The sequence below is a fragment of the Theobroma umbraticum genome, unplaced genomic scaffold (assembly GCF_002168275.2).
Source record: "Theobroma umbraticum cultivar Fairchild unplaced genomic scaffold, ASM216827v3 scaffold_95.0, whole genome shotgun sequence".
NCBI classification, from domain to species: Eukaryota; Viridiplantae; Streptophyta; class Magnoliopsida; order Malvales; family Malvaceae; genus Theobroma; species Theobroma umbraticum.
In genome coordinates this window covers 10,087,177-10,155,358 of record NW_018397257.1, presented here as the reverse complement: position 1 = coordinate 10,155,358, position 68,182 = coordinate 10,087,177, and the positions used below count along the sequence as shown (strand labels likewise).

Sequence of the window (68,182 nt, the reverse complement as noted above, 5' to 3'; positions counted from 1 at the left end):
TTGCCACAGAGGGTGGCGCCGGCTGCTGAGCCTGAGACTGCGGTGCTTGGGCCTCAGCTTGCGCCTGTGCCAGCTTTTGCTGCTCAAGAAACCTGCTCATCCGCTCAAGCAATTGAGCAGCCTTCCGCTTGCCCCTATCTGTACCGTTTTGTGCCAAGTCAACCAAAGGACCCATCACGCCTAGTTCTTGGGCCTCTGCTAAATGTTGTTGGTCTCCCGCACAAAGGTGCACCAAAACTGCAGCTGCATTCTCTCTGTTTCTTGGGGACCCATTTCCAATAACATCTACCAAAACTGGCACTGCCTCTTGCTGCTCCAATGGCTGCCTTCCCTTCAGGATGGCTAGCAAGTATTGCTAGTATGGCGAGAGCCTCATCAACCATTCCACCTCCAGGTTCTGTCAACAAACGCATTAGCGTGGGCACAACTCCAGCCCTCACTGCTTTTCCTTTGTTCCCTTGGTAAATGCACAAGTTAAAGAGTGCTGTCGCTGCATCCTTTTTGCCCCTTTGTGTACCTTCACTTAGCAGCGTCACTAGTGGAGGGATTGCTCCTGAGGCGCCAATTGTCACCTTATTTTCATCCACTACTGAAAGGCTAAATAGGGTGGCTGCTGCATTCTCTCTAGCTTCCATGCTCCCCTTCTTAAGCACCTGGACAATACCAGGAACAGCTCCAGAGGATATGATACTCCCTTTGTTTTCTTCACAAATGGAAAGGTTAAGAAGTGCTGTTACAGCATGTTCTTGGGTGCGTGAGTCAGGTGTTGAAAGGAGGCTCACAAGGAAAGGTATGGCCCCAGCTTCAGCAATGGCCACACGATTATCTGCATTGCGTTTGGCAAGAAGACGGATTTCACCTGCAGCCATTCTTTGGTCTTCAGGATTGCTGGATGTGAGCTTACGGAGGAGAATATCAATCTTGGTACGTTCAGCAGGTGAGCAGGTGGATGTTGTTTTACTGGGTCGAGAACTACTGGGTCTTTTGGGTGGTTCAATGCCATTTGCCTCACACCATTGAGCTATTAGACTACGTAACACATAATTGGGCGTAAGGGCAGGGCTACTGAGTGTCTGCTGTGTCTTCGGACATGTTCCATGCCCTTGCTGAAGCCATTTCTCAATGCAAGATCGTTCATATGTCTAGCAGAAGAGAATAATAAAACCTGTTAAAAATATAGCATCAAGGTAATTGTAAACAAGTCTTCAGCCTCTACAAACATGTGCAGTCCAAAATCAGTATCGTAAAACTTCATTAAGTTGGCATCCATTTTCTACAGCCACCCCAAGTTTAATTAGAATCATCATATGACTAGGCCCATTTTGAGAACTAACTTTTGGCCAGATAAACTAATGGCAGCCAATGACAATGTAATGTGATGCAACAGGCTAAGTCAATAATAAAACAAATTTACCAAGCACATTACTTACATTTAAGCAAGTAAAGGAGGCAGGAGGTTGTTTTCAAGACTGAAAATGATTTAAAAGAATTAAAAGAAAAGAAAAACTGGGTTCATAATGAGCAGAAAATACACGACAAATATACCTGCCCTGTTGAAACAATGACAGGATCCTTCATCAACTCCAGGGAAATTGGACAGCGGAAATCTTCTGGTATAACTGGACTCTTGTGATTTCCATCACTGGTTGTTTGTCCACAGCTACTAGGAAGAAGATTCTTTTCTCTTGTGGGAGCATCCAAGTTAGGATTTTCTGTTTGTACAAAATCCTTGATTTTCTTTAATAAGTTTGACATCTTCTCAAATGTTTCCCCAGGATCTCCACCACTGGCTGAAACCATCTCATGTAGCGCTAGTGATTCTTGTGTAAGTTCAGTTATTCCCACCAATTGTAACTTCTCAGTCAATCTCCTCAGTACATCTGGATCTGCTGCTGCATCATTGGTCGTGTTGTAGAGTGATAATAGATCCTCATACAGCTCAACATCAGGTGCATCAACCCTTCCTTTAGCTCTCCTGAACTGAGCTAGAACAAGCTCAACCTAGATATAGAAATATAACACATGTAAGCCTTTTTTTCTCAGCAAAAAGAATATGAAATGAGATAATGAATTAGCCTGAGGTTGCTCAGGGACTCTCAAACTCTGGTTGAATTGTGTTAAGAGAGGAATAGACGTAGTTTTGGTTGCTCTCTTTCAGTCTTACTGTGCTTATTTCTATCCACATCATCTTTAATTTCTCAAATCATATGCAACTCCAGAAGAACTAAAATAATCACAATTACTGTGATTGCTTGAGGGCATTTTGTTTCCATGTCTAAGATGACTGTGATTCAAGTAATCATCTTTAGGTCTACACAGCAAAAGACCTAATATGACATAGCACGATGAGAAAGAAATGTGAACAGCATAATTCTTCCAAACACATGTCTGGTGATAGATCTATACCTGTTCCTTAACTTCATCTGATATGTCAAGATTCTCATAGGAGATTGCATTCAAAGCTTGCTCCAATTGAGCTGTCAATTCATGAAATTTATGCATAATCTCCTCCCTCTGGAGAACCTGTAAACAGAACAAATATAGTTTATAAGTCAATGGTCAAATGCCACAAACCCGTTCATCAACATATTAGTGGTTTGGGCTAAATTTTGTCGCTTTAAGCAGAACTTTTTTTAAAAAAATTCTTTTAGCAATAAATAAATCTTGCAAAAATTAATAATATACCACAATATTGATTAAAAACTGGATCACGGAAACACATTCTCTGGTGGCTACATACTCGGGACTTCTCTCCCTAGTTATAGAGTAACCAAATATTAGAATATATAGAAAAAATAAATAAACATGTTACTGGTCATTTTAAAAGATTGAAATTCTGAGACCATAATTTTCTTGCTAGACATGAGCGTCAATCTTAGCCACAACTGAAAGTAGGGTAATAGCACTCCAGATTGGATGAGCAAAGAGAAACTATTGCATTCCGTATGCTTAAATAAAGATTGAAAGGGAGACGAAAGCAGTAGTTAGACATAAATTGAATTGCTCTAGCATGGTGGCATGGGACATGAGCAAAATATAAGAGTGAAATTTCATCCTCAGAACTTTATATCTAGTTATGCCAGTACTTTTCAACAGAAAATGGGTGCACGTAGATCACTTTCAGAGTCTGGCATAACAAAGTGCATGAAACTTTGGCTTCACAACCAATAAAAGAAAAGCATACCCACTCCCTGCCTCAGTAAAGTATTTATACCATGATTCAAGCACATTAATGGCCTGCAGCCACTTCCAATTCCCCTCTTTACTGCCAATCTCAAAGTAGTGGTGCTGAGGAGAAATGTTATGGTGAACTTGTTTGTCAACCTCGACAGTAAAACACCAAAATCTATGTCTATGACAAACCAACACGAAGGTTGACACAGAAATGCACAGGAAGCAAAACCAACCCCAAATGTAAAAGGCCATATATTGGGGATTCCAAGCAAAACAGATCTCTCTCTCCCTCCGGTTGTAAGAATGGATAACATATACTGAGCCATAAATTGATGATTCCAAGAAAAACCACAGCAAAATCAATGAATGTTACAACCCAATTGAGTACAGCTGCTGTTGCAGAAACGCTCAGAAAAATAGCATCAAGGCCAGAAACTTAGGACTTAGGAGCCATATATTGGGGATAAGTAAACCACCTCCTCCTCTCCCCCTTACCATCTCTCTCCTTCCTCTTACCAGTCCTCCATCTCTCCCTCTCATTATTCAGTTTCTTCCCCGAAACCAGTAAAACCTTCAAGAACCTCCTGGATCAAAGACCAGAAACAGACCAACCAGAACTATACAAAATCAGAATGGAAGAGTCAATTTCGTCCAGTGGTGACACATTCTCCTTAGTTGTCACAGGTTTTCAAATATACCATGTTGACAACAGATAGCCGCAAATTATAATTCCTATGATGACACAGGTTAGATTCTAAACCGTATATTACAAGCGCGCAGAGTTAAGCATATAAAATATAACAAGAGACAAGGTAATCCCTAGTTTGATATAGCATGGTATCAAGAGGGGATAGAGAAGGTTATATTAAATGAATGATTCAGATTTCACAACAATCCACACATAAAGGGACAATCGTAAATTCAATTAACAACGTTATATAATTTCTTAGGGGAAAAAATCTATCGCAGGAGTAGAGATTCTACTTCAGCCTTGCATATATCGATGACTATGACACTTGAAAATCTGACAAGAGTTTCTCGTAATAATTATTAGATGATACAAAAAAATTGTAAAAAGAACAAGAAAGAAGGATGAATTGTGGCTAATATATCTACTTATTAGGTGTCGTGTGGTTTTTTTTTCCTAGTAATAATTAAAAGGAAAAAGAAAGAACCAAATCAATTTTAATTTTAAATTTATAAGAAAATGCAGCAGCAAATATTCACATTAGAATTTTGTACTCCATTCTTAGACTAAGCTAAATTTTAGCGTAATATTTACCAATAGATTTTAGATAATGTTATTGCAAGCAATAATCTGACTGTTTCCACGCACTTCACAAGCTAATTTTTCTCCACTTTCTCAGCAGCCAAACAGATCCAAGAAAGAAAAGGAAAAAAATTTCAAATTACATTACTCACACACCAGGTAAATCTTGCTGCCTTCACTGCCAAATCTGAGCAACTCCTTAGCCGAAACCAAAGCTTCTTTCAACGAGACCAAAGCTTTAACAGTTTCTTCAGGGATTTGCTCTTTGCTTTCTCTAATCTCCTCGAACATTGGCGTCAACAGCTTCAATCTCCTAGCGAGATTGCAATACTGCTTCTTCACAGGGCATCTGTAATCGCCGATCGAAGCTATTTGGTTCACCTCATCGATCAAGCTCTGCACCAGCGCTCCTTTCTCTTCCTCCATTCTGAATCCAGATCTCGTTAAACGCAGAGTTTTTTCAAACTTGAAGGTTTTGATTGGGACGGAGATTAAGCTAAAGTTTTTGAAAGCTAGGAGGAAAAACTCGTCTCCATTAGAGAGAAGACTTTGACACAGAGCGAGAGACTGAGAAAGTTAATGAGCGAGAGGGAAAAGTTTATTAACATGCTGCTTTAGACCTTTTTCTTCCCCGGCTCGGCTTAGTTAGCTGAACCGGACCGGGTTAAAAGAGGAGACTGGAGATAGATTAGATAGACTCGGATGGTTGCTCCCTGGTCTACCGTCTACGAATCTCTCCTCGTCCCTAGTTCGGCTCGGCTCGGCTCGGCTAGGGTTCGTTGATTTTCAGTTAAACTAACCTCGTCTCGCATTCAGTGCAATGCAGTTTTTTTCAGACAAATTTGAAATTTTTCCACGTCTACATTTGAGCATAAAATTCGATTTATGGTAATCCTTTTTAATTTACTTGCACTAAAATTTAAGGCCGGGCCGCCGGGCCCATATCGGATGTTGTTCTTGTTCTCTAACATGCGCTTCTTTAATTGGAACGGTTCAAATTTGTACTTGTGTACGGTAATGTGCTAATTCATTTTCGAAAACGATTTAATTAATGTTTTTATACATCATGTCTTCCAAATTCTTAAATTAAAATAGGATTAATTATTTTAAGATAAATTAAAGCATTAAGATTTATTACCAAATTAGTAATTTTAAAAAAATTAATGTAACTATATTGACCGTGCCAAGTTTCCTCGTGTCCAAACTTTTGTGGGCGATAGTGGACAAAAAAGGTAGTTGACTTACTTTCAAACCAAAAACATTACAATAAAGAAATAAAAGAGATACAGTTAAATTAATGTAAGTAATCCTATTTGGACATGTTCAAAAGTTTGTTCTTTTTAACTTTTGCTTTTGCTTCTGTTTTTTTCTTCTCGTGAGAATAGGTAACAATTTTTTAAAAGTATGTAAACAATTCATTACAACAACTCTAAATATGTTGATATAAAATTTTAAAAAGATATTAAATTATTTTAAAAAATTTAATTAAAAATTTAATTCTTTTTACATTCAATCAATATTTTTATTTTTAAATAAATAAATTATTATAATTTATAATTAATTAATTATCATTAATCATATTCACATGATATTTATGTGATGAAAATGTTATATAACTATATTACATTAATATATTAGGTTACTGTCTATTATAATATCTAATATATCATATCAACATCACATAATATATTATAATAAATAAATATTTTAATTAATTATAAAAAATTATTTAATTAAAAAATAAATATTTAATTAAATATAATTAAAATATAAATTTTATGAAATAAATTTTTTTAAATATTACGTCTAAATATTCTAATCTCTTTATTCTTTTCAATAAATGGATTGCTGAGATTGAAATTTTGCACAAAAAAACTAAAAAACAGAAAGAGAGGAAATGACCGGCAACCTAATTACAATTCCGTCTTTTGGGAAGCAAGAACCAATTATGCAACATAATAGCGGCGGTCAAAGCGAAAAATAAAGAAACCATTATCAAAAACAAAATGTTAACAATGAGCTTGCAAAAAGGCAGAGCTGCTAATAAAAAAAATCCAATCATGGCAGAAAGGGGGTGCTTCAAGGATCGAGGAAAATGGGGAGAGCACCGCATTATCTGGGGTTTGGACAGTGCCAGACGATTACGCGTAGAAATAGACTGCCTGGATTCGACAGTTATGCTTTGTCTGGAAATGGGACTTTGGTCGCGATGGGTGTATGTATGTCCGTGTAACTTGCTCACCAATTTTGTCAAGTTGCCTTTATCCTTTCATATCCTATTAATCATGGCTTTTGTGAACACTTTAATGCGAAGGATTGGCTAATAGGATAAGAACAAAGCTAACTTTTATTTCAACATTTCATGAGAGGATATGCATTTCTGAATGTGTGAATTGCTATAAATTCATATAATTTTTAAATTCAATATCAAATTTGATTGACATGTTGCTTAACTTAGCTAGATATTTTAGTTAGAGGCTTTCCATATATTTGTCAAAAAAGGAATATTGCTTTGTTGGAGTATACAGGTATAAGAGATTGCTAATTGGCTATATATTTGTTGATTAAGCTTGTAAATGTTGCTATTATGAATATTGTATACATTATTTAAGTCACCGTAAATCAATTTATAAATTTATAATAATAAAATATTTAAATATTTAATTTAATGATAAATATACGTATTTATTTATTTAAAATTTTAATTCTCTCCATCATTTTATCATAACACACTTTAATATGTAACAAATTCAAAGATCCAAGTTTTAAAAGATAATAAATTCAACATGTTATTCTTGGTTGTACTAAAACTTAATAATCAAATTTTGATTTAATTAAGGAGCAAAATCATTTGGGAATCAGACGTTGAATGCACATGACCTCTTTACTTTCTACATAGACTGCTCAACAACTGGAGCTTTTACACATCCAGCCATGAAGCAGTACAACAACATAAAGAGCTCATTAGTGGCACAATTCCTCAATAATCAATCATTGAATCCCGATGAACGATTAATCTTTCTTCATTTAAGTTTTTCGGTCATTGATTTTCATTAATTAAAGCAGGTCCAAACTACTTCACCTTGGCATGGGCACGGGAAGTGGGGAAAACCTTTCGGCACAAAATCTTAACAGGTTGACAAAAAGAATGATTAAGGTGCAATATTCTTCATTAAGCAATGCTAATCTTCCACGTGTGCCGTTCCAATCGATCACAGCTAAGCAACCGGCCAAACCAGCCATTTAACAGGCCGGACGTGGGACCGAAGTCCCTTGATTAACGAACCTACTTAAAGGTTGATTAAGTGGCAAAATTGAAAATTAAGGCTTGACCTTAATGGTTTTTACACTGACGTGTCGGAGTTTGTTAAATATTAATTAATATTAAACTAAAAATTAGTATTGTTACTTTCGAATTATTGAAACAGTTAGCTAGTATTTTTTAACTCTTCTAGCACTCTCTTCACAATTTCCCCCCTATGATCAGGCCCTTACACGTGGCGATCCCCTGGCCGGTGGATAAGTATCAAGTCTGGCCTATCAGAGTAAGGGATGCACGTGGCCCACCTGTGGCGGGCGGGTGGTGGTGGGTTTTAGGAAGATAGACCGTCACTTCGTTCTTAGATGATAGCGATTCCTGTCTTCGTTCTACTGGACATCTATTCGGCTCAGCTCAGTCTGGCTCTAAAAATCTAGCCGCTCTGTCCAGTTACAGGTTACGGGCCATTAAAAATTTAGAAAAAAGTCCATGGGCCTTTTTAGTGGGGTCCTTCGTTTTGTGGGTCCCAACAGGGAAACGAAAACCACGGCACATGGTCTATGTGGAGGCAATGATGGTTGTGTCTAATCCAACGTGGCACGATCCGGTCTTCGAATTGGTTAACGAATCAGAGCCGTCCATTTGGGATCCCGTGATCCGGTGTATCCTACGAGAAATTTTACTGAAACCATTTTTTTTCTAACTCAATTATCCACCGTCGGTTCAAGCGAGGGTCACACCGGAATGTGGGGCCCTGGACAGTGACGGAGTTGCACGTGACCCGCCGCAAGGACAGCTCAGATACTTCTCCTCTCCCGAACGAGCTTTTTTGGTCCGCAACGGACTTTTCCTTAATCTGTGAGAAACCACTACGTCACCTGCGGGTGATTGGGCCAACACTGTAGTACACGTGAACTTGTGTCTATCCTCTTTGCCTGCTTTTTTCTTTTTATTTAACGTTGGGTTTTTTTTTTGGTTTTGTTGGTGGTTGAATTTCTTTGTCATATAATTTAAGGCCCATTCGGCCCGACATTGTTGAAATTTCGTCCAATTGTTTGCTACAGCCTTTTTATAATTCTGCATGACGTGAATAATTATAATATGAAATGAGAAACACAAAGTTTTGATGTTTTCTTTGTTTTTTAGCAGGAAGTCGTGCAACGCAACTGTGTTGAAAGGGATGATGGGCAGCCATCAAGCAAGAAAGCAAACTGGGGACATTAAGAAAAATGGACCCACAGTTGAAACAATAATAATTCAGGAATTCATTGTTTTTTATAGAATTTTTCAAGTACCAGAGATTTGTCTGTAAACGTTGAATTGAACCCGTGTCATGGAAGAATGAAAAATTTTATGGTCCGCTCAGACCTGCTAATAGATTTGAATAGATTTTAATATGAAGGGTAGCATAATAACTTTGCTATCAAATAATATCATTTTAAAAGCAAAGAATTTGAAGTTGAATCTTCTAAGTTTCCTCCAATTAGATGTAACTATCCTTAGGCAATCAATCACCCAATAATTCAAGTTGGAGTCAAGAGCTTCCTGTTTGTATTATTGAAATGCATCGTGTATAGTGTAGATGATAATAGGGTGATAGCGTCAACGATTTGAACGTTAGTTCTTAAAGCAACCAAAGGAAAATAGTAAACTGATTTGAGGGTTTGAGGGCAATGTTAGGCTCGTCAAATTACTTTGCGGTTCAAATTGCATGCCTTGTTGACTTACACCACTTTGTTAAGATATGGGACGATGTAGGGGGTACTGTTTTCAAAACACTTTTTCAATAGCCACCACTCAGCATGACAAAGAGGGCTTCATCTTTTGGGCTGGATAGTGCAGCTTGATTCCTAGTCTAGACCCACTTTTTGGATTGTGTTTATTGTTCACTTATTTGCAATAGTGGGCTGACAATTTCGTATTGAAGTGGGCTCCTAGTTTTGATTATAGGCAGGCGGCCATGGAAACTGTGGGTGAAGCCTGAAGAACCCACCCACCCCCCCGGCAAAACGGGAAGTATTGAAGTAATGAAAATGATGGTGTCAGTATTTGTTTTCTTTAAACTGAATTTTGGGACTTCGGACTTTGGTTCCTAAAAGCTTTTTGAATGACTGAATTTGGTTTCAAGAGATGGGGCTGCCGCAGTTACATGTCAGAGGAGGTGATAGGTTGGCCAACATTGATTGGTCGCTGTACAATTTCCTGTTTCTCCGTTTTGATCACTCAGTCCGCTCTCTTTCTGGTTCCTCTCTTCTTCGCAGCCGCCCCAATCCTCATTCAGCTCACAATCTCAGGTCATCTTATTTAACTTAACACATATTTGAAACTGTTCATGCTTTTGTTTTCTGTAGTTTTAACAAATCTCTCTCTTTATCTGCAGCTTTAGTTTTGCTGGCAGTCGTGGGATTTGGGGGTTGGTGTAGGCGTCTTCATGGATTCCATGCATCAGCTCCAGCTTTTGTTTTCTTCAATATATTTTTTTTCTGGGGTGTTTATATTGCTATTATTCGACAAGGTAACCTTCACTACCATTAATTTTTCTTATTTTAATCACTCCCATTTTGGGGAAATGACAATTTTATTAGCATAACTATAATCCGAATTGTTTGGCATCTGTGTTTCTTTGTTTGTTTGGATAAAGTTTAATCTCACTGAGATAATGGTGTGCTATTATTAGTTAACAAGATAGTAGCCAGTCCATTTTCAATAATTTGAATGTGAAAATGGGGAAATCGTTTTGTCATATGAAGACAAGCAATTAACTTCTTTGAGCTTCTTCAGCAATTAGCTTGTTTTACAACAGGCCATTCTTTGTCTTATTTGCAGCAATTTCACGTTTTGTGGACATTGTGTTCAATATAGAGATGATCATGCTCATCATTGGTCTATTTAGGTTGTTTTTCTTTGCTCTTTCTGTCTTTTGCAACACCTATAATTTGCTAGGTCACAGTGAAAGGTTGTTCTGCTATATTGTTGATCATTGATCAATCATGCTAATTATGTGGTCTTTAATGGCAGGATAATGGTAAAGGATCCTGGTTTTGTGGCACAGGAGTCTGTTTGTTTGGACGTACTTGATGAAAGTTCTGTTCTTGGTGTTCAAACTCACAATGAGGTTGTTTAGTTACATTTTTGGTTGTTCATGTAAGCCTTCAAATAGACAAAACATGGTAACACGTGCATTTCTGCAAAAAGCTAGAAGTAACTGGGTTAGGGGTCTCTATTTTTCACCTGTTTCAAGATGTATTTACCTATTAAAAAATTGAAGTTCAGTCTGTTTTGAAATATGCATATTCTTCCTCCTTTGATTCTATCTGTGACTTTCAAAATGCAAAATTTTCCATATCAACCTTTTTCAAGTCTCTAATGAGTTTCATCACATGTTTCCTCAATTTTATCAGTCTTACTGGTGTTTTCTTTCTCAGAGCTTTCTTTTGCAAATGAGAGTAAGATACTGTAAGAGCTGCAAGACATATGTACAGGCGTTTGACCACCACTGCCCTGCTTTTGGGAACTGTATCGGTAATGAAAATCAATTTACATTTGGGAATGTTTTTATTTGTCCTTTGATTTGTTGCTACCATCTTAATCATTCTTCCCTTTAAATTATTATCATCTGAAGTAAATATTATCATCCTAGGTGGTTGATGATGTTTTTATGTCATTATGCAGGTCAGAAGAATTATGTCCTCTTCATGGTTCTTCTTGTTGGATTTATTACTACTGAAACGTTTTACGCTGTTTGCTCATCCCAGTGTAAGTATAAGCTTGATGATACCGGAATTGTTAATCTATTAGATGTTAATTTACAAGAAAACCCTGTGGTACATTTGGATGTTTAACTTATGTTGCAATTATTTGATGATCTGATGCTTTACCTTGACCTTCGAGACTAAATCTTGCTGGGTCTTCCAATGCTTTGTGAACTATTGGAATTTTTTTGCCCTCTTTTTCTATAATTATTTAATTGCTTAAGCCCTTGTTTATTTGCAGTCACCACAAAATTTCCAGTTTTGGAAGGAAATAAATTGGGGGTAAGTCATTGCTGCAATGGTTTTATTTAATATTTTTATTTATGTTATCAGTGCTTATATATTAATTGTTTCTCCCTTTTTCTGGGTGTTCTTGGTATAGACTAATCCCATCTTGGTGATTGCAAGAAGCACATTGCTATTTTCTCTTCTCCAAGTGCCATGGCAGGTTTCTATTGGTTTTTGGCTTTGAAGAATGTGCTTGTTTCTTAATCTTTTAGGTACCCAGTGATGTTTATTTCCTTGATAAAACATCTTTCATCATATTTTTGTATCAATACAGGGGCTGTTTCTGATCTGGCATGTCTATTGCATATGTTTCAATATCAGAACTGAAGAGTGGGTAAGTTCCTATGTAGACCATGGATAAAAGAAAAAATTGGATATATTTTCAAATGCACGGTATCTGAAACCATTTGTTTATTCTGCAGTATGGATAATAAGAAGCAACATACTGTTGTTATTTTCATTTTAATTTTTGACTTATCCAGGTAAACTGGAAGAAGTATCCAGAGTTCCAACTTAATGCTTCATCCTTACCAGGTGACGCATTCTATAGCACAATTCTTTTTTCTGAAATTCCATAATTTGTAATGTTCTATTCCTTATTCTAATTTTTGTTCAATTGGTTGTACCCAGGAGAGAATTATCATGAGTTTACAAATCCGTATGATAAAGGAATCCTACAAAATGTCAAGGAGTTTTTAACATCTAAATGATAGAAGTGTTACTGCCCATCTTTCTCCAGGACCTTCCTAGCTGGTTGTCCCTTCCATGCTTAGTAGCTGCTTTGTCTTTGGGGACAGTCCTTGCATGCATGTAGAACATTTCGGTATTTAGTTTGACAGCAAGTGCCTTCAAGAGGTCGATTAGGGGTCATTGATGCTTGAATATGTGCTTGGATATCTATCCAACTGAAGGACCTAGCTTGGTCGATGTTAGAATACAAAACTGAAGCATTCTCCTTTAAATATCAAATTTTGGCTCATATAGATTTACCACCTATGTGCATATTTTTTTTTTTCATTGAACAGTTACCTGAAACAAATATATTGACAACTTTCTGTAACTAACCTTCACTCAAACTGGGAATGAAAGTAAACATCATTCCTTTAATTCTAGGTGAGCTATCGCCACAACTTGTAAGTGTGGTTTGTCTCTCAATCTCTTCCCTTTTTTCTTTTCTTGAGAGAGAAATACCACAACTTAATGATAAATAACAGATATTCTGTATGCACACTGCAGAACATAACCCAAGTTAAGTTTGAGTAAGCTGTAGTAATTATTGGTAACATTGATAGGCTGTCTTTTCTTTCCAGAAATGTAAAATGATGACCCAGTTGGGTGGAAACCTGACAGTTGGATGATAAAATGGAAAGCAAGTAACACTTAATCTTTATTGGATTTAATTACAAGGATCTTAAATCCAGCAGGCCATGACAACACAGAGACAAAACAGAACAAAACCACACGTTTTTCCCTTCATGGTACTTTTTTTTGGCTCAAAAACAATTTTTAGCCAGAAATCTCAATGGGCTTGACTTCAGGTTTCTTCTCCTCCTCCTTGGCAACAGTTACAGTAAGTACACCATTTTCCATGCTAGCCTTAACCTGATCCATCTTTGCATTTTCAGGCAACCTGAACCTCCTCAGGAACTTGCCACTGCTCCTCTCGACGCGGTGCCACTTGTCATTCTTCTCTTCTTTTTCTTTGCTCCTCTCCCCACTTATCTGGAGGATCCTACCTTCCTCAACCTGAACTTTCACCTCTTCTTTCTTCAGTCCCGGGAGGTCAGCTTGAAAGATATGCACTTCCGGGGTCTCTTTCCAGTCGACCCTTGCATTGGCAAAAGCTGAGGCTTCACGTCCTGAAAAGGGCACGTTGGCAAGCATTGAGCTGAAGAATCCATCGAAAGGATCCCATATGTCCAGTGAAAATGGATCAAAGACATCGGTTCGTATGCCTCCGAGTATACTGGGAATGAGTGACATGTTTGGAAACTTTGAAGCTGATGGAAATCTTCAGTACTAAATGGCTTTGCTTTGTTCTCTTCTTCGATGGGTGAGAAGTTGAATGAGCAAGCTATATATAGAAATGAGAAGAGGGTTCTGGTTTCCTTGTTTCCTTTGCAAAAGAGGTAAGGAGTAGAAGCTTCTGGTACTTTCTCTAATTATTAAATAGATAAATAGATAGAACGTGATTGGAAGCTGATCCTCTTTTCTACAAACTTCTACCATCTTCAGATATATCAGTATCTATCCTTTTCAATGCATTCAACTTTCAAAGCCCTCCACTTTCTCCTGGTCCCTACCCACGATTAGAAGGAAACTTTTGATTTATCTTTAATTGTTTGTATTGACGTGAGCAGAGAGGATATTACAATCATTACAGCTTTGGTTAACTTCTTTATCTATAAAATTTGGAAGTCAAGAAGATTATTAGTAGCAGCAAGTGTCCATTGGAGAAAAATGACAATTAAAGCAAAGATGTTTCTTGGTTTTTATATGTTAGTATAATCTGAGTGAACAGGTCAATCAAAGTCCATTGGAACTGCCAAAGCAAGCAAGCAACTTCCAAAGAGAAACCTAATATCTTTTACTGTTTGTTCAAAGTGATCAGATCAACCAAAGTCCACTTAAACATTCCTGTCTCGAAGTTTGTTCATTCATCATTAAACTGATCAGATATATCTCACTTCTCTGCAAAAATCTTGATCATGAGCACACCTTTAAGGCGGCAATTTTTTGGTACAGGACTGGTCATGAACACCAGCTATGAGTATATCAATCTTTTATCTCAAATTCTTGCTTGATTCACTTCATTTTCTTTAAAAAGGAAACATTCCCCGCTTTGACCATGTTCTCTAGCCATTCAGGTGGAAGTTATCATTTTTGTTTCTTATAACAGCATTGCTGTTCAATTAAGTAGATGTTTGGTTCTTTGCTAAAATGTTGAATGGAGAATATAATGTATTACAGTAAACTACTGAATAGGGAGATGATAGTTGTTCTTGCAATGGCGGTCCACTGCACTTGGCAATCCATGAGACAGAAATGACAGACAGAATTTTTAGATTGAACCAGCTCTCTGGCTATAGAAACACCAAGCCAAGAAAGTATTGATTAAAGAGTACTTCTCTGCTGTCTCTTCCCTGCAGTCAGGGAATCAAATAATCTTTGGATTTTGGTTGATAAAAACCATTACTCCTGCAAAATTAGGCTCTATAAACAAATAGAAATACTTACACAAAAGCTATAACATCATAAAAAAACTGGTTTGATCAGATTGAAGCAAGTACAAATTTATTCTAAACCTTGTCACACACTTTTACATCATTTTAATTAAAAAAAGCATAAGTAAGAAGTACAATGGAAAGACCTAACACTCAAACAAACACTAACAGCATTTGCTTATTGTTTTCATGATTGAGTTCTATGAAACTTTAAGATGTTTTCACCATATTTTTAGCCAGAAATCTCAATGGCCTTAACCTCAGGTTTCTTCTCCTCCTCCTTAGGGACGGTGACAGTAAGCACACCATCTTCCATGCTAGCCTTTATCAGATCCATCTTTGCATTCTCAGGCAACCTGAACTTCCTCAGGAACTTCCCGCTGCTCCTCTCGACGCGATGCCACTTGTCATTCTTCTCTTCTTGCTCTGTGCTCCTCTCCCCACTTATCTGAAGAACCCTCCCTTCTTCTACTTCAACTTTCACCTCCTCTTTCTTCAGCCCTGGAAGGTCAGCTTTGAAAACGTGAGCTTCCGGTGTCTCCTTCCAATCAATCCTTTCGTTAGCAAAGGCTGAAGTTTCACGTGCCAAAGAAGGCACGTTGTTAGCCAATGCAGAGTTGAAGAAGCCATCAAAAGGATCCCATACATCTAGAGAAAATGGATCGAAGACATTGGTTCTTCGGCCACCAAAAAGGCTAGGAACGAGTGACATCCCTGCAAATTAAACTATGAACAAAGGATACAAAGTTAGCTTAAAGAAAGACTTGAAGCTCCAAATATATTTTCCACGATGGGAATTTGGTTGTGATCAGAATGTTTTATATAGATGTGATTCAAGTAAAAGAGGCTTCTAGTTTTTGACATGTCCAAGTTAGTTTAGAAGTTGCAAGAGCTCTCTGGTAGCTTCGGGGCCTTTCTCCCGTTCTATTATTCATTCCTAACTTTACCAACATCCATAATAATTAAAATAAATGTTCTTTAATGAACATGGTTGGATATATATTCTTCTATGATAATCCACAAGCTTCTTTAGCAGTACTCAACCATATATATTTTCCAGCCCAGATTTTGATGAGGAAAATTGGGTACCACTGGGCCTATAGCTTCGACTTTGTGATCTTTACTATCTACATAGTTTCACTTTTATCAACTTTTCACCTACAAAAATGATCACATAATATTTTTTTTTATCTCATTTAATGTCTCATTCGGTATCTCTTTTATAATTTTATGTTATTTATTCAGGAAATTTTTTATATTAATGGTATTTTTATTATTAAATTATTTATTTTTAATTTTCAGGTTTAGAATAAGATATCGAACTAAGCAGCACGTAGGGTAGAATATTTTTACTATTCCTTAAAAATAAAAAAACTTTATGTACAAGATATAATTCTTCATTCTCCCTTCCTTTTTGGGTCCCTTCATGGTGGGTTCTCTGGTGGGCCAAAGTCCCAAAGACCTTGCAACGGCCCAATGGAACAAAATGGGCTGGGCCCAAATTGTTTCAGTTAGAATGCTAGATCAGGATACTGGGCCTTAGCCCATTACACAGTTGTGAAATAAAAAAAAAACAAAAAAAAAAACGAAACTTCTTTAGAATCCCTCTCCCCTCTTTCTTTCCTTCTTTTTTTTTTAATATACCTTGATAAAAAAAAAAAAGAAATTATTCTTTTGAACAAAAACAGTAAGCCAAAAAATCTGACTTTTTCGATTAAAATAGCTTCAATCCAGAGTTTAGGTCCACCACGACGACTCGTGAATTATTCAAAAAATGCCAAAGCAAAAGAACAAAATCACGTCTACCTAAACTCAGTTTTACTTGTCAAAAGTTTCCATGAAATCTAACAAGTTAGCCAAACCTTGCTTAATTTCTTCATTCTAACCTCTACTTTCCCTCTAACAGTTACATACAACTCTGTTGTTCTTTGCATCTTATAGGAACTAATCCTATTAAGTCTAGCTTTTAGCTTCATCCCTGTGATGATGGAAGAACAAACGCGTCCTTTGGGCTTTCTAAGACAAAACCAAAAGCAATGCCTTTTGTTGCTGTCTCTTCAATGTAAAGCTGTTCCTAAAAAAAAAAAAGCCCAACAGCAGCGTCTATTCTGAAGGACTTGGCCGACAAATATTATATTATTGCGTATAATTAACTGAAATTTTAAATATAGCTTTTAGGTAAGCTTTTATAAGATTTAAATAATCTAAAATTATTGAAATATTACATATTAAACTCAGCCAAAGACGCTTAATCTTTCACGAAACATACTTCTCATCTATACGTTTCGGCTGACAAAACAACAACCATTAAACTCTTTTTACCTCTCAAATTTGGTATCCTCTTTGATGGCTACGTATAAGATCCCGTTGGTGTTGGAATGCTGCTTTGGGCCCATCCACTCTCGTACAAGCTATACATTCCAGAAAGCTACTTGACAAATTTTCTCTTTCTTTCTCCCATTGTTGGACTTAGTTTTCGAGTTCCTGGTTCTCCGGTAAAAGCAGCAACTTGACAGCCCTGATCATCATCTTTCTCTTTCATTTAATTAGCTTAGTATATTCTCAACCAATGAGATTGTGAACAATAAAGCAGGGTACGTGGAATCTGGCCCAAAGATTCCCATCAATCTTTGCAACTTGCTATGTAAGCGTGCAAATTGCAGCAACATTGGATCTTCGACTGCTTGCAGATCACGTCCCATACTCTTTTTATTCAAAATTCTATTAATTATGCCTGTTAAATTTTCCTAAGCTGATAACAATCAAAGCATAATCAATCTCTTTCGTTTGCTTGAAAAAACCATACATTCAGTTAATGGATCCAAAACCCCTGAATTATTTCATTTTAAGTTGAAAATAATCAATTTATTTTAACTTAAACAACGATATCATAAATATTACTTTTTTCATCGTAATCTCATTCATGATAAGTTATCATTTAATAGGTTCATTGCCTTTGTACATTAAGGGATGTATTACAATAATGATAAAGAAATTTCAAATCGATTAAGTTGAGAGTACCTTATGCATATAAATATAACAAGAGTTTTCACTTATTTAAATTGATTTCAAGTTCGATATCCATCTTAAAAATTCAACCAAGTCGGAAAGAATCAAGAAATGGAAGTCAAAGTGGGAGGGAGTTAGTTGTTACAAACTCTACACAGGAAATGAAAAAGAGCTTGCTGAAGCAAAACCTCTGCTGATGGTAAGAATTGCTTTCCAATTGATTATCCCTCGTCATCAGAAAAACAACAGGAGGGTCGTAATAACACATGCCTGTAGCTTTCACGCATGATCTGGTAGGAAAAACAAGACAATCATGAAGCCTGGATAGCAAACAGATGTAGTCTTCCATTAAAATAACTAGTTTGACGCATCAACAAAATTTTGTTCTGATAATTAAGCAACCAATCATATTAATTAATTAGATATTACTTGTTTTATATATAGCAGACAGTCAATTTGCTGGTTGCAGAACCAAATTTCCTGCAATTGATGAGTTCAGACTTAGCTAATAACAAACTAACTACAGAATTTTAATTATGGGGTTCATAAGATCAGAAAAAGATGTTAATATGACGAGTTGTTAGCTAGGTTCAACCAGATATCTTATACTAATATGGAAAAACATTTTTAAATTAAACTATCTCAACTTATACTTGTTTGAATAGGTCAGAAATTCATTGGGCTAATTTCCCTCAAGCATGGATTTGCCTTTGCTTGAAGACCTACTTACATCAACCCGTTATATATATATACAGAGAAAACTCTAAAATTAACCAAGCATATCAACCGGTTACATCAGCCGCCGTTGGCAATTTGACATGTTTTCCTTCTCTGTTCTTTTCTATTACACTTGTTCCATACAACTGCCTGAAAATGTCTAAATTTAATCCTTAATCAAATTAGTTTTTACTCAAAGTTTAAGGTGAGAGGTCTCTTTGGCTAATATACTCACGAAATTACTAGTATTAGGTATTTTCTTTAATTTTACATATTTATATATTAGAGTCATTTTTAACTGTATTTTTGCCCTATTCTCCTGCAGGATGGTAGGCAAAACGTCGCCGTCCCCCTTTCCCCCTTTTCAAGTCAAACAAACACTTTCAAATATATACATAAACTCCAAAAAAAGAATCAAGAAAAATGTCAAGAAATCTAAGTTGTAACCGTAGGAACTTTCTCAAGGTTTTTTTTTAATTTTTTATAATTAAGGGAAAGAGAATTTGAATTTTGTTTTTTAAAAAGAAAAGTCATGTACCAATCAATAAATCAAATAATCGAATGTAAAGTTATTTTATTATTATTTTTGAATGAAAAGAAGTTTCTTTGTCTTCTTGTAGATTATATGAATTTTTTCACTTTATCTTAATGTATTTGTGTTCAATAATTTTTGAGTACTTCTTTATTCAAACGAGTATGACATTTACGTTATTAAAAACATGATGTAAACGTTTACCGTCTCTAATACCCTATTCCGAGTCCATAGATAACACATATAAACCTTCCATACCATGAATGGATCTGCATAAAAGAGGAGGAATAAAAAGAGCTATTTAAGGTAGAAGTAAGCAATCTTTGTGAGCCATTAGTTATGGGGGGGGTGCGTTCATTCCTGGAGATAAGCTGCATTAGCATATTCATATATTCCGTTGCTTCAGCGTTGACTGATAAATTATTGGGAATAGCCAAGGGCCATTTGCGGTTGATGTGGAGTCAAAGGAAATGCATGGTCCCAAAGATAAATAGCTTTGGATCCTCAGTTAGAGAGGCTTCTTACTTGGATATATATGTATATATCATGATCAGTGCATGATGGGATTCGAAGAAAATCAATGGAACCCACCCAATGGTGATAACATGACATCTTTTGGGTTCTTTCTCGCTAAGCTTTTTTGCCAAATTATTTCAATCTTAACAGGGAAAAAAGGTAATGGACAGTTGCATTTGGTTTTCCATGAATTTATTAAGTACTAAATATATTCAGATATTGTGAAGGAAAACCTGTAAAAAAATAGTTAAATAGGTAGAAAAACCCCATTAGATCTATCCTAACTACTACTCTTTTTCAACTTTTTGTTCACTTAAGCTATAATCAAGGGGAGAAATTGATACTGTTTGTTCATGAGTTGGCTTCATGATTATTGTCTTGAGCATTACATTTTTCCTTTTTTCCTCTTTGTAAAAAAAATAAAAGAATGGGTTTATAATCAAAATCACCATGATAATAGGAAAGTGATTGGCCGTCTTCTTCACATAAAAATCATGGAAAAACAAAAAACTATTGATCAATCCATCGACATTTCACTAGCCGAGAGAACGATTCATGATCTGCCCTTTATAATTTCTATCATGGTTTTTTGGGTTAGTGAGTACCATAATAGAGGGGCATCCCCCTAATTAGTGATGGATGCATGCTTTCATAATGATGTTGAGTGTTCTTAATTTTCCCAATTGATGGACCTTTGCCCCCCTCAACTAGCATGTGACTTAGTTGGCTAAGCCTTTGGTCCCCTCTAATGGCTAAATCCTTTCCCAATGCAATTTTGTTCATTAGGTACTATAGTAATTGCTTTATAAATTGCTAGCACCGACATTTTGTTCCCTTTATACTTGTAAAGATAGCTTGATTTACATTAAACGTACCTCCCCCCTACCCTGGATCCCATTCTTCCCACTTTCCAGGAAAGTTTAGGAATACTTGTTTAAATTGAAAGAGGCAAAAAAAGGCTAGCTTGAGATTTTAGTATTATTGAAGGATATATAGGGTTTCAATGCTATCATGTATAAATTAAGTTCAAAAATTATACAACGAGTTGGGAAGAGAATAAGGACCGCAGATAGAGCTACTTCACTTCAAAATTTTATAATAAATATTCGCAAAATAACAACTCAAGTTTGGTTTAATGGTTTACAAAAGATTAGGGAGTTTAGGGTTAAATTCTATCATTCTATCTTTAAAAAAAATACTTATAAAGTATAGATTCGGACATATTATTGTTTAAGAATTAAACAAGTCATCACAATTCTAGTGTCAATGTATAACAAACAAAAGAAGGAAAATTGTTAGTTCATGAGGCTTCATGCTTTAAAAAGTGAGAAAAAAAAAGGAAGATTTGCTCAAATTGTGAATAGACTTGTCTTTTGGTACATATCAAATCTAATCCTGCTTGCCCCTGATCCAATATTCCTAGATGCCTCATGCCTGGCAGGATCCATCCTTCAGAATCGATTTGGAGGCTTCTCCAAAAGGCAATTAGCATTTTAAAGAAGAAAGAAAAGGAGAATGATGAAGGGTTTGTTAAGCACTGATTTGTTCCTTGACATTTACAGGATTCTCGAGTAACCCAGCCACAAGTTACTTGAAAGAAAAGAATATGCGGCAGCCGGCCATGGTCACACATACACAACAAAACTTACATTTTACCCCATTTCCAAAAGTTAAAAGGCATGAATTAGCTCATTATACTCTTGAGACTCAAGTCTTCTTCAATTTTAAATTTTCAACTTAAAGCTTCAAGTCAAAGAGTGCAAGAAGATTTAATGCTTTAGATAATGGGTTTTTTTTTTGGGGCTTAAACACCAAAAGAATATTTAGTGAAAGACATGACAGAGGTTATAGCAACTTGCATTGATTTGTGAATGAACTCTATCATTTTGCAGGGCTCTGGTATTGCATTCTTTTTCTATCCTACCTGCTTTCACACATTGTATTTTGTATTTGTTTTGTCTCATTTTTCTTATCGTTTTGTCGTGAGAACATGTGCAGATGATAGTTCACCATGTTCCATGCATGCAGCCATCTGAGCCCAGACAAAAATCTTTTTTGGAAAACTAGGAACTGCTGCACGATCCGGCATCTATACCTGAAAATGGCTTTCGAAACTTTGCATCAATTTATTGGAACAGGTGTTCAGTTGATAATTGCAAAACATTGGGTATCGTTTGGTTTAATGATAATGTGTAAACATTGAGATGTAATTCATGCTGTCCAATGGTATTGGACAAAATTATATGCTTCTGAGTTTTACTTTACACGTCACAGAAACAAACGCTGCCCAAATATAGTAGAAGACAATGGATAGGAAATCCGCTATTGCGAGATCAAGAACAACCACATCAAGTACTTAGGCCAAGAAATTGCTTAAATAAATAGATCAAGGTTTTGCATACAACAAAACTGGACATTGTTCTTCTATATGTTGAAACTCAAAATTTTTGTTTTTGAAAAGCATATTTATTAGCCTTGAGAATCAGTGTATCATTTTAAGTCTCTTGTTTAATTGGGAGGAAACTTTCCATGACATAAGGACATGGTACAGGCAAAAAAAAAACACTTGTATAATTACAAAAGATAATTACCGTTCAATGATTTTATTTAAAATCCTATCCAATTGTTTCAAAAAGTAAATCACAGCTTACTAACCCTAAAACAAAAACTTGGATATTTATCAATTCAGAATAATACTCATGTTAACCCGATCAAACAATTATAATTATAAACCTACATTCTTATATTTATAAGATTCACAATTCATAACAAGATTTCGTATTTTCATATTTATAAACTTGAAATTCTCAAAATTTATATTTAATCGGATCTAGAGATGCCTTTACCCCATATATTACTTAAGAAGATTCAAATACTTTGCTTTAGCTTTGGCATCATCCAAAACGGTTCCAAATGTTGGTTCAAACAAGTTGAAGTTTTTACAAGAAATATATTTCTTTAAAGGAAATTGCTTTTACTAGAATCAGATTTGCTATCTTACAAACCCAGTTTGATTATGTTTCTTCCCGGCATGTGATGTATATGATGCACTTTTCTTCATGCCTTCTTTTACCACTCTTTCATATTAAATGATCAAAAGGAGAAAATCCCTTCCTTGGGGATGTTTTCTTTAGACTACATTTTCCTTTTAGGAGGAAAAGAATTCTTTAAACTATGCAAACATATACATGTGTGAACATAAATCTCTTCTTGCTTTAAAGATATTTGACTTTACACAAATAAAAGAATTGTTCTTCTATTCTACATATTGATCATATTGGAGTTTATATTTGTCACGTATCTATTTTCATGACCAAATTTATTAATTGCATAATCTTTAGTGTTAAGTTTTTTTATTTATAGTTTGATAGATTTATAACAAATATAAACTAACCAATGAAGTTTTTTTTGACCAATAATTTATAATATATAGTTAAGTGTTTATAGGTCGAGCCCAACCTGGCCAAATTTAGTTGACATCTTGAAAATTTGAATTTGATTCGAACTTGTCCATTTAAGTTGGGTTTGCTATGAAAATTTTATAAAATAATTTATATCAATATTTTAATATTTTAAATTGAAATTATACTATATATTAAATATAATAATATTTTGAATTATCATGCTGTGGCACAAGCTAAGTCGGCTTCTTACCTAAAATAGAAAAAACAAAAAGAAAAGGAATCAATTTGACTATTTGATAAATGACTTTGCTAATTGGGGAAAAAAGAAGGAAAAAATTAAAAAAAAATGGTGGTTCCGCGGATAAAACGACACCGCCTCTTTAGTCTTTAGACACTGTCGTTGTCTTTGGTAAAAGATAGCAGGAGGCGATTGACTCGTGACCAGTAGAACAAAGTGACAGTAAATAAAAGTCAAATAAAAAAATTACAAAGGATATTTAAGTAAAACAACCTTAATTAAAAAACACGCTGCGATTTCATTGGCTGATGATTTCACTGTTGTTTTTTAACCGATTTGTCCTCTCCATTTTACCCTTTTTAATCGTACGGCTAAAGCCCACTGACAGAAATAATCAACGGCTGAGATCTTTCGTTTGGATCTTCTCAGACGGGAATCTAATTTGCCCCGAAAAACTAATATCTGACAAATACCCGTAACTCGTCCCAGTGACTGTCACGGGCAGCTCCCACTTCCCTCTTCGGGCAGCTACAAACTCCAACACAATTAAAAAACAGAAAACTAAAAATAAAAAAAAGACTTTTTTGTTATTTTTTTTCCTCCTCTTTGTTTCTTCATCGCTCGCTTTAAAGACAACTACTTAAATGTGAACTTTTTGCCAAATTAAGAGAGAGGCCAGGCCACCACCACCACCCACCACCGCCACCAACACCACCGGAGGGCGCCTCGCCGACGACCGGTGGTGAAAGGTTGAAGAAGTGTAAGCCTTTTGTCTTCTTGAAAGATGGGTCAGGGGCTGAGTTGTGCGACGAGTCAAGAGAATGGATTGTTTAGTGCAGTTCAAGTTGGAGATTTTGAAACAGTTGAAGCTTTGTTAAAAAGAGACGCCAATCTTTTACATCATACAACTGTTTATGATCGCCACTCTGCCATTCATATAGCTGCTGCTAATGGCCAAATCGAGGTGGGTAGTCCCTTTTGCGGTTTTTGAAGACTGCGTATTTTTTTTTCTTTGGATGAAGTTTGGTTCTTTTTAGCTTCTTCGTTGCTTGTTGAAACCATATTCGGTTTCATTCCCTTGATGTGAAGATGTTTTCTTCTTTTGGTTGGTAGATTTTGGCTATGCTTTTGGGGAAATCCGTGAATCCGGATGTAGTGAATCGTCACAAGCAGGTAATTTTTCTTTCTGAAAGTTTTGAATTCTTTTTGGTTATCTATTTGCTTTAATTAGTTTTTCAATTTGTTTCCTTTTCAATGTTTTTAGACTCCACTTATGTTGGCTGCAATGCATGGGAAGATCTCCTGTGTGAAGAAGCTCATTGAAGCCGGGGCAAATGTGAGCCATTTTTCTTCTTTATTTTTGCGTTTAATTCCCGGGGTTTTTTTTTATAAGTTTCAATTTCATCCATTTATATGTTTTACTAAATATAAATTTGATTTGAATGATCTGATTTGTGCTTTTCAGATCTTAATGTTTGATTCCCTTCATGGAAGAACTTGCTTGCACTACGCAGCCTATTATGGTCACTCTGACTGCCTTCAAGCAATCCTCTCTGCTGCTCAATCTAGCCCTGTTGCTGTTTCTTGGTGGGGGCTCTTTTTCCTATCAAGATTGTTTGACTTTCTTTTTTCTTAATCTATTTTGATTAATTTGGGTGATTGATCTCACTTTTTAGTTAATCTTATATTTTTGGATCGGATTTGATATCAGGGGATATGTAAGGTTCGTGAATACAAGAGATGCTAGGGGCGCCACTCCCTTGCACTTAGCAGCCCGTCAAAGGCGGCCCGATTGCTTACATATCCTGTTGGACAATGGTGCTCTTGTTTGTGCTTCAACGGGTGGATATGGGTACTAGTTCATGTGAAGTTATCGATCATTATTGATTATTCATTTTAATCTTTCACAAATGGATAAAATGATTGAAAATCTGTTCTTTTCAGTTGTCCAGGAAGCACTCCTCTTCATTTGGCTGCTAGAGGGGGATCTCTTGATTGCATCCGCAAGTTGTTGGCATGGGGTGCAGATCGTCTTCAAAGAGATGCATCTGGGTATAGTTTAATGTTATTCTTTAAATGGATGTCTAAATGATTATTCTATCAATGATCTTTTGTCCCCGAAGTTTTGAATGAAAGCATTTCAAGAGATTCCTAAGTTAGTCTCATGATATTCGAGTCAATCTATCTTGTCCTACATGGTCTTATGTAAACTGGTGGGGTTCTATTCCCAGGTGTTGATGCTTTTTTCACTCATTTTCTCTTGCATGTGTAGATAATACTCGTGTACTTATTTTGGCTGTAAAATTTGAGCTTGTCGTTATTATTTATTCTTTTGGCTTATAATTATTTTTGTTAAGGCTTGCTTTTGTTATGTTCATATCTTTACAGGAGAATACCATATGTAGTTGCTCTAAAGCACAAGCATGGAGCATGTGCAGCTCTGCTAAATCCTTCATCAGCAGAGCCTCTTGTCTGGCCAGCACCTTTAAAGTTCATTAGTGAGCTCAATGAGGAGGCAAAAGTACTATTGGAACAGGCCTTAATGGAGGCAAACAGGGAAAGGGAAAAGAACATCCTGAAGGGAACAGCTTACTCACTTCCTTCCCCCTCTCATTCTGACTCTGGGCTAGATGACAGTATTTCTGAGGTAAAGTATCAGATGCCTTCCTTAAATGTTTTGTTTACTTTTTCTTGTGTAATTTTAAAACCAAATTCAGTTAGCTAAAATCCAATTGTTTTGAAAACTCCCGGGGCAGTACTTGAATATTTTAGACCCAAAGCCATGTGTTCAATTTCCATTTTTAACTTAACTAACTTGGTTTTTGTTCAAAGTTAGTTTCTTTAACTCTGAGTTGTCTAATTTGACCGAAAATGTTCAATCTCTTAAGTGTTCTTCTTTTCCCCTATCTTTACTGAAGACTTGGACCATTAGTCTTTATTGAATGTTTGTTAAAATCTATTTAGTGTATAGCTTAAATCATTTTGTCTTTGCTTGATATGCTATCCATTAAACTAGTGCTACCACAGTGGTTTTAGTTCTGATCTTGGCAGTCTGTCTTTCTTTGTGATTAAATGTACTGACTTGTCCTTGACCCTAGGTTTGAGTTTGGTCCTCCGGGCATCAAGCTAAGATGTGATACAAAGTCTTGAGTTTAATGCTCAGGCAATTTACAGCATAAAGTTTTTTACTTTGGCATGCTCTAAAACCTATAATTAGGTCACTATAATCCATTTTTTGCTTTGACCCTACTAATTATCTGTTGGCTGTAAGTTGTCAAGGACCATATTTCCTTTTAGTAAATGAACTATTTGTAACAGTTGGCAGTTGGCAATGATGGAACTGATAATATTCACTACGGAATTCTTTGATGCAGGCGAGCGATACCGAAGTATGCTGTATATGCTTTGAGCAGATCTGCACAATTGAAGTTCAAGACTGTGGCCACCAGATGTGTGCGCAATGCACACTAGCCCTGTGCTGCCACAACAAGCCCAACCCCACGACTGCGAGTTTAACACCCCCAGTATGCCCCTTTTGCCGGAGCGCCATTGTCCGATTGGTGGTAGCCAAGATAAAAAATTATGATGATACTGATCAGGATATTGGTGACATGAGTTCCTCAAAGGTAAGGAAATTGAGAAAATCAAGGAATTTCAGTGAGGGAAGCAGCAGCTTCAAGAGCTTATCCGCAGTTGGTTCATTTAGCAAGATGGGAGGCCGTGGCTCAGGAAGGATTGCTGCAGAAAATGAATGGATCGATAAGCCTTGAAACTTGGGCATCTTGCTAATTAAAATTTTCAAGCTGTCAATGAAGGATATTCCCTCCTGCTGCAATGGAAAGACAAAAAAACAAAAGGGGGCTAGAGAAAAATCAAGCAATCATGGTGAGGACTGGACCCATTTGGTATACATAGGTAGAGGTCCATTTGCTATGTAGGTTTTGGGGGAAGGAAATAAGCAAAGAAGTGAGTTGCAGGTTTGGGTTGGTAAGTTTGTTAATAGCTGCGTGGGGTCCTATTATTGTAATCTTTGTTTACTTGAGATTGAAGTAGCATTGGTCTTCCTGAGGGTCTGTTAGATGCCTGAATTAGTATTGAAAAAAGGGAAACAATAACAAAAAGAAAAGGAATTCTTTTTCTTCTAGAAGGTAAATTTCAACATTCTTCCATGGCTGCTCCCTAAAATTTGTTAAAGAACCCTTTGGAAAGAGTCAAAAGGATATAGTCTTGAGTTGGGCCTTGACCCCACCAAAACACCATATCATGTCCTCTTTCCAATGAATAGGAGAGTGTTGATTGAGATGTAACACAATTATATTGTTTGATTTTTCCCCCTCCTTCCCCTATTTATGTTTAATGTATGAACCAAGTTTCAAATTAAGGTATAAATAAGGACATTACGTTTGGATGTTGGTTTTCATGTCATATTGTCTCCATCTTTTAATTAACTTGAGTAGCTTATAATACATAACCAAAGTTCTCATTCAATAATTTATACCAAAACCCTAAAATTTCTTGAACTTATCTGATCCAAAGTGATACGAATAAAAAAATTTTAATAATTTTTGTTATTATAAATGTCGGATCACTTTGGATTATTTTTTATTTAAATTAAAATGAGATAATATTAATTTACAATCCAGTAATGAACTTTACTGTTTGATATGAGTAAGCGTGACAAATGTTACCTGAAAAAGGCAAAAAGGTCAAGAAAGATTGAGGGTGACATGTAGAACTTGAAGGAAGCTGGTAGTATGGTAGGGCCAAAGAGTGAAAGAAAAGGCCAAATCGATGGGGAGGAAGAACTAAGTAGGGGGTCCATTTTGGTTGGCCCTTTGGCTTCTTACATGATAACAAGTATTTTGTTTTTTCTTTTGTTTTCGTAATATAAAGGTATAAAGATATGGGACATGTAACATGTACCACCTTGTTTGCTATGCATGATGAATGATGTATGGTGATGTATGGGGGTATGGCATGGCCCACGTCTTACAAAATACAAACAACCATCCCCATTCATTTTTCTTTTCCTTTCAAAGTAAGGCTATGTATTTATTGGTAAGGCCTTGTCGTCTCCACGTTTTTGACTAATGACTTTCTCTTTTGGGTGGATTATTAGTTTATTTGATTTTGATGTTTTGTTTTTGTAGTTTGATTTCAATGTTATGTTATTGTCTAACTTTTGGCATTTTCTTTGAAAATAAATTTCACTTTCAAAGTCTTAAAATGAGAACTAATAATTGTATTCGACTTGAACTATTTATTTTTTAAAAAAAACCATGGATTGAGATTAAATCATGATTCAATAATTTATGAATTTATATTTAATATATTATCAATACATAATATTTTATATTATCATTTAATTATAAATTATCACTTTATAAATGTATAAAAATAAAAATTTTAAAAATTATTTTTAAAATTATAAATATATATCTTATAAAACTCTTAATTTTTAAATTTATTTATTAATGAAGTAGCATTAATATTTATGTCATTTTTGTTTTTTGGTTATGATGTGCGTGGAAATTGGGTTAGTTAGATATTAACTTGCACCTTCAGTTTTACTTTCCTTCTAACTTACTTCCAATTTACCAATTAATCTTTAGGTTTTTGCTTCTTTTAATAATTATGCTCTTAGTGGGTAGGAAAAGGTAAGAATTTATTCAACCCCGAAAGGGACGTACTTAGTGCTTAATCTGTGATTACTTCCATAATCACGTTTTTAAAAGGTTTTTTTATTATTATTATAAGACTCACTTAATTATGCTATTTTATTTAGCAACAAAAATAATTCCACCTTCTATTATTTTTAATTCGATCATAAGATTTAATTAAGCAATAAATCAAAACGTCTTTCAATTAGGTAACCAAGCAATTGATTATTTTTTCACCAATAAATTAAACTTTACAACAAATTCTTTATTTAGATATTGACTTTTTACTTTCTTGGAACAAGGCAAACAAACGAATAGAACCACGTGGTCAGGCATTACCATAGTTAAAAAAAATGTCAAAAGGTCATAATTCAACTCTTGAAAATATAAATATATTTTTTCCCCTTTGTATATAATCTCCTGTTAGAAAACAGTTGGAAATGTCAGAGCTTGAATAATTCCTTGTACCTGGCAAACTTTATCAGTTTTTTCTCTTTATTTTTTCTTTTAAATTTTCCAGGAAAATTTTCATTGGCTTATGAAACACCAAGTACTCATCTCAAACTTTCTTTAATCCTTATCCTTTAATAAAAGCAATTAATGCTGGTAGTAATAGCAGTCAAGGATGAGCCACAAATTGTCCATCAAAGCAGGCTGTGGTTGGACTGAGTTGGCTTATTTACTGTACAATTAAAATATCGAAGATTAGAGAAAATATCTACGAAAAGGTAACCTTTTCATTGGATCTTTAAGATATTAAATTAAAACTTTAAGAATCCTTCAAAGCCTTTTCTCTAATATGAAACTTAGTAACATAATGGAAAAGTGGTTGGAAATTCACATGAATTTCTGGGGAATTGTCATGCTCATACAGGAGAAGCAAAATAAGCCGCCGTTATTTAATTGGAGGACGCGCTTTCCTTGAGGTTGCAAAACAGCAGATCACGCCTAAAAATATCATTTAAAAAATATCTTCAAAAAAAGGGGGCCAAATTAATCTCTTTTTGGAATTAATTGTTGTATTTTGCTTTCGTACGTAAACGAGGGATTGGTTCTGGTTCTATACTGGAGCTTGTTGTTTGGGATATTCGCCAACGCGTTTTCCAACAAGACTTTTCCTCTTTTTTTTTTTGTTTTAAATAAAAAAATTGGACACGTCAAGATTGAAATCACAGGATTTGGCCACTGCATAATTTATCAAGAGAAAATGGGTGTTTGATTATTCATTATTTCTTTATCATTTGTGAGTTATCCCATTATTGATTATCAGAAAAAACAAAATTACATGAAAAAAATAATAGAAAGTAATATTAAATGAAAGAGTTTCTAATTAATTATTTATGTATATAATTGTTAAATCGAGATACACGTATTATATATTGAAATTTTATATTTTAATATCGAGTATATACAGTAAAATTTTTTGAAATTCATTATAAATAATATTGAAGAATATAAAATATAAATTGAAAAAATAATTATTTTTTAATTTAAACTTTTAACATATTTCTTAATAATATAGATTTTTAAGTAAAATATATATTTTTTATATTAATTTATCAATTAAAAAATAAAAACATTTCTTATGTTAAAATTAAAAGGGTATTCAATTTTTTTTAGTTTTTTTAAATCTAAATATTGAAACTTATTTAATATAAATTTTCATATTTCAAATAAAAAATAAAAAATAAATTTTTTAATAATTAATTAATATTAAAATTATAAAAAAATATATCGACACATATCGTACAATACGTATCGCATATTATACAAAATGCTTTCGATATTTGATTAAATGCGATATGATTATACATATATATTTTTTTTATTAATATCATGACGTATTGTACGATACATAATAATGATAATTATGTCTATGTATCGTATCTATATATATTATTATTAAAATATAAAGTGTTATTTTATAAATACATAAAATTTTTTAAAATTTATTTATTAAAATGATAGTATTTGATTTAGTAATACATCAAAGGAAGAAATTCAACGATACATAGGATAGTAAAATTTATACATCAAAGGGACATTTCTCTTAACATTATAATCACAAAAATGCATTTCCTGTACCAAAAATAAAATCTAAAACTTATATTAATGCACTATTTATCTTCAAAAAGTTAGCCTCTTCTCTTCTATTGTTTGTGTTGATGTTTCGTTTGCCACCTTGATTGAGTACTGAGCGAGTCGAGACACTTGTCCTTTTAGAGACTTGAATTATTAGCTTCTTGACCTTCCCGTTCGACCTTTATGACAGAAGTACGTTTGAATGATACATTTTTGCACAGCTCAGCATCCGTTTTTATGTTGGTGTGTCCGATGATAGTTAGAGGTGATGCGTAATAAATCTTTGAATGGATATTGGCCTTGTGGCCCAAGCAGTGGCTTTTTGTTGGCCTGGCTAACTAAACTTTTATCAAATCAAATAATTGTATGGTTATTAACATTCAAATGTTAAGCACAAGAAAGAGGCAGCAAAGATTCAAGGAACTCAACAAAAGGAAAGAAAGTAGATTATTCCTTCCTGAAACATGAAATCCATTCAATCAGACCAAAACTTCTAGATGAAGGGTTGTCCACACATGCATGACAGCAGCACTGGGACTCCATGCCCGTTACCATTGTCTAATCCAGCATTCTCTGATGAGCTTGTTTGAGGAGGAGCAACGCAGCCATTAACAAATAGGGAGTTGGATTCTAAATTAGACTGAGCCAGGGCAAGTTCTTCGGGCCCATACATAGTAGGAATGTGGTTCCTTCTATATTCACTAGCAGCTCTTCTCTCCACCGCGAGGAAATGACCGAGTGATGGAGCATTGTTTGCATTGACATTCTCAGCATCTGTACTATCCCTTGAGCATAAAGAAAAGAGCCAAATTCTTGACCTGTTGTTGTTGTTGCTCCTTTTTTCTCTTGTTGCTGCTTCAGCTTTCCTTCCTCTGACAGATCTTTTAGAGAGTTCCAAGATGCTAGAAACCCCAATTAGGCTCCCCAGTGTAATGCTCTTGTCATGGAAAAATGACCCAGTTGACTGAAATCAAGCGAAGAAGAGTTAATGAGATACGCATTTTGGGCCAACAGGGTTAGATCAGTATGAAACATACAAATCATCTACTGCATCCAACTACAGAAGGCACTAGCTTGGAGGAAGATCATTTGAAGTAAAGATGTTCCGTCGTCATTGTGAGAAGATTATCAGACACTCCCAAGTGCCTGTGGGCTAAAGAAGCATAATTTGTCATCCCAGAACCAAATCAAAGTCATGGTGAAAATCAGAAAGTTGAATTAGTTGTTTCATGATGCTTTGAAATAATTTAGTATCTTATTACATGCAAAAGAGCAGGACCAGTATGGACTTCAACAATCTTAGTGAATCTTAACAGATAGTGAGAAGTTTGTGGCTCCAATTGTTATGTCAGATAAATGCTTTTGTCATAAGTTCGTACAAATATTTCTACCATTTCTTGACACACCAAATCCAGACAATAAGACACATGCATTAACTCAGCACTCTTAGCAAAAGATAAAATCAGGAAATAAACAAGAAGCTAAAATCATTATTGAAGTTGAAATTTCTAGCACATTTTTCATCTTGTTTACAAAAAATCTATCATATTTAATCACATATGTCCTTCATCTGACATCTGATCTAGGAGCATCCTGCAGCAGTATAGCTCAGTCTGCTGACACTACTCTGTGTAATCTCCAGCACATTTCAAGTTGCAATTATTATGAGCTGGTAGCAACTTGAAGGCTTGACTCTGAGCAAAAGCACCATATACCACTTAAATATTACTACTACTATGGTAGAAAGCACCAAATCAGGCTCAAGATGACAACTCAAAAGCCAGTGAAAGAGTCTTTCAGCCTTTAATTTTAACTAACATCCAGCAAACTTGGTCAAAAGCCATTATATGGAGTAGGAGAAAAGGGGAATTCAATGCTGCATTAATATAAACTTTCTTCCCCCAGCAAAATGATTTATTGATACCAATCAATGTTCTTGCAAATGGGTATTGATTGTTAATTGAGACACTTATTACATTATAAAGAAGAGAAAAATCAAAAAACATTATTCTCCAGCAAAAATTCGAAACTACCAAGTATATTTGTGCATGAAGAAAACAACAGAAAAACACCAAAAGGCTACAGAGGTACAATACAATCATGATCCATGACATATGGAACTAGGACCCTCGGGATATGAAAATTGAAAAACCTAAGACAACCGCCAAAGACAAGACCAATGTAAGCAAAAAAAAAATTTTAACCAAAATTTCTGTAGTTTCCCACTGACCTCTGTGTCTAAATCTGAAGAGGAATCTGTAGAGGAAGTTGGAGAACCAGTGAGTATAGTGTTGAATGATATTGATCCTGAGTAATCATGGTTTCTTGCCAGCCCAACTCTCACGTTCAGGGGCTGCAATCCCAGGGGCCAACCTTCTTCCTGCAATCAAATCAAATCATCAGAAATGTGATTCAGAACCCTCCAAGCAATCAACATCGCAGAGAATAAAATGAACTAAAAAGATGGGAAAAAAAAAAGATAAGCTTGTCATAACTGTACTATCATGAGAAACAAAAACAATGTGACAAAGAAGTAGATACATTATCAGAGAAATTATAAGAAGAAAACACAGACCCACAATTATACGATAAGAGAACTAAAAATCTGAGAGACAACCCACGAGAGAATATACTATAGAACTGAGAGAAGACAAGCATTACCTGTTGAGCCATGTATCTGGCAAAGTACTTTTGAAGTTGGATGTTTTTGTTTGATTGATCTTTAGTAAAAACCGATGGTCACCTCAAGTACGAGATATGAAATTTGAAACCAAGAAAAAAATAGTTAAAAAGCTATAGATTGCTGAGAACTTGAGCTAGTAAAGTAAACTACATAACTCTATATAGGGGTTCAAATGTACAGTACTTTGAAGAACAGTGCTTACATGACTTGAGGGAGAGTGAAAGGACAGAGTAAAAACAAGCTGAAGAGATAGTCAAAAAAGGCAACAAATGAGCAAGGAGTCTTATCATTTGGAAGCATTCTTTCTTTGCTTGCATTCCTTGGTTTTGTTGACGAGAAAGAGAAACAAAATCATTATGTGCCTTGAGGAAAATAAACTAATCAGAAGCAAAGGTCCACGGGAGGTTCAGATGCTGTCCGTCGAAATTACTTATATGCCCAACTTGCAATTAACTATGTTCTCCAAGACCCTAAAATGCTTGCCATTGCTCATCGATAATATTGTAAACTTCCAGCTTTGTGTACGAAAACAGGGAGGCAAAGAAAACAAGAGAACTTCAGTTTCTTCTGTTATCTTTTTTTCGTTTTTAGTTTCCATTTCCTTGGTATAATTTTGATCTTTTTGCCTTAGCATTCTCTACTAGTCTAGTCGACCATAAACCCATCATCAAGCTATAGTTGTATTTTGTAGCCATGCATGCTTCCACATAAATTAAAGTGTACAACAGTTTGATTCATGATGCTATTTTCAAAATGTCTCTGCTTGAAGATTCTAAAATTAGTAACGTAGGTGCATGCGTTTTTGTTTTGAGAGTAGAATTCAATTTTTTTAATAAAAAATATATACAAAATTGTTTCAACTTCACATGTAAAAGAAATTTACCATGCAAAAAATTATTAGGGTAAAATGGTCATCTAAGAATTCCACGATGAGCTGAGACCAGGAGGATCCAAGGAGGTGGAAGAAAAGGAGACAACTTTTGCCTTGGTGGATGGCAATAACAAGCATATGTCAAAGAAGTGTAGTTGTCCAAATCTCAATCGAGTATGTACCTTTTCCTTTGGTCCACAAAACCCTGTTGTCAGCCCAAGCTTTTCACTTCAAGAGCCCACCAAGATATGGGATTCAAGGAACCCAATGAACTGCTGTTTACACTGTGTCTGCAGTGTCATGACCCAAAGGGAAACCATATCTTCTGTATTAAATTCCCACAATCTGCTCGTCTAATTAAATGCAGAAATTGTGATCTAGCAGCAGACAAGAACAGGGACCACCTCGGGCTTTACAGCAAAAGTGTTACTATTTCTTTATTTATTTATTTATTTTTCACTTTGGAAAGAGATTTGAGTGAGATGGTTCAGTTTCTGCAAGGTTGCAAGATTTAGTAATTGGACCAGAACAGCTCTTTTTTTCTTTTGCATCTTGAAGTTACTTGGCTATGATTCTGCCAGATTCGTTGCAGAATGAAGAGAATATTTCTTCTTCCTACTAAGAACAACACGAACCGATCCCTGTTACAAGATATATGAGTAAGAAAAATCTTTTCCTTTCTGATGCAACTCTACAAATCCAAAGTGAGGAGGAATTGCAGATTCAAGTCTTAAATTCTGTTAAAGGAAAATTGTATTTACAATAATGACAGGATTCAGCAGAATTCATGCAACAACGCGTGCTGGCTGATCAGGCATGGGGGCCTGGGGCCTTAGCGGTATTTATTTTCTGTCAGGCTTTCATGATGAGCTAAAGCTTTTTGTTTTGGGGTACTTGTTGAGGAATGTCCAACCCACCGGGCCCAAAAGTTGTTCTGGCTTATTTCATTGGGTTAGGCTACCACTTTGATGGGCTAGAATATGAAGAATCAACTGATCTGGCTTTTGCACCTGAAGGAGGTTAATTCCCTTGTACTTGACCTCAGGCTGATACCCTTTTTCCAAAGTTACGACGTGGGCTAAGTAGAGCCATATTCCAGGCCCCAGTCATGGCTCTATCTCATTAAAGCAATTCATTTATACCGGAGAAAAGGATAGAAATTTTTCTGACCGATTATCTGTCAGGATTTGAATGTTGGCTGCACATGTTATATTTTTAGCCCTATGCCAAAGCTAGCACACATTTTGTACTATGCAGTTTAATTACTACTCTCAGGTTGTTTCAAGGAAGATGAGAATTCTTCTATCCTGGCTGGTTATTTTTCCACTTTGTATTCATTATCTACTGTTTTAGAGGGGGAAATATTAGTAAGAGTTGTTTTAGGGTTATGAATAAACTCTACAATTATATAATATCCATTTTGGGAAATTTAAGAAATTCATCTATTTCCTCATATAAGATTTGGCCTCAATCTGAGTAGGGAACCAACCTGTTTGGTCCAAATACAATCAGATGTAATATTACATTAATCACTAAATTTAATTAAAATTGTTACAAGAAAATAAATATTGTATTCTGAAATTTTATTTTTTATAAAAAAATGAATGAGATATATATATATATATATATATAAGGCTAGTAATTCTATTCATAATCTAACTCTAACTAGATAGCAATATATATTTTAATCTAGTTAACTAATTAACCAGCCAATAGTATTATATTTTCACTAGTTAATCAACTAACAATTGTAATCTAATTAGCTAACAAGCCAATAATATTATGTATCCTAATTAGCTAATAATATTGTAATCTAAATTGTAATCTAACTAGCAAATAATATTATATCCTAATTAGCTAGTGATATTGCAATCCAAATGGTAATCTAACTAGTTAATTAACTAGCTAAATATAGTAATCTAACGACTAATCTAACTAGCCAATAATATTATATTTTAATTAGCTAATGATATTGCAATATAAATGGTAATTTAACTAGTTAACTAGCTAAATGGTAATCTAACTAGCTAACTAGCCAAATAACCAATGGTATTATATTCTAAGTATATTATTGAATTTGTATAATTATCTTAACAAAAAAATTAAGAGTAATGTAGATATGTTTTAAAAATCTTAGATTTACTTTCTTTTCTTAAATTATAATCCAAGAGATAATTTTTTGTTACAAAAGAAAACATATACTATCAGTTTGCTATTCTTTATTCAAACTTAAACCAAGAGATAATTTTTTATTACAAAAGAAAACATACACTATCACTTTCTATTCTTTATTCAAGCTTAAACCAGGAATAGAATCTTTGATGTTTGAAGCAGAATTAACATGTGTGGTTCTTTGGAAAAAAGTAAAGAAGAAAACCTTAGAAGTTCAAAACATTCTACCGTACATATATTATATCTAACTATCCACCAACCCTTCAAAAAATTCCCAGCCTTGAATGATAAACAGAGGAGTTTGTTGCATTGGACAGGTTAGATCAAATTCCTTTGGCTAGCTGCTGCCTACTACATTCTATGCTAAGAGAGCCATCTCGCATTTCGTGCTGTAAGAAAAGGAATGAAAACAGTAAAACAATAAAAAAAACAAAAGGGCATGTACTTTCCAAAAGGGGCAGTGGAAGGGGCAAAAACTACCTTGAATTTAGGGATGGCATCTGGCTCTGGCCTCTACTATTTACTGCCATGATAAATTTCTGTCATCAGAGGGAATATCGCACTTGGGTGTGCTCACCCAACTGGTAAAAACAAAGGAGTATGTTTGCTTCCCTTGGGAAAGTCAATGGCAACCCCATTTTCTTTGCACTAACAAAGTCAATGCACTACATTTTTCTGAGCACTATCATCAGAAGGACTCCATTTTCATTTTATTCTAAAAACCTTTGAGAGAACCCAAAGTCTATCTTTTAACTACTTGGTGGGGTGCAGCCAAAAAGCAAGAATCCAAGGCTTAAATCCATGATGATTTGTACTTGTGAGCTTTGATCTTTTGCTACGTTGTTATATAGTCTTAGATCTGGGTTCAGTGACAAAGCACCAAAAAAAGGAAAAAGAACAGGAATAAACAGAAACTGAAAATGTTAAAATGAAGCTGAATATGGCATTGATGATATTGAGAGAACACTGTTACCTAAGATAGAATACCAATCACTGTTACCTAAGATAGAATACCGATCACTGTTACCGAAGATAGAATGCCATCTTCATGTGGAAATGTCCACACAAAAAGGAAGAGAACTAAAAAAAAAAAGAAGAAAAAACATAATCTTTGTTCTTCACAGAAATATATGATGTATGATCATATCATTCGAAGTCACTTCCTTGTCTGGCTTTCTTAATCTTCTTGCCTAGATCTGCAAGAAAAGCTGGAGGAAACAAAGCCTCAATCTCTTTTGTCAAATCAAGTAGGATTGTCTGGGGAATATTATCTTTTCGTTTTGGTGCTTGGAGATATCCTGGCCTTCTTGGTGCAGGTGGGCATTTGAGCAGGCTAGGAATTTTGTGATCCAAAGAAGTTGGAGTCTTGAACCCATCATTGTTTTCTTCATCACCGTTTTCATGAACCGCACCCTTTTCATGAACCTCACCATCTTCATGAACATTGAATTCTCCTAAAGACGGTAATTTTGACTTCACTGGGGAGACCTCCAACATGTATTTATCTTCTACTTCTTGTTGTTGCTGGTCTTGTTCTTTTGGTACTCTCTCTTCTTTTTGTTGAGGCTCATCATCAGCATCTTGAAGAGGTGCAGTTTGGCACTGATCTTTTTGGGATTCTAAAGGAGGTCTAACCGAGCAATTGAATTCCATGGTACTACTTGGATCTTTCTCAGAGAGAAACTTATCAGAATTGGACTCGCCCATGGTTTTAATCTGTAGTGTATGAAGAAAATAAGAAAAATGGTATAAAGAAACCAAGAACGAACTGAAGTCTTAAGCTTGAAACTGAGAGAAACTAACCTAGGGTCAAGAAGGACAAAGAATAAAGATCAGAGACGATCATGCGCTAATTAATGAAAGCAAACAAAAGAAAAAACAAGAACTCGTACTAGTCGAAAAAAGCCTGGAAAGAGAAGAAAGAAGCTTGATATCGATATAGGAACGAAAACGCCAAAGAGTTTAATTCATCACATCACCATCTTCCTTGTTTGTTCTCTTATTTCTCTCGCAGCTTTTCTTTGGAATTTAGCTCTCAAGATGTTTCTGATGGAGAAAGAGATTGACAGAGAGAAAAGGAAAGGGAGAGAGGCTTTTGACGACCCACTTCGGCGAAGGATCCAATGCAGTATATATAAACACACCCACAAATCTTTCTCATTCACTGACTCTCTATCTTATGGAGTCTCTATCCTAACTTTCTCTCTCATTTATCTCGCCTTTTTATTGAGACGGTGAAGTCTCTTTCACTCTTACAAAAAAGGAGTCCTCCAGAAACTAACTATATAAAATCTCGTTTAAGCAACCGCTTTTCCTGATCTCTGCGAACTTTGATGCATCAATGCACGTGGTTTACTACAGACAGGAATAAAGCCATTCCATTTAATTACTACATTTAACATTCCTTCATGTTCTTATGGCTAGCTTTAACTGCCCCTACCATCGTTTTATCGCGAGATTTTTCCCATGATTTCTCATTATTATTTGTTTGTTTGTTTTCCAAGTAAAGAAAAGTAAAAAAAAAAAAAATTCCCATGTTTTGTTGTAAGTTTTGTGTGGCTTTTATGAGAGAAATTGTCTTCATGGGGTCGCTTGCATCGGCCGCAAGGAGACATTGTCGGGTGTCTGGTTTAGGCCTTGTAGGCCATGCCGAGCTCCACTCCTTGACAATTGTTGTTGCTGCTGCTTTGGATCTCTTCCAAGGAGACTGCCAGGATCAATGGGTTCTAAATGATTGTCAAGGAAACCTGAGAAAATTCTCCTACAATATCATTGCCTTTGATTTTACTTTGCTTTCTTAATGGCCTCATCTTAATCACTAGTCATAATTGGAGAGTCAGGAGGACAACAGAAAACTGCATGATTGATATAACAAGGGCATGAGATGATGCATGATTGATCCCAATCACAACAGCAATGTGTTTCTCAAAATTATATACAAGAGAAATCCAAAAACTGGATACTATCTTTACACAATCTTATCATAATTTTCACCCAATTTCTCACAAGTCTTTCTTACACTATCAAATGATAATTAATAAGTGAAAGTCAAGTAGAAATGTCATTGACTTCTGGCTTAATTAAAGAGATTGGAAATGGTTATAAGACAAGCAAGCAAACAAGGTGTAATGATTCCCCAAAACCATATATACCCCAGATCCCATCATGCTAGTATATATTATTTTAGTAATTAATTCAAGCCTTATATATTTTTGCACTAGAAAGCTGCCCTCGGCTGCATGTTTCCACATTGGTCCCACTGCAGGCCATTTTCATGCTGGGTATAAGCCTTTTGCCTTAGGCTTAGGATTCCTGCGTTGGATATGCAGGAGACTGCGGGGAGAGGGAGAGGGAGATGGCTTTCCATTTTGCTCTTCTAACATTTTATCAATGAAATTAATTAATCAATTATTAATATTTATTTGTTTCGAGCTTTCCCATTTTGGGAAGATTAACTTTGACGGTTCAATATTAAGATAACGCAATGATAATATTAATATAAATCTTGAAATTACTATGATCAAAATTAAGGAATATAAACATATAGATTAGTATACATCTTGATATGAGAATATCACGATATGAACTTGAGGGAGAGGGTGGGGGACCCAATCGGATTGCTTGGATTTCACCGCAACACAAAAAGATAAAAGGGCATCCAAACTTGGGAAAGGCTTTGAGGCCTCCCACCATTTTTTTTAAGTGCATGATTTTCTCGTTTATTTTTATTTTTTACCCCTCCTGTATTTAACTTTAACCTTTGCACACAGTTCCAATATACGAACAAAATGTTAATTTTACCCATTAACCTATAATTAATTAGTGCCCGCCAATTTGATGAAATTCAATTTTCTTTTTTTCTTTTTACCTCTTGGAATATTAAGATTTATCGAATAACATGCATATAATTAACGGATTTTAGGGATATAATTTTGTAAGAAAATGTGAAAAATACATTAGCCTAATCATGAAATAATTAAATCGATGAAGCATTTTCCTCCAAAGAAAAAAAGATGAAGCATTAATCTTTATTTTTTTGATAAGCTAAAATACATGATTAGATGACGCATTAATCTGATCAACATAATTAAAAACCATAATACAAATCAATCCTACTTGAACACACATGTCAGGTTCATATGATGAAAAGATAAAGCAAACATTAGAGAATCGTGAGAGGTAAAATACTAAAAAAAAAAAAAAACTCCAAAGTTATATACAAAATATATGGGAATGGCTAGAGATTAGAAAGTAATTTAAAAATGAATTTAATTGATTAAAAAAGAAAATAATAAAAAAAGTGGGGTATGTTGGGTATATAGATAAAAGTGAGAAACGCACACTCTCTTGCCACATAATTGCAGCTCATGCTCATGCTTAATGATTTTGCTTCCCATCTTCGATCATCATGTCCCCATCTCCCAACAATCAATCTCCCCACCCAATTCCCAACTCTCTCTCCCTCTTTGCTTCTGCTTTCCGTATGCCTTTGCTTCTTCTTTCTTTCTTTTTTTCTTTCCCGCCAATAATTCCTTCCTTTTTCTCCAACATCGGATCGGCGGTGGTAGGGTTTTGTTTCATGAGATAATTAATTCACCAAGTCATTGAAAAGAAAAAGAATATATATTTATATATGTTGTGTACACCCTAAAAGTTTTTTTTCCTTTTTCTTTTCGAGTTAAAATATTCTAATTCTTTTTAAGTACTCGAACTATTATTTCGTTACAGATTTAATAGTAATATTTATTTTGTTTCATGAGACTAACTAATAAAAAAAAATTAAGAATGTTTGTAGGACCTTTAAAATATATTTATATTTTTTTTCTTTTTGGTGGTCCATATATAGAATTTATCAATTTAGTTTCCTAACTAATGATTCCATTATATTGGGTTATTATTATCAAATCAATTCCCCAACTATCTGAAGTCATGATATTATTAGCAAACTTTGCTGAATCAATAATGTGGCATACACGAGGAAGAGGCAATCTTTTTCGCAAATTAATTTTGATTCATATATAGGGAAGTCATTTTTTTTTATATATTTTATAAATTTCTTTCTCTTTTTTAGAAATTTAAGTAAACCGTTAAAATGCGTAAAAAGCCTATGGATGAATCTTTTTTATTTGCAAAATATTATTTATTACTTAACCACACTAACATTCTATTTAGTTAAGAGAATAAAGCTTTCTATGAAAAAACTAAATACAATAGAATTATTTCCAGTTCAATATATATTGATTTTTAACCGATCTCCCCAAGATAAATGTCAAAAAGTTATATAAATTACTATGTATTTTTAATTTATTTTGAAGGAGTCTTGGAAAAAAAAAATTCTGAAACAGTATTACTCATCGTGAAGCAAAGCAAACAGTACTTTGCAGTTGCGGGTCAAGCGGTTTGGAAGGAGGACTCGGACTCATCTCCATGACCATAAAACGTGTACCTAGCCGTGGGGCTCTTGGTCGCTGCTCCCAAATGCTCAGGGAGTCGATGTTTCTTTGAGGCCAAGGCTCGAGGGGCACTTAAACTTCAAATCCAGTTTGCAGATTTGGTGGGTTTGGGCTTTTGTTTTTTGTTACTCTGAAAAACAAAGCTTGTATTGTATGCCTGAATGTATAGATCATCTCTTATCTCACAAAGACTCCACGATAATTTAACGTAAGATTTTAAAATTAAAACTGCTTAGGGAGCACTACGGGTGTTAAACTCTGAACTTGAAATGGCAAACACATAAAAAGTAATTGGGATTATATCAATTATAAATCTATAATTCTATAATTACTTAACTATAATTATAAATTATTTATCGATTAACCACTTATGAGTGTGAATTCTACATAAAAATTTTAATGGATCTCAAAAATTCCTTATTAAGAGTGAATAATTCGTGTAAATGAATGTAATAAAAAAATTTATTTTGTGATATCATATCCCAATTGAATGTGAAAGTTATTATTAAAATCTATATAAGAGTATAAGTATATCATTATTAATAACTTCAATTTAAATCTTTAAATGTCACATGATTTAGGCTGGAAAATTACTGAATTAATAATGCTTGAAAACTGATTGTTACAAATTAATTTATATGCTCCAAAAAATTTATATTATATGATAAAAAACACAAGACACTAGAAACAATAATTATATTTATATACAAATCGATTGTTTTGAATTTCAAGTACAATATTATTCCATCATTTCTAAATAGAACAAATATTTTATTATTTTAAGATATTTTAAAATAAAATACATTTTTTCAATGTTATCATTAATTGAAATATTAGTTTTAGATAAGATTACTAAACCTCTTCTGTCACTGTAAAGACAAAATGAGTAAAGTAAGGAATAAAATTCTTGTTCTTATAGCTTTGCATGTATATGGAAAGTAAGTATTTAATTTAGAACTGAAAGAGTATTAATTTTATTTATATTTGCTAATATTAATTCAAGGCATATATATAGTATATGTACCTTTTCTTTTCATTTTTGTGAAGATGGATGGGAAACCGGTTTTACCGGTTCCGAGCGCTGTTGAAGCGCTCCTTAGCCTTCAGGGAGCTTGCAGCCGAAGGACCCGGTAAAAAGTTTAAAAACAGCTAAAAAGTTTTCCATTCGCGTTTTAAATTTGAAAAAGTTTATCATTTCTGACTTACCATTTTCATTTTCTTTTGGAACCCAAAGGGCGGGTAGCTGATTCCATCTTTCCCTGGTTTTTTCCTTTTGCTTTTCCCGCTGGTGATTTCTCTTTCAGTTCTGTTTGTTTCCTGAGAAAATGTAGGAGGAAGAAGAAGACCAGAAATGAAAATTTCCAGATTCCCGTTTTGTTATATAATTGCACAAATTGTTGACCTTCGATCTGATTTTGATTGGCATTGTGATAATTTTGTGGGAAATTTTTGCATTTGTTCTTGGTTTAGTTGATTAATGGTTCTTGTTGGGAATCTTTGTATAATTTTATGATTCTCTAGCTTCTAATGATTGGATCTAGGGTGAGTTAGGATTTCATGTTCGTTAATTTGCATGAATTAGCTTTCTCTTTTTCTTTTTGGGTTTCTTATTTTTTATCAATCAAAATCATTAGAAAATGAGAATATATGATGATATGAAAGGATTCCGTGCTCTAATCTAATGATAGGATTTTTTTTTAAACAAATTGTTTCTGATGGATTATTTATTGTGGACTAGGAATTTTGTCGCACATTTTATTTTGCATTTATCTTTCAAAATTCTCGGGGAATGGGGATGTTTTTGTTGTATATCTTGGTTCATAAATGATTCAAATCATGCTTGTTGAGTTGTGGGCTGCTTCCATTATTGTTGTGACCTGTGATGTTGATCTAGTTCTGACATTTTGTTTCAGCTGGTGATACAAGATGGCAGATGGCGAGGATATTCAGCCACTTGTCTGCGATAATGGAACTGGAATGGTTAAGGTATCAATTTAGGATATTCTTTCCTTCATGTATTTGTGAGTGATCTGGTGTTCTAAGTCTTTTGTTTTAGGTTTGTATGGTCTTTGCCAATGATATATTTCCCTCTGTTTAGGCTGGATTTGCTGGTGATGATGCTCCAAGGGCCGTGTTTCCTAGCATCGTCGGTCGTCCACGTCACACTGGTGTGATGGTTGGCATGGGTCAAAAAGATGCATATGTTGGGGATGAGGCTCAGTCCAAGCGTGGTATTCTGACTCTTAAGTACCCAATTGAACATGGTATTGTTAGCAACTGGGACGATATGGAAAAGATCTGGCATCATACCTTCTACAACGAACTCCGTGTGGCACCAGAAGAACACCCTGTTCTTCTCACTGAGGCACCTCTCAACCCAAAAGCCAATCGCGAGAAAATGACCCAAATCATGTTTGAGACCTTCAATACTCCTGCAATGTATGTTGCTATCCAGGCTGTTCTTTCCCTCTATGCAAGTGGTCGTACAACTGGTAAGCAATTGACTACCCTCAATCTCATGGATTAAAGTTAACCAAACTCAAAGTCAAAATTTGCCCTTTGGTTCAGGACATCTTCACATCTTGAAGGATTTTGTTTGTGGATTAATTAGGGAGAAATGTGAAGTGACCTCAACTTGGTTGCCATTTCACCCCATTGTCTTGTTTCTATTGATTTTGTGCTTATTCAGTAATTTCATAATGAGTTAAAAGTCTTCCTGATACAATACCTAGAACTTTTAGTTAGATAGTAGGATCAGTATCTTTGTAATTTACGTTTAGTCTGCTCATTGTTCATCTGCTAACTGTTCTCTACACTACTTTATGTAGGTATTGTTCTGGACTCTGGAGATGGTGTGAGCCACACTGTCCCCATTTATGAAGGATATGCCCTCCCACATGCCATCCTCCGTCTTGACCTAGCAGGTCGTGACCTTACTGATGCCCTTATGAAAATCTTGACTGAGCGTGGTTATTCATTCACCACTACAGCTGAGCGTGAAATTGTGAGGGACATGAAAGAGAAGTTGGCATATATTGCACTTGACTATGAGCAAGAGCTCGAAACTGCCAAAACTAGTTCTTCCATTGAGAAGAGCTATGAGTTGCCTGATGGTCAGGTGATCACCATTGGTGCTGAGCGTTTCCGATGCCCAGAAGTCCTTTTCCAGCCTTCCATGATCGGAATGGAAGCTGCTGGCATTCACGAAACCACATACAACTCTATCATGAAGTGTGATGTCGATATCAGGAAGGATTTGTATGGAAATATTGTTCTGAGTGGTGGAACTACCATGTTCCCAGGAATTGCTGACAGAATGAGCAAGGAAATCACTGCCTTGGCCCCAAGCAGCATGAAAATTAAGGTGGTGGCTCCACCTGAAAGGAAATACAGTGTTTGGATTGGAGGTTCCATCTTGGCATCTCTCAGTACTTTCCAGCAGGTATTATCTACTTCTGATGATGATAATTGACAATTTTATTCGCATAACGGAGTCCATACTTTTCCCATTTATATATATAATTGCTTTACGTTTTCATTATGGAGAAGGAAATTTAGAACATACCTTTTTTATTTTTAGTATTTTTCTCCATGATAACTGAGTCCTAGATTGAGCAAATTAGCTTCTCCTGCTTCACAGAAGGCACTTTTCTGGAAATAGTTTGGTTAATTGCACATTTGAACTGAACAGGATTCGTATATTTACCTTCTCTCTTCTTATCGTTGATTTAGTAAGCTTCATACCCATACTAACGAAGTTTACTTGACTGTGATTGGAATGCAGATGTGGATTGCCAAGGCAGAGTATGATGAATCTGGCCCATCTATCGTTCACAGGAAGTGCTTCTAATTCATCAGAATGGAGGAGGAGGCGTAAAAGCAATGTCCTGTTTTTTGCCAAAACAATTTCAGCTCGCAAGTTTTTGATCTATTCTGTTTCTCTTAAAAAGTTTTTCCATTTTTAAGTTTTTGCAGTTTCTCTTCTTTTCTTAATGTTCATATTGTCGTGACAATGAACTAAGAGACGGTGCAGACGATGATAGAGTTCAAATTCATTCATTTATATTTGTGATTTATGGTCAATTCTCTAGCTTTTTCCATTGTCTCCTGAATCCTGATACATACTTGAAAAGTCACTGGGAATTCTTGTTTGGACCCTTTTTTCTATTATAGGATCTGGAATACCCTGTCTCTACAGGTTCAAATTTGACCTCTTTCCCTAGGCTGGGTTCCCTGATCATTTGCCCAATGTATCCTCAGCCCCTTCAAAAATTAAATACTATATGCCAATTTAAAACAGAAGGGACAATTTGACAAGACTTAGTAGGACTTAGAAATTGACCTTCACTCCTTCATATTATTCATGTTAATGAAGAAATATTTATTGCTCTCAGAGTTTAGATCATTTAATCATCCAAACGCTGCTTTAAGTTTTCCATTTTATTTCTGTGTTAGCTGGTGTCATTTTCAGTCCAGCTCATTTTTCTTTTAAGTAAGTTTGCATCACTCACCTGCTTCATTAGTGAAAGGAGATTAATTTTTAATTATATCTTGTGGATGCATGGGTAGGTAATTGTTTTGCTTGCTTATATATAATTTATTTTTTAGATGCTTTTTTATAATTAAACTAAGAAAGAGGTACCCATCGAATTAAATTTAAAACAATATCAAACCGATTAAAGAAAAAAGAAAAAAAAATCAAATCATTAACTAAAAAATTACTCAAAAATATCGAATCAAGAAAAAAATAATTATAAACATAAAATCAAACTTTTTTAACACAAGTTTATATTTTTAATTCAAAAAATTTATTTATCAAGTAAAGTAACACTCTTACTTATAAGTTGAAAATTCATTTTATCTCTTATTAATATGAGATTCATGCTGTCTTAATAATTTTTAAAAAACATTTCAGTTTGGTATAATATACATGTTTTTAGAGTTTTAAAAACATATTCGTTTAGTTGATATTATTATTCTTATATTTTTGTTAAAAAATAATAAAATACAAAAAATATAAAAATGCCAATTAAACAAATCAAAAAAAATTGAATAAATAAAAAATTTACAATTAAAATTAAAGTTTTTTTTGGTGTCATTTCACTTATTTAACACAAAAAACATTTTTAATTTAATTTGACCTTTTATTCAGAAGGAAAGGAGAGAAGAAAACAGCTGGTGAAGCCTTATTATAACCAAAGAGGCAGAGGCAGACACTTCCCAAGTTGCCGCGATTCAAATATTCCTTCACCTCAATAATTCAAGACAAATTTTCTTCTTAGTCCAACCAATCCTCTGTGTTTTTGTTTCCGTAATCAAAGTCAACACAAAAGTCAAGCCCTCCACCATACTTTCGCGGAAGCAATAACCTACAAATGGAATCCTTTTAATTCCGTCCAAAACGTTCAAAAACGTCTCACTTTCTTCATCTCAATTACGAAAACATAGTAAAATGACAGGACTCTTTTGAAGAAACAGAGTGAAAAAGAACAAGAAAAAAAAAAAAACAGAATGGAGCTCCTAAACCCAGCCCACCCGCCTCACCAGGACCCGACTCGAGACCCCATTTCGGGGTTGTGTTTCAGGCGCCAAGTTGATCGTCCGGGGAGCACCCAGTTGCCAGAAATAGCAGAGGAAGCTGGTGGCGGTGGCGCTGGGGAAAAAGACAAAGTTTTTGTTGCGGTGGGAAAGTCTGTTGGGAAAGCGGTTAATTTGTTACGTTGGACGTTGAGGCGGTTTGGCGGTAAAGATATTTGTTTGCTTCATGTTCACCAGCCTTCGCCACTGATCCCTACTTTATGTAAATACTCTCTCTCTTTCTGTCTGTCTGTCTGGTTAGAATTTTGTATTACATGACTTGGTTAAGCATAGTTAGTTAATGGGTGTTTTAAGTTTTTCTTCTTTTTATGTTTTATGGTATGTCTTTGGTGAAGATCTTTGTTTTCTTCAAATATGTAGGGGGTTTTCTTTCTGTTTGTTATTTTAATTAAGAAAAATAAAAACAAATATAGAATCTGACCCGCCAAGAAGAAGGAATGAGTTCTCAAAGGCAATAAGGAAGTTGTTAATGTATAAGTAGAATGGACTATTTTGAGCTGAACTTAAGTAATTTTTCGTTTAACTTCTGGGTATTGCTCTTAAACCAAATGTAATCCATGGAATTTGTTGGATTTGGAATTCAGATCTCCTTTTTCAGGCAGTCTAACGAGTAACTTGTTACATGTAAAGTTGTTAATTTTATGTTATTGATGGTCATAATATGGCAGTGGGGAAACTTCCGGCAAGTCAAGCCAATGGTGAAGTCGTTTCTGCATATAGAAGGGAAGAGAAGGAAGAGTTGAGAAAGCTTTTAGAACATTACTCAAGTTTTTGTCGCAAATTAAAGGTGCAGTATCTCTTTCTGTGCTGGGCGAGGAAATTTTTTAATATCTGCCTACATTAAGGTAAATTGGAGCCCACAATCTGTAGTTTATGACATGTCATAAGCACCAGAGATGGGACTTAGGCATAAATAATGTAGATATTTTTGCTTCACCAGAACTTTCTTTTATCTGTCAGTCTCACATGATTATAGGTTGAATCTTATAAAGGAAATTCAGATATCTTTGCTGTGTTCCATGATTTATTGGCCTCATCTACAAAGAATTCACTTTGCAGGTGAAGACAAGCATTATCACAATTGAAGCTGACCAGGTTCATAAAGGAATTGTAGAACTGGTTAACAGACACACTATCAGGAACCTTGTTATGGGTACCATACCAGAAAAGTAAGTACTCCTTCTGTCAAAAATTGAATGTTCATCTTTCCGTTTTGGAACGTTGCAAATTATGTCTGCTTTTCTTTTTTTTAAAAAAAAATCCAAGACACTTACTTTTTCTGCATTTTGTATTGTTTTTTCATAATTCCTTTTTTCTTGTTCTACTTTTTAGCAGTAGAAACTATAGAACTTCAATACTGCATGCTAAGTTTAATATAGGAAGTGTTTAGCGATCATTTCATGTCTCCTCCCTTTTGGAATCAAATAATAGATTGCTTTAGTTTTGTTCCTGTTGTGTGCTTAAGAATAATCTTCAGCCTTGTGTTTTAGATCTGTCCTCCTTCATTTTTCACCTTAAAATTATTTGTAGTGCTTTTTTTTCGGGTATCCTTGATTAGTATCCTAATGGTTTAATACAGTTGCATGAGGATTAAAAAAAACTCCAGCAAAGCAAGTTATGCTGCCAGAAATGCTCCCTGCTTCTGTGATATATGGTTTGTCAACAAAGGGAAACTTGTCTGGATGAGGGAAGCCTCTGAAGAGCCAAGTTCTTTGCCACCAGTTGGTCAAGCCAAACCTGCTATTGCACAAATACTGAGGTCTAACTCACTGCCACATACTAAGTGTGATTCTTTAGTCCACCCTGAAAACATTCATTCCAAATCTTCTAGAAATATACCATTTGTTGGAACTGCCCAATTGACTGAGACTGAACCAGCTCATAAGGATGTGTCTGTGTCACCCACATTATCTAGTCTTGCCACTAAATTTCCCCGCCCCTACTATCAGAGTTTGTCTAGCTCAAGTTGTACAAACACTGGCTCAGAATGTGCTTCTTCCGAAACGAGATTGTCTTTAGATTCTTATTCAAAGGATGAGGAGGAAAGTCTATACAGTCGGCTCAGAGAAGCAAGTATGGAAGCTGAAGCGTCCAGGAATGAAGCATTAGCAGAGTCATTGAAATGCCAAGAATTGGAATCAGAAGCTATGGAAGCTATCAATAAGGTAGGTATCCACACTCCGTTAGAGAGACTTTGGTCTGTGTATCTTGCAGTTCATCATTTTAATCAAACTGGTGAATTTATGGCATATTTTGCAGCACATATCACTTGCACCATTGTAGTTTCATATTATGGTATTAATAGATTTAAATTGAGAGTAAAGAGAACTTGGAATGAGAATGCAGCCTTTTATCCCAGCATGTTAGCATGTTCCAGGTCTCTTTTCTGCTGTCTTTCAGCAATGAAAGGAAAAGTATTAGCTAGAATATAAAACGAATGTTGATGTAAAATATTAGCCAATTTGTTTACACAATACTTACTGGATTCTAGTTAGTTGCAACACATGATGGTAGGGAAGGTACTATGAGTATGGTTAAAGTTTTGGATTCTGTTGGGTGTTCTAAAGTTTGGAGATCTGATTATTTTTCAGCTCAAAGATTTTGAATCTACCCGTGTTCGTGAAGTTAAACTTAGAAAGGAAGCTGAGGAAGCCCTTAGAACCACCCTGCAAGAACAAGAAAAGCTCATTAATGAGAAACAAGAAGTAACAGTAGAGCTTCAGAAGACCATGAGAAATGTTGCTCTCCTAAACAGTCGTGCACAAGAAGCAAATCGTAGGCATGATGAAGTTGCTGGAGAATTGAAACTCATCCAAGCATCTATTGCAACTTTGCGACAGGAAAAGCAGAGAATCAGACAGCAAAAAATGGAAGCTGTGCGCTGGTTAGAACGTTGGAGAAGTCATGGGCAAGCTGGAGTCACAACTTGTAATGGTTTCATTGGGCTTGTTGAAGATTTGCCTGAGTTAGCTGAATTTTCATTGGCAGATGTCCAAACTGCAACATGCAATTTTTCTGAGAGCTTTACACTTGGAAAGGGAGGACATGGTTGTGTTTACAAGGGGGAAATGCTGGGTAGAACTGTTGCTATAAAGAAGCTGTATCCACATAACACGCAAGGGCAGTCAGAGTTTCAACAGGAGGTTGGCATCTCTCTCTCTATATAGTTGTTTTTCCTGGCACAATAAAAACAGGTTTCTATTGATTCCCTTCTGGGCCACTGCTTCAGCAATTGCGAACTCTTTCTTTCCCTCTCTCCCACAGATGTGCGAGGGTTAATTTAGTCTTCAATGTGTAGCCAAATTTGTATAATTTCTCTGCCTTTCAGTAGACTGGCAACTAGTCGGAGTTTGAATTTGTCATTTCATATAGCCTACTAGTCTAGAGTTGTAATTTCTGTGTAATAATAGTTTGTGTATTTGTGGGTGCAGGCTCAACTTCTCAGCAAATTACAACATCCGCATCTGGTGACTTTGCTTGGTGTTTGCCCTGAAGCCTGGTCCCTAGTGTACGAATACTTGCCCAATGGAAGTCTTCAAGACCGGCTTTTCAAGAAAACAAGTGTTTCTCCCTTGACTTGGAAGACCCGAGCACGTATAGTAGCTGAAATCTCTAGTGCTCTTTGCTTTTTGCACTCTACGAAACCTGAAAAGATTGTCCATGGTGATTTGAAGCCTGAGAACATTCTTCTCGATTCAGAATTAAGCTGCAAGATATGTGATTTTGGTATCTCTAGGCTGGTAACAGAGGATGCTCTATATTGCCCAAGTTTTCGTCGTAGTACCGAGCCAAAGGGTGCTTTTCCATATTCAGATCCTGAATTTCAAAGGATTGGAGTCCTGACTCCCAAGTCTGATATTTATGCCTTTGGATTGATCATTCTACAGATACTCACTGGGAGGCCACCAGTTGGGTTAGCAGGTGAGGTGCGAAAAGCTGTGTCATGTGGTAAATTAGCATCAATTTTGGATACATCAGCTGGAGAATGGCCTATGTTTGTGGCCAGGCGTTTGGCAGACCTGGGGCTGCAATGCTGTGAATTGTATGGTAGGGATCGGCCTGATCTCAAACCATCTCTGGTGAGGGAACTGGGGAAGTTGCATGTCTCTGAGGAGCGGCCAGTGCCATCTTTCTTTTTGTGCCCCATCCTTCAGGTGAGTGTCTTCTAATTCATATGACTACATTAAATAATAGAATTATTTCAATACTTATTGATGACCGTGTTAAATGGACTGATATTCCAATAAGCGAATCATGTCAATTTGAGCTTGCTTTGGACAGTTTCCTTGAAACTTATTTAATAGCTTAAGCTAGCTTCAATTTAGTTGTATTCCTTGTGTAATTCCTCTTTGAGGTTGAACTTGCTTTTTGATGTTCTAACTCTTTTTTAAATTTTTACCGACCCCAACTCTAGTTTAGGGTTTGTTGGAATTGCTTTGGCTAGAGAATTATTGGTATTTCATGTGTGGTTTTTGGACATCTCCAAGTACATGTTGTACTGCACACATCATTAGTCTTACACCTTTCAGCACAAAGAAAAAAAAAAGAAACAACTTATTGCGAAAACTGAAACCTCTTAGGGAATTACTTTTCAAACTAGGATTTGGGCTTGTAAATAGGCCGTAATTAGTTCAGAGTAGTGTTTAGGAAACTTAAACTTTGTGAAATTCTGAAAGAGCTCAAACAATACTGCTGCATCACAAGTGCCACTTTTACTCTTTCCAGCCTAAGTTGCTTTGAGCCTAATTCTAAATCAGGACTCTGATATGTGGTGCAAGACATACTGCTTAAGATATTATAGGTTTGACTTAATCATATTGTACATCTCACATGTAATATGTTTTGTTTTCCAGGAAATAATGCATGACCCTCAAGTGGCAGCAGATGGGTTCACATATGAAGGAGAAGCCTTGCGTGACTGGTTGGAAAATGGCCGTGACAGTTCACCCATGACCAATTTGAAATTGAGTCACTTGCATCTTACTCCTAACCATGCAATACGTCAGGCAATTCAAGACTGGCTTTGCAGAGCTTGAATTCTCATGATTCCATGCTTGTAGTAGCCTGTGTTGTAAGTACGTACAGTGGCATCCTAGCTTCACCATTATAGATTATGCAACCATAGGGTGATTGGTCATCACTGATTTCTTTACCATCAAGCTAGCTTTCGTGCATCATAGTTGTGTACCCGAGTAACCCAACCAAATACATGGGCATTGACCAAATCAGAATTGTGGGTGTCATTTATTGTGCAAAAGTGGGACTGTATCTGTCTTGCATGGACAAAGCACTTGGGAGTCACAGGGTGTTAGTATAAGATAATTCGCAGTTATCTTGTTAGAAAATTCATCTTTAACAATCATCAATACAACTATAAAAAGTGAAAATTTTAGGCTATTTATGGCTTTGTAAATTCATTTGTAAGACAGGATGCTGTGTTGAATTAAACGTACATATTTCGATTCAAAAAAAGAAAATATAAATTTCTATTTAGGTATCTAGCTGCAACAACAGGTTAACATGTTTCTTAATCCTCTATACTTGAGCATAAGAGCAAGAAACCATACTGCTTAGTGGACTACAAATCTATCAGTGGTAGGAATCCAGGTAAAACCTTGTACGACCTGAGAATCTGCAGAGTCTCTCAACATCCTTGCAGAATGCCATCTCTTGCAAGGAGCAATGAGGAAGTTTGATTCTCAGAGCGGTTGAAAGGGTGATCATCTTCTATCAAAATTCCTATCCTCGGTTCATTGTTGTCACCGCCCAAAAGTGGATTAGACTCCCCAGTTCCACTCCAGTTATGAAATTCTTCCTTGCTAGGGGCCATGTTCTCTTTAAAACTTGTTTGAGGGTCAGGTTTCTCGAACATCTGTCCTTCACTGAAACTGCTCCAAGACTTGAAACTCTCTTGTTTCTTGCCAGCCTCAGAGGATGCATTCTCATTGGTCTGCTGCGGTTTTTCAACTGTTTGTATCGAACGGCCTTCATTTGAAGGTGAGAGCTGATTTTCCTGACTTTCATGATCGTTGAAGTCTGAATTACTTCTTCCGTATGTTACATGTGATGATTCCTGCAAAATGCCTTGAGTTGAAGAAGGCCTCTGGCAGAAACTCCCAAAGCCTTGAATCCCTCTTGTTAGCTTCCGAGCTCGGTTTCTCTCTTCTTTCAAATCAGGTCCTTTCTCAAGCAGCTTCAGTATTCTCTGTGATTTCTTTCTAACAGCTAACCCCCAATTGAATCTGCACATGAAAATATTAGATCTTTTGAACAAAATCCAAGAAAGTACAAAGACAAATTACAGATGAAGTTTAAGACAAACCCTTTCTCGTCTATGTATTGAAAGCCTTCCATCTTTACAATAACATCTTTATCACCCTGAAACTCCTCTGCAGTACTCTCTGGTCCATGAGTCATCAAATGTTCAAGAACAATCAGAGAATTGTAAGAGATCCTCCAATTCTTTCTTTCGAATTTCGCCAACCTGATATTTACGAGCAAAAGATCAAATGGAATATCACTTATATAAATCATTCTATTAAAATCTGATGAAATGAAAAAGAGCCAGAGAGAGACTGTGAGTTCATAAATACAAACTTCTTGTGTAAAATGTCTACAATTCTCCAGTAATCATCTAATTCAAAAGCAGCCCTTGAAATCGAACCCAGCGTCCGTGTGTCTGGTGTCCATGTATTCCCATTTGTAGCTTCTTCAGTCAATCTGCAGATACCAAGGAACCAACAGAAAAAACCAACCCAGATCAAAACTAACTCTTCTATTTTAGTTACAAAGAAGAAAAATAACTGGAATCCTATCTTCACTTATACTTCCTTGTATGTACCCCAAAAAAAAAAACACAAGGAAAAGCAAACTTACAGCTGAGCAGGAGTAACATCAGTTAAAGCTAAACGAGCAGTTTTGATCTTCTCCTTCAGGAAGAAAGATGCTTGTTTCTTGAATTCATGGAAGAAAGGAGAACCCATGTTGCTGCTAGGATTCTTGCTTAAGGTAGACATGGTCTAAGCAAAAGAAAGATGTGGAAAAAGTTGAATCAAGAAATACAATCTCGATCGAGTTTCTGGATATGGGTTGAATTTATTCAATCATGATGATAATGATATCCAATGAAGCAGCAGAAAACTACACCTAACACTATCTCTCAAAATATTTAAAACAAAGCTATGAGAAAGGAAAGTTCAGTCTCAGACGTTTGGTTCAAAAGAGGAGAAGAATTCAAAGTTGATGTCACTGATGGAAACACATAAACATGGGGAGTAAAGTTCACCATGGGTATTTGGAGTTTTATAGAACGGAGAAAAAACAATGGAGGTAAAGTCAACATCTACATGTTGGGCAGCTGGTGCTTTTGGTTTTGAATTTGAAAAAACAGGGACTGTTGCTTGGTACAGGTAAGTGTTTTGCTTCTTCCAGGGACTGAAGTGGTATAGTTCTTTGAGACTTGAGAGAGACGCTAAGCTGGAGCTGGGAGTAGTCATTCTGGCAATAACGTTTTCATTTTTCTTTTTATAATTTCTTTGGTAATATTTTCCTTTCAAAGGATCATCAAAAGTTTCCACATTATTAAGAGAATCTGATATCATTTAGAAGAGTTCCACATCCCATGTTTTGACAAAATTTCAAGGAATATTTTCACTATCAAAACTATGGTTTTCAATAGTTTCACACATTCAAGGTGCATTTTTAAGTCAAATCCTTTAAGAAATACATACTAAAATTGTCTATTTTAGAGGTAAATTTCTTATATTTTTAGTTAGGGTAAAATACTCGTACTCTCTTAAGTTTTGATCAAAATTATGTGAAAGTTTATTAATTTTTAAAAATAAACACTCTGTTTCAAAAATACAAACATCATTAACAAAAATTATAAACAAATTAAAATATTATTTTTTTTATTAATTTAAGAAATTATTATTATATTTTAAAAAAATAAAAAAAAATCAATGCTCCTTAGCTCACTAAAAAAGGAGAGCACTGACCGATGTTCTCGTGAAATTAATAAAAAATATTTTTTTAAAATAGAGTATTTATTTTAAAAATTAATAGACTTTCGTATAATTTCGATCAAAATTTAAAAATTAAAGATATTTTATCTCTTTAGTTAAAAAGAGTATTATATCAATTTGATTAATTTAATTTAAAATTTTTAATAATTTAATTAATCAAATTTTTATAAAATTTAATTGAAATCGACGAAACTATATCAAAAATCGAAAATGACTGAAATCACTTATATTGGTTGGGTAAGTTGGTTCTAACTATTATTAATATTAATGACATTTATATATAACATATTTTTATAAATTTGCTTAACGTTTCAATAATATTAATGACTTTAGTTTAATTGTATATATATTATTAAAATATTAATAATATTTATATATATTATTAATGAACAATTTTTTATAAATTTAAAATATTAAATTTTGATTAAAATAATCAAATAAACCATCTCTCTTAATCAATTAATATCAAACTTGAAGAAACCAAACTTAATTAATTGAATTCAATTAATTTCGATCAATTATTTCGAATTATAACTATTAATTCTGACAATACAAGTCCGTAACGTGCGACTTGGTTCAATTTTTTTTTTCCTTGCAATATATGAGATTTGCCTAATTTCTAACTTGTTTTTGTAGACTTTGACTTAGGTATAATATTGTAACCAAACCCAACATCAGGTAATGCTTATCAAGTCATTGTCAAACACTGATGCATTAGGTTTTATCATCTTTCGTTAGAATTTAGAAGCTTGTTGGTAAGTTAGGAAGGAACCTAAAGATTTTGCTGAAGAAAATGTCAACCGCAAACCGACGTGGGGAGCAAATATTATAATCACCCAAACCACGACGATTCAATCTTAGGGATTTCCCCCTTTGCTGTTTTTGAAGTAATAACAGAGAGTTGAAAATGTCGACCATTTGAACATTGGTAGATCCCCTACCACCTTCATCGCCTGACACGAGGCTGGTCTTATTTGATCAAATACCTTACATCCGGCGTGCCGGCACTGGCACAAGTAAGCCCTGTAAGCACTAACACTTCACTTTCCTGATTTTTCAGACAAAAAAACAAAAAGGGATTAACGTATCAATGTCAAGAGTCAAGAACTCCACGTTGAATGACGGGTTCGTATCAATGAAATTAATAATGATTTAGGCCTGAAGATAGGTTTGGGCTGAACAAGGCAAACCTGGGGTGGGTTAGGTTGTTTAAAGCACAAAACAAGGTCCAATGCAGCAGTCCAAGATGAATCTGATTGAACCAAAGAGCAAACTGACCCAGCCCACTAGCTGTCGGCATTTCTAGTTTGGATCTTTGCCCAAGAATAGATATGGATAGCTGAGATTCAGAGGCACAGATCACAGTGCTTACACCAGCAGACACCCCCAGATTCCTGGCCTAGCAGCTAAGGAAACGCTCGGGATAGGCTACAAATTTTTAGGAGTACAGGCAGAGGGCCTGAAGTCTTTGGTTAGAAATTTAATGAAAGATGACAGGTTTTTATGGCTGATGAGGCATGCACCAAACTCCCCCAACGACAAAGCATTTACTGCCAATTCCAAAGTGGTTAGCAGTTATGAAAGTTATGGGCGATTTTTAGTGGAGTAGGGTCCTATACACCTCATCCCTGGGCTGTTATTTTGCTACGTGGAGTCAGCCATGGACATAAATCGCAAGAGTTACTTAACTGGGAGAGTTTCCATTCTTTTTTCTTTTTCCTTCTGCAGCAGAAGGTTTTGATCAATTTTTTTCAATTGGCAAGGAAAAATATAGTCTCTTTAAAAATTTTACTTCATTATGGGGTGGTTTAGTTGTTTTTTGGTCGGTGTAGGTTCATTGATGGTCCACCTATATACGAAACTGCTCAATCAATGAACTAAGCAAAAAGCGAAAGCACTTGACAGTGGCTGCTGTCTGAAATGAAATAAGTTTAATTAATTTCCTTCTGGTACTGCTGCTGACTTTGAAAAGATAATGATCTGCAGCTTTAATTTAAGGTGATCAACTTCACAAATGGCAATTGCTATCTGGTATCCAATGAGTAATCTACAGCTTTTGCTGCTGAAGCATTCCTGGTTGAGCAAGGCCAGAAGATAAAGAAAGGTGAACCTGTTTTGAACTTTTGAGTTTGAGCAGAAGATTGAGCTTTGATGTAGCACATATCAATTTCACAATATGTTCTAGGTTAGATTCTCCAGAAAAGTGTTCATTATATCAGAGGGAATATTGCCAGTAGAATTGGAAGTATATTTATAGTATATACTTTGAGGTACTTCTAAGCTTTTAAGCAACCAATTGCAACCTGGTTGACCTGAAAAGGGGAAGAAGCTACAAGTTGAAGGCAAGAAATTTCTGTCCAGCACAGCTTTTACAGCATCCGAGTAATGAATTGTTTACTAAAAGAATGGAGCAAAAGGTGCAGATGCTCAACTAGTGATGCCAATAGCAACGGTTCAAAGAAAGTACAGAAAGCGATAGTGCGGATAATGAAGAACAAAACCCCTTTCAAAAAGGAATGTCATTTATTAGTAGAAAATTACAATTTCTATGACAGTTTATAATGAACATGAACCAGCTTTTACACCTTTACACACCTCACCACCCAGTACAATTGACAACTAAGTTCCCTGAACCTCCAAGGAGCTTAAGTGTTATGTTACAAAGGTGACCAGGGAAAAAAAAAAACAGCAAAAAGGAAATGCCCGAACTTTTTGGCAGATGTCTCTATATCTTCTATCTGTGGTTTTCTCTATTTATACACAAGATCTCCATATCCTTCCCTCTAAAGAAATAACTATTATGGAAACATCATCATGATACCGTCTTCTATCCCCTTGTGGGATTTCAAGCAACTCGTGAAAGTCCATGCCTGCAAAAAGCAAGGCCAAATATGTTAAGTTTAGTATTTTTAGTAAATGATAAACAAGAAGAACAAAGAAGAAAAGGGGCAAAAAGAAAGAAAAAGAACAGACTTTTTAAGACAGATATTGAATAGTACCAGCTTTCTTCGCAGCTCGGAACAGCACTTCCTCAACAAGATGCTGAGCAGGATCTCCTTCAGGCTGCAATGTGATGAAAAGTTCAACCTCGGACACAGCCTCTTCATTGTTAAGTATGATAGAGCCCATCAGAGGATAATATCAAAAAACGATCCTTGGGACCTAATTTGTGGTGGTGAGAGATGGTACACAATGATTATGGTGAAGTTCCTTTGTAATCTATTCTGAACATCTCTATAAAGTGCATTATTCCATTTAGGCTGCAGAAGTTCGAAAAGAAAACAAGGTAGATACAGCATTGATCAAAATCTTTCAAATCTAATCAAACAAAAACGTCCAAAGGCAAATGCAAATACATAGCAAATAATTGCTCTAAGTTCCCGTGGTCCACCACATTGCAGAAGGCAGTGCTTCCCAAAGCACGTCCCTTGAGAATTGGAAATAGTTAGATTTCAATAGATTATATGATCTCTCTTTATCAGACAAATGATCACAAACCTTATCAATTTTTCACGGAAAAGGGAAAGCAAAAGATCTATTTCTATGTATGCCATTCATCTTATTGCAGAATGTCATTTGGCTCTTCTTCTGAAAAGCCATATTCTTTGGACTGGCAGCTTTAACTTTACCCATTGGCTCATTTGCTCTTTTTAATTTCCATTTGAATGTGCGTCCAGAGAGAATAAAAATCAGAACGGCAAGTCTGATGTGCCTTATATTAGTAGCTACTGCCAATGATTTCCACATTTTGTTGTTCCTTTATGCCAGAGAGACTGACTCCTAATAAATCATACTTGTATGCATTCTAGAAATTAAGCAAATTTTTTGCCAATGGTTCTGCATAGCTAGACTATGACTAATGTTTCCCATGTGATTGCTGTTCTCAGAATGATGCTCCAAGAATCAACTTTAACTTGGCCAATTCTGGGCAACATTCCTTACATAAATGCAAAACTTTTATGCTAGAAACACAGTGGATGGAGTTTATTCTCAAAGTTTTCCCAAAAATTTCAATTCTCAAATACCTAGGAAGCAAAAGCTAATTGCGTATATTCATCCTACACTAGTACAAAAGTTACCTGTTTCAGAAAACCAGCACCAAAAGCTCGAGTGACCTTCAAAGAACCTTTAACCCGGTCATTCATCACTGCGTAAGCATCATCTGGATGTTCGTTTATTATTCTCTGAACTTCCTGAAATGAAAAAAGACATCGACCACAATCCATCAACAATCAAAAAAAGGCATCCAAGTCATTCTTTGCGTACTAAAAGATCAGTATATGAGATCTTACCTCTTCAACACTGGTGCTATGATCCACACTAAGCTGAAAAGCAGTTAAATCAGGAATTGCACTAGATCTCTCTCCATCAAAACCCTCAAGATCATGCAATGTTTCTTCATTAATCCTCTCCAAATCCTGTCTAACCTTCCCCAACCAGTAATCCGGCTCCGCCTTTTGTGCCAAAACTGCCCTACTATCCCCAACATTCATCACATAAACATCCTCACCTTTCATCAACATAACAAGCACACAAGAACCCATCAAGGCCAACTCTGGATTCTCCATCAACATCTTATCAGCAATATCCAAATAAGACTCCTCTGTTTTTTTCAAAGCCTGAGACAGAGCTTTCAAAACATCACCAGGATTTATCATTGATCTGGATCCATCAGACTTATTTCTATTCAACTGATCCTTTAATTTCCTGTCAAGTTCTAATCTTTCCCTATCCCATTCACACTTCCACCTCCTTTGGTTCTCTTCCCACCTCTTCGCCGCGCCTTTATACTTACCTTTCAAATTCCTTCCTTTCTCTTGTTTGAACTCGAATTATATCGGAATCAACTTCTCTCTACAGGGTAATGCTCTGCTGCAACACACAGGAAACAGGCATCATCGGAACAACCCCTAGCCTGTTCCGGCTCGCTACTCTGTTTTTCTTCTTCAGGGGAAGTAGCAGGGCTTGTTCAAAGCCATCATCCATAACAAACCCTTGAGTTCTTATGACATTCGAGTAAAGAATTGACAACAAGTAATCAGAGCATCAGGGCCGTTGAATCATCATAAATCCCAACAAAAACCCATCCATGTTCCTCCGAAACGACGACGTGTACCCGATCCTCACCTGCTTTGCCCTGAGCCCATTGAAGATTTTGACTTTCCATGGACTCATCATCATCTAAACTACCTTCACTGCTCAGATTCAAACTACTGACCGTCAAATTCTCATTGTGATGATGAATAGGGTTCTTTTCTGACCCGATTACCCATTCGGGTTCTTTAACCGAAACGACACCTTTAATTGGACACGACGGAATTTTGGCACGAGAAACGGTTTTTGAGATGGCTCTTTGGAGGACCCGAATTAAAGATCCTTTTTTCGATCTGGTTTTAAAAGCAAAAGCTCCATGAGAAAAACTTCTTTGAGACTGATCGGAAAAGCCTTTCGAGTGGACCCGAAAATAACCCGCGATTTAATTATTATTATTAATATTATCAAGGGCCCGACATGAACCCTCTCTCAATCGGACCGACATGAACCTCTTTCTAAAGGACCTGAACCCGGAACGAGGCTACCCGACATCGGACCCGAAGAGTTCATTAAATTCTTCGGAATCGGTTGCAGCGGGATCGAGGAAAACGACGTCGTGCTCTCGAAAGCCGCGGCTCGATCGAAGCAGCTGTTGTTGTAACTGACGTACGGGTCCACCAGCGCCGTCGAAAGCGGCGTATACGTGTTGGCGCTAACGGAGGCCCCCGAGATCGTACGGAAAGTCGTCGGTGATTCCTCGGAATGGACCTTGGACGAAGAGAGTCGGTCGGGTCGGGTCTGACGTAGCAGAAAGAGTGACCGATCCTTCATCGAAGGGATCCGATAATAACATGGAGATTTCCTTTCTACGACGACCTTCTTCCCGCCATATCCACCTCCGCCGGTGAAGCACACGCTTAATTTGCCGAAACCGTTACCCATAACTAAAAAAAAATAAAAAAATAAAAGAAGTTTTCTTTCTCTTTGTTCTCTTTGCTGTGCTCTTATCTTTGCTCTTAAACTTTCAGGGGAAGAGGAAAGAAGATAAGAGAAGAAGAGATGGGCTGGAGGATAGAGGGCGGGGGCGCGTTGACTTTTGAGCATGGGAAGGGAGGGGGGCTTTTCAAAATGAAGAAAAAACGCACACTTTTTTGGGTTCCATTTTTGTTAATGTTTTATGCTTTCTTTATTATTTTTAGTTTTTTTTAGGGTGAGTGAATGGGTGGGGGCGTTGACTAAGATGGGAAGAGTTTAAGTAAACTCAATTGGGGTTTGGAGGGTTTTGAAAGTTCAGATTAGTGGTGGTTTTAGTGGGAGATTTTATTCGAATTCTAATCGAGTGCCCTTTTTGAGAGCGTGCTTACACGCTCTTGGACAGGTTGACAATTTTATGTTTCAAGGCTTTGATTGATCCCCTCTTTGAGAGTGATAGATTTCGTCTCTCATCCACGGCTCTTAATACATCCTTCATTTTGCAATTTGTAAAAAGCGTTTTCCGGCGGGCCAAAAGTAGTAAGCTTAGAATGGTATTAGTGAGTATTTTCGGTCAAACACTTCTTAAGAAAGTATTAGATTAGGTTCGTTTGTATTTCCCTTTCATAGAAAACTTTTTGGAAAGCTCTTTGTAAATAATATTTTGATTTTTATTTTACATAAATTAATTTTTTAAATTAAAATTTTAGCTTTTTTTTTAAGAAAAAAACTTCAACTGTTTAGTTTTAATAAACAATATTTAACTTGCAATTATCAAAACAATATTTAACTGTTTATTTTTTGTAAACAGTATTTTAATAGTTTCATTAACGAAGATAAGAAGAAAAGTTTAAATATGTAGTTAATTGTAAGTATCAAAACAATATTTAACAGCTTATTTTTCATAAACAGAATTTTTATGATTTTACTATCAAAGATATAAATAAAATTTCAAATATATAATTAATTGATGAAAAGTGAAATTAAATTTATATTTGTAAAGTCAAATATATGGATTTGAATTTTATTTTTTAAGCAAACAGATCTTACACCAATTAATTAAAATTTATTTAATTGATATTTTTAAGATTTATTTTCTATAAAAAATAAAATTATGAATGTACATCTTTGATTTTTGGTAAATGAAAAAAAAATAGTTATGAATTTGTTTCTAATAATAAATTGAGATTAGTCTGATGACCACGCGCCAATTGTGAGATTTGGGGAAGAGTTTTGCTCATATGGTGGGGTGAAATATTGAAAGAGGGTCATAAATTCTGGCATTGTTCGAAAAGTCAAAAGCCACCCAGAAGCCAAAAAAAACACTCCTTAAATATGCCTGGAAAAGCGTGCCACGATCACCGTTGGATCAAGCGGAGAGGATTGATAAAAGCAAGGGTTGACTGACACCTGGCAGCTCATTATTGACCACAGAGTGGCCGATTTGTCAACGCGAGGTTCCCCCGAGTACAATCCGCGGCTCAGCTTGACTTTTTGGCAAATGGAGAAAGTACTTATCAAAATTCTCTTTCACATTTACCTTTTAATTTATTCATTCAATTCAAATTACTCTCTTCAGCACTCTTAACTTGTTTATGGGAAATTTCCCTCTTTGTTTTTATTTGGTTTATTGGCCCATTATTTCATAAAATTACAATATTTTAAAAATCCAATTAACAAGTGTCTATTTTACAAAAAAAAAAAAGATTCAAATAAATTATCATTCGGAAATGAATTATAAAAAGAAAAAGAAAGTACCCTAACGACATTCTTTTAAGATTAATTAAATCATTATTCATAGTAATATTTTTGTATTAAATACAAAAGTGATAATAATTAATATGATTATTTTTAAAGATATACTTAATATAATAACATTAAATATTGCCCTAAGGCACTCTTAGTAAAACCCATTATTTTTTGCACTTTTAAGAGTTCTTTTCAAAAAGTACTTGAAAAGTATTTCTTAAATTTAATATCTTTTCTCTTTTTTTTTCAACAAATTATTTATGATAAATTTCAAATGTTATGAATTTTTGAAACTCTTAACTATGCTAATTATTTTTCGAAAAAAATTCCATTGCACATGTTATTAAATATGTTAAAAATATTTTTTATTGTGTGGACACATGTCCATGAGGGTATTTGCCACGTGACAACTAAAAATCAATGTGCGGGAGCATGAGATAGTGGTAAATGGTTTTTAGGTACATAATAATTGATAGAGGCCAACACCACCACACGAAAGTTGGATGGAAACTAACCCAAATCTGTACCTCTCCCTCCCTCCTCTGTAAAATTAAAATAAGTTAAGAAATCAAATTGAGGAGTCTAAAGGAAACCTAGGTTATGGTTTATGAATTAACTAGACAAATGGGAAAGCTTGATTTCCACTTACATAATAATATCCCACCCACGAATTCAAAGCCATCATCATTCAATATTTGCGAGTGGAGAAACCTTGCTAAGCCACCATCTCCATAATCCCCATTGCATGACCCACCCCACTTCTGTCCTTTCTCTTCTTTATCCCCTCTTTAATCCTTATTTTGTTTGTCCTAAAACTTTATTTGATTTGTGTATTTTGCTTTAAATATTTTGCTAAAATATTTGACATCATATTTAAAAAAAATTAAAATAAATTTTTTTATTAATAATTGATTAAATATTATTAATCAAAATATCATTTATAATCTTATATCACGTGGTATTAATATGATATTTTAATAAATCGTATTAAAAAATGATGTGATATATGATATAATTATTTAATATTTTTTTCATTTATTTAATATTACGTCAATATCATAAAATATAAATTAACAAATAACGTTTTGATTAATGATCGTTAACCATAAAGATTTTTTAGACTTAAAATAAAAATATAAAAATTTATTAAATGTGATAAAGAAGTAAAATATTTATTTAAATTTTTTAAAATAATTCAATACACTAGTTCTTTTATCAATTAATTAATTAATTATGCTTATACTCATTTTCTTTGCATGTCAAAACTTGGAATCGTTTGAACCTTGATTAGATTATATTGAGCAATTTTAAATTAAAAATCTAGAAGATATATCTAATTTGGAAGACAATAAATATATTGTATTGTTAGCCCTGTTTTTGGGCATCTTGTATTGAATACTTCTAGAATATGTAACCAAATAATTTCAAAGCATGATCTAGTCAAACATACACTCGATCATCTTTTGATTTCTTATGAATTAATTTAATTTAATTTATTTTTTTAATCTTTCATCTCAACTGATCTTCATCTCTTGACCAAGTTTGTAGCATTAAGTTATTAATTTCAAGCTGCTTATCATATATTTTACTACAAAAAAATCCCATTTTAATCTTTTTTAGTGTTTTTTTTTTTAAAGGATATCATTCAATCACCTTTTGGGTAGCATTCACTCTGTAACTTACTGTTACATTGCTCGTTTTTACGCTTCATTAGTGCCTTACTCAATCATGGTCTTATAGACTAATCTATTTGCTCATGATCATCGCAGCTTTACCTCTTTTCTTTACCTTCTCCCAAGAAGATGAAGACGAAGACGATAGAAAATTTGCCGTCCCAAAAAAGCTGGCTCTTGATGAACTTCATTCCTCCACTAATTTTCTTCTTATCTTTTAGTATTTGAATTAATGTAGTATTCGAGTTAAATTAGTGAATTAATTTTATTATACTTATTAAAATTAAATACGATGTAAAATTTTCATTGTTTAATTTCAATTCGATATTATCCAGTTAAATTATTAAAAACGTATCCTTGTTAAAAATTAATATTTTATGCCTCAAACAATACGTTAATCACTTTCACAGCTCACATGCTCTTTGAATATGTATCAAAATAAAATACAAAGAAAAAATTGACCAAAGGAGTTATTTGATTGAAAAGATGAAACTATTTATTTATCTAAACGAGAAATCGAGAGAAAGGGGTTAGTAGTTTTGGTTTGATATTGACTTGAAATGGAGGAACAAAAACCTTCATTGATCATTTACATGGAAAATAATAAATAAATAATAATATAGTAGTAAATGACAGGAAACTTCCAATGGTTCCATCATGAACAATGACTAATTCATCAACCTTATTCTGTAGAACACATTTTCTGAACTTTAAATAAGCAAGCTTTGGAAAGAAATATAGTGGCCTGATACATTGACTCGTCAAGCTGGACCTTATAAAAAAGAAATACACATTTATATAGTTTTGGGTGCCTAAAATATTGACTTTAAATAGATATTAATTAATAATTGTTTAGTTTTTCCTCCATATATCCGGTGGGTGTTTTTTCAATTCAAGCTGTGGAGTTTTGTTATGAGTGGGTCTTTGTTTTATTACCTGGTGGACCTATAGGCTTTGCTGGCACCATTGCATGTTGTGTTGACTTCTATTGCTGTCCACTTCAGCTAAACGATTTTTAACTCTTCATCTTCTTCTTCTTTTCAATTTGGCCTACTCAATTCCTTTCACTCCAGCTTTTGGTAACATGGGGAAGATCCATATTACACAAATCCTGAATCATGTGTCTGAAAAAATGGAGGAACATTGAATTTGTTGTCCTAGGTAGGTGGAGTTCTTGAAACACATTTCCTGGAACATATGGACATATTCATACCAGTTTAAACTTCTGAAAATATCCCCCCACAAAGTCATAGGTTTTAATGCTGTTGCGGTCTAATCTTCTACCTTTCTGTCTTGTCTCAATCCTGTTTTTGTGTGACCATTCGTTTTAACTTCAACTCCCCACACAACATGTAAAAGAAACCCATGTTTCCTATTGTAGAATTACAGTGAAGTATCAATATTTCACGCCAGAAAACTATCAAGAATTATTGAAAACATTAATGTGAAATTCAAAACATAAGGGCAATTTAGAATTTGATAGGCGTCTTATAGTCTATGGCTAATAATGAAATGTGAAAGAAATTAATCAAAGTCATAAGAAGAATAAGCTTGGGGGAAACAAAAAAAAAAATTGTTATCCTCTCTTTTTGACTTTTATTAGATTTAATTTCTGCTTGGTGCTTTTCATATTAGGACACGCAAAAACGAAATCAAACACCGCCTAATTATTTTATACATATATGGTTCAAACTACAGAAAGAATGTTGAAGTGATAAAAGTCAAGGAAACTTAGTTTGCAAGGATATGGAAGTTGGGGGGGAAAATTGGGAAGTATAAAGAAAGATAATAGAAAGAGAGAATGCCAGCCATTGAGCAAACACAATCCAGATAGTTTGACTGGGAAATTAAGGTGTAGCCACCATGGTCATTGTCATGAGCTATCAGGATCACCACCACCAATCTCCACTTATTTACAGATTGATCCCACATCCCGTTCCTCTCCCTTATATTAATTTCTGATGATTTCATAAACTTCGCATTGCTCTCTCTCTCTCTGATATCTCTCCCTACCTCTTCTTTTGGTATTCCATACGTGCTCTTATGCCTACCAATGAATTATTAACAAACATTTATAAGTACAATTTTAGGAAACCCAAAATATTTTTTAAGTAACAAAATTTGTCAATTTGTCACCCAATTTCTCTTGTTGTTATCTTTAAGACACGCATGCGATGCGACCCACGCAAGTGACATCTTGTCCCTCTGTGGCGATCTATCTTAAGGCCATTCACCTCTTCCACATGCGGCCATGGGGAAACCATCTTGTCTGTAGCATCTTACGTGAGCACGCACAAGGCAGGCAGGAGAGGAGGGTCTCTCTTGACTCACTATTGCAAATCAACATTCAAAAGGATTTGCAATCAACTGTGTTGTTCCCATGTTTTGATCCTGTCAATATTGCTGAATTTCAAACTCAACTCGATTACTTTGACTTTGGATTTCGGTTTATTCAATCTTTCTTATTCAATTATAGCAAGTATATGTGTATATAAATATCATAAAATAGTAGTAAAACACCAACATGTTGAATTTCTTATAAATTGACCCAACTTTCTTGCTTGTGACCGAGTCAGACACTCACAATTCAATGTAACAACAGTTCAGTTACAGCACAATTCCCAAGTTCAAATTCAATTGACCATGAGACCAGTTCTCTCTTCTTGTTTCCTTTGGATGGGGATGTCGCTGACAGGTTATTGTATTTCATAACAAAAACATTGCAATTTGACTTGAAAAAGATGTTCACACAATCCCTGGACTAGGCTCTTTCTGTTCCTCACAGATGGGAGTGAGTTTGTTGTTCAAACCCAAATTGATTGATATGG

General features: G+C 35.1%; 11 protein-coding genes across 19 annotated transcripts in view; 4 read left to right on the top strand and 7 right to left on the bottom strand.

The window, feature by feature from the left end:
• LOC110411962 (U-box domain-containing protein 13-like) overlaps positions 1-5,042 on the bottom strand; it is a 5,434-nt gene extending 392 nt beyond the window's left edge. The window contains 5 exon segments of the mRNA XM_021422340.2: positions 1-307; positions 309-1,142; positions 1,546-2,001; positions 2,407-2,523; positions 4,601-5,042. The exon segment at positions 1-307 is cut by the window's left edge and continues 392 nt beyond it. Coding sequence (XP_021278015.1) covers positions 1-307; positions 309-1,142; positions 1,546-2,001; positions 2,407-2,523; positions 4,601-4,870 — 1,984 coding nt within the window. The 5' untranslated portion in view covers positions 4,871-5,042.
• A 4,650-nt stretch (positions 5,043-9,692) lies between these two features.
• Positions 9,693-12,902, top strand: LOC110412112 (uncharacterized). 5 transcript variants are annotated; one of them, XR_016350969.1, is made up of 11 exons: positions 9,693-9,997; positions 10,084-10,218; positions 10,530-10,596; positions 10,722-10,818; positions 11,129-11,225; positions 11,376-11,459; positions 11,697-11,737; positions 11,838-11,899; positions 12,018-12,077; positions 12,166-12,277; positions 12,374-12,470. XR_016350969.1 is itself a non-coding variant. In XM_021422566.2 (11 exons), the coding sequence occupies exons 1-11, from the start codon at positions 9,811-9,813 to the stop codon at positions 12,451-12,453; spliced, it is 966 nt and encodes a 321-aa protein (XP_021278241.2). In that variant the 5' UTR covers positions 9,695-9,810; the 3' UTR covers positions 12,454-12,902. The 5 variants fall into 5 exon arrangements, 3 of the variants coding, with proteins under 3 accessions (XP_089638944.1, XP_089638943.1, XP_021278241.2); XR_016350968.1 differs by having other exon boundaries at positions 11,838-11,903; XM_021422566.2 differs by having other exon boundaries at positions 9,695-9,997; positions 11,838-11,903; positions 12,226-12,277; positions 12,374-12,902.
• A 135-nt stretch (positions 12,903-13,037) lies between these two features.
• On the bottom strand, positions 13,038-14,239 carry LOC110412113 (18.1 kDa class I heat shock protein-like). The gene has a single exon (XM_021422567.2). The coding sequence runs from the start codon at positions 13,724-13,726 to the stop codon at positions 13,250-13,252; it is 477 nt and encodes a 158-aa protein (XP_021278242.1). The 5' UTR covers positions 13,727-14,239; the 3' UTR covers positions 13,038-13,249.
• A 752-nt stretch (positions 14,240-14,991) lies between these two features.
• Positions 14,992-15,857, bottom strand: LOC110411974 (18.1 kDa class I heat shock protein-like). Its single transcript, XM_021422357.1, has one exon. It carries the CDS (start codon positions 15,677-15,679, stop codon positions 15,200-15,202), a length of 480 nt encoding a protein of 159 aa, XP_021278032.1. The 5' UTR covers positions 15,680-15,857; the 3' UTR covers positions 14,992-15,199.
• Positions 15,858-23,932: 8,075 nt separating this feature from the next.
• On the top strand, positions 23,933-27,803 carry LOC110412739 (putative E3 ubiquitin-protein ligase XBAT31). The gene is made up of 8 exons (XM_021423356.2): positions 23,933-24,347; positions 24,497-24,556; positions 24,648-24,719; positions 24,849-24,970; positions 25,095-25,235; positions 25,328-25,435; positions 25,772-26,030; positions 26,758-27,803. Exons 1-8 carry the CDS (start codon positions 24,168-24,170, stop codon positions 27,151-27,153), a joined length of 1,338 nt encoding a protein of 445 aa, XP_021279031.1. The 5' UTR covers positions 23,933-24,167; the 3' UTR covers positions 27,154-27,803.
• A 3,666-nt stretch (positions 27,804-31,469) lies between these two features.
• On the bottom strand, positions 31,470-34,131 carry LOC110412458 (uncharacterized). Of its 2 annotated transcripts, XM_021422989.1 has the most exons (4): positions 34,011-34,029; positions 33,787-33,868; positions 33,356-33,505; positions 31,470-32,089 (listed from the first exon to the last, which is right to left on the bottom strand). In XM_021422989.1, exons 2-4 carry the CDS (start codon positions 33,796-33,798, stop codon positions 31,619-31,621), a joined length of 633 nt encoding a protein of 210 aa, XP_021278664.1. In that variant the 5' UTR covers positions 33,799-33,868; positions 34,011-34,029; the 3' UTR covers positions 31,470-31,618. The 2 variants fall into 2 exon arrangements, with proteins under 2 accessions (XP_021278664.1, XP_021278663.1); XM_021422988.1 differs by having other exon boundaries at positions 33,787-34,131.
• Positions 34,132-37,774: 3,643 nt separating this feature from the next.
• On the bottom strand, positions 37,775-39,091 carry LOC110412532 (uncharacterized). 2 transcript variants are annotated; one of them, XM_021423082.2, is made up of 2 exons: positions 38,655-39,091; positions 37,775-38,567 (listed from the first exon to the last, which is right to left on the bottom strand). In XM_021423082.2, exon 2 carries the CDS (start codon positions 38,556-38,558, stop codon positions 37,998-38,000), a length of 561 nt encoding a protein of 186 aa, XP_021278757.1. In that variant the 5' UTR covers positions 38,559-38,567; positions 38,655-39,091; the 3' UTR covers positions 37,775-37,997. The 2 variants fall into 2 exon arrangements, with proteins under 2 accessions (XP_021278757.1, XP_021278755.1); XM_021423080.2 differs by having other exon boundaries at positions 38,744-39,090.
• A 4,368-nt stretch (positions 39,092-43,459) lies between these two features.
• ACT12 (actin-12) lies at positions 43,460-46,404 on the top strand. Its single transcript, XM_021422112.2, has 5 exons — positions 43,460-43,592; positions 44,218-44,290; positions 44,403-44,796; positions 45,133-45,746; positions 46,089-46,404. The coding sequence occupies exons 2-5, from the start codon at positions 44,231-44,233 to the stop codon at positions 46,152-46,154; spliced, it is 1,134 nt and encodes a 377-aa protein (XP_021277787.1). The 5' UTR covers positions 43,460-43,592; positions 44,218-44,230; the 3' UTR covers positions 46,155-46,404.
• Positions 46,405-47,510: 1,106 nt separating this feature from the next.
• LOC110412126 (U-box domain-containing protein 33-like) lies at positions 47,511-53,522 on the top strand. 2 transcript variants are annotated; one of them, XM_021422589.2, is made up of 7 exons: positions 47,511-48,104; positions 48,571-48,689; positions 48,962-49,071; positions 49,482-50,067; positions 50,494-51,045; positions 51,334-52,056; positions 52,756-53,522. In XM_021422589.2, the coding sequence occupies exons 1-7, from the start codon at positions 47,816-47,818 to the stop codon at positions 52,936-52,938; spliced, it is 2,562 nt and encodes an 853-aa protein (XP_021278264.1). In that variant the 5' UTR covers positions 47,511-47,815; the 3' UTR covers positions 52,939-53,522. The 2 variants fall into 2 exon arrangements, with proteins under 2 accessions (XP_021278264.1, XP_021278265.1); XM_021422590.1 differs by lacking the exon at positions 47,511-48,104 and having other exon boundaries at positions 48,609-48,747.
• Positions 53,269-55,217, bottom strand: LOC110412128 (ENTH/VHS family protein). Of its 2 annotated transcripts, none has more exons than XM_021422591.2 (4): positions 54,779-55,217; positions 54,479-54,622; positions 54,225-54,386; positions 53,269-54,144 (listed from the first exon to the last, which is right to left on the bottom strand). In XM_021422591.2, exons 1-4 carry the CDS (start codon positions 54,916-54,918, stop codon positions 53,547-53,549), a joined length of 1,044 nt encoding a protein of 347 aa, XP_021278266.1. In that variant the 5' UTR covers positions 54,919-55,217; the 3' UTR covers positions 53,269-53,546. The 2 variants fall into 2 exon arrangements, with proteins under 2 accessions (XP_021278266.1, XP_021278267.1); XM_021422592.2 differs by having other exon boundaries at positions 54,500-54,622; positions 54,779-55,211.
• Positions 55,218-58,414: 3,197 nt separating this feature from the next.
• PLL4 (poltergeist like 4) lies at positions 58,415-61,930 on the bottom strand. The gene is given in 17 exon segments (XM_021423010.2): positions 58,415-58,796; positions 58,926-59,041; positions 59,043-59,164; positions 59,166-59,186; positions 60,006-60,119; positions 60,219-60,751; positions 60,754-60,891; positions 60,894-60,968; positions 60,971-60,988; positions 60,991-61,376; positions 61,378-61,405; positions 61,408-61,427; positions 61,429-61,461; positions 61,463-61,748; positions 61,751-61,783; positions 61,786-61,842; positions 61,845-61,930. Coding segments are annotated over 17 exon segments (2,154 nt in total). The 5' UTR covers positions 61,903-61,930; the 3' UTR covers positions 58,415-58,680.
• Positions 61,931-68,182: the final 6,252 nt, after the last annotated feature.

Bases quoted from the DNA above. Each gene is read 5' to 3' on its own strand.
- LOC110412458 (XM_021422988.1), bottom strand. The intron at 32,090-33,355 runs GTCAGTGGGAAA...GCTTGATTTCAG, and splicing joins CTTCAGATTTAGACACAGAG to TCAACTGGGTCATTTTTCCA.
- LOC110412113 (XM_021422567.2), bottom strand. From the start codon at position 13,726: ATGTCACTCATTCCCAGTATACTCGGAGGCATACGAACCGATGTCTTT.
- LOC110411974 (XM_021422357.1), bottom strand. From the start codon at position 15,679: ATGTCACTCGTTCCTAGCCTTTTTGGTGGCCGAAGAACCAATGTCTTC.
- LOC110412126 (XM_021422589.2), top strand. From the start codon at position 47,816: ATGGAGCTCCTAAACCCAGCCCACCCGCCTCACCAGGACCCGACTCGA. The intron at 48,690-48,961 runs GTGCAGTATCTC...TTCACTTTGCAG, and splicing joins GTTTTTGTCGCAAATTAAAG to GTGAAGACAAGCATTATCAC. The intron at 50,068-50,493 runs GTAGGTATCCAC...ATTATTTTTCAG, and splicing joins CTATGGAAGCTATCAATAAG to CTCAAAGATTTTGAATCTAC.
- LOC110412128 (XM_021422591.2), bottom strand. From the start codon at position 54,918: ATGTCTACCTTAAGCAAGAATCCTAGCAGCAACATGGGTTCTCCTTTC. The intron at 54,623-54,778 runs GTAAGTTTGCTT...TGGTATCTGCAG, and splicing joins GATGTTACTCCTGCTCAGCT to ATTGACTGAAGAAGCTACAA. The intron at 54,387-54,478 runs GTCTCTCTCTGG...CGTAAATATCAG, and splicing joins TTTGTATTTATGAACTCACA to GTTGGCGAAATTCGAAAGAA.
- LOC110412532 (XM_021423082.2), bottom strand. From the start codon at position 38,558: ATGGGCGAGTCCAATTCTGATAAGTTTCTCTCTGAGAAAGATCCAAGT.
- LOC110412112 (XM_021422566.2), top strand. From the start codon at position 9,811: ATGACTGAATTTGGTTTCAAGAGATGGGGCTGCCGCAGTTACATGTCA. The intron at 10,219-10,529 runs GTAACCTTCACT...TCTTATTTGCAG, and splicing joins TATTGCTATTATTCGACAAG to CAATTTCACGTTTTGTGGAC. The intron at 11,460-11,696 runs GTAAGTATAAGC...GTTTATTTGCAG, and splicing joins CGCTGTTTGCTCATCCCAGT to TCACCACAAAATTTCCAGTT.
- LOC110412739 (XM_021423356.2), top strand. From the start codon at position 24,168: ATGGGTCAGGGGCTGAGTTGTGCGACGAGTCAAGAGAATGGATTGTTT. The intron at 24,557-24,647 runs GTAATTTTTCTT...CAATGTTTTTAG, and splicing joins TAGTGAATCGTCACAAGCAG to ACTCCACTTATGTTGGCTGC. The intron at 24,971-25,094 runs GTGGGGGCTCTT...ATTTGATATCAG, and splicing joins AGCCCTGTTGCTGTTTCTTG to GGGATATGTAAGGTTCGTGA.
- ACT12 (XM_021422112.2), top strand. From the start codon at position 44,231: ATGGCAGATGGCGAGGATATTCAGCCACTTGTCTGCGATAATGGAACT. The intron at 44,797-45,132 runs GTAAGCAATTGA...TACTTTATGTAG, and splicing joins TGCAAGTGGTCGTACAACTG to GTATTGTTCTGGACTCTGGA. The intron at 45,747-46,088 runs GTATTATCTACT...ATTGGAATGCAG, and splicing joins CTCTCAGTACTTTCCAGCAG to ATGTGGATTGCCAAGGCAGA.